At 37.1% G+C, this 72,089-nt stretch overlaps 1 protein-coding gene and 2 pseudogenes across 1 annotated transcript; all 3 read right to left on the minus strand.

Moving 5' to 3' along the window:
- Nucleotides 1-6,745: 6,745 nt before the first annotated feature.
- On the minus strand, nt 6,746-7,454 carry LOC148035624 (uncharacterized; annotated as a pseudogene).
- Nucleotides 7,455-22,223: 14,769 nt separating this feature from the next.
- On the minus strand, nt 22,224-22,932 carry LOC148035625 (uncharacterized; annotated as a pseudogene).
- Nucleotides 22,933-43,694: 20,762 nt separating this feature from the next.
- Nucleotides 43,695-49,050, minus strand: LOC148035626 (auxin transporter-like protein 3). The gene is made up of 8 exons (XM_087677601.1): nt 48,463-49,050; nt 47,477-47,662; nt 46,659-46,771; nt 46,225-46,408; nt 45,804-45,901; nt 45,183-45,390; nt 44,472-44,726; nt 43,695-44,193 (listed from the first exon to the last, which is right to left on the minus strand). The coding sequence occupies exons 1-8, from the start codon at nt 48,712-48,714 to the stop codon at nt 44,002-44,004; spliced, it is 1,488 nt and encodes a 495-aa protein (XP_087533727.1). The 5' UTR covers nt 48,715-49,050; the 3' UTR covers nt 43,695-44,001.
- Between the last annotated feature and the right edge of the window lie 23,039 nt (nt 49,051-72,089).

Here is a 72,089-nt window from a genome sequence, read left to right on the forward strand (position 1 = left end):
CACTCTCTCCTACTAGCTTAAGAGGTACTCTAATAAATTTTAATCTCTCTTTAAATCCTTTTGCTGAGCTAAGTCCAATTGATGAAAGAGGGATTAAAATGATAAAGAATCCCATCCATTCTAACAAATGCATTTCATGGGAAATCCATAGAGCTATTTTAGTGATTGATAATTGTATAATCACTCTCATTCACTGAAATAATCACTTCCAAGTGCCTCAAATTCTCATTTCATTTACCTAAACCTGATATTGAATTGTTTGCTTTTTTTATTTCATTGACATGAGTAAAATTTTACCCAATTGTAAGTGGAATAAGAATTGTTAAGCAGTAAGTCACTACTGAGGTTATCCCTTACCTATCCCTATTTCAATTTCAGTCTATTCCATTCAAGCTCTTGCATATCATAAAAGGGGCAATCAAATTCTTTTCATTCCATGCATTTCATGCCAATTTTTAGAGCCTATCATTGAACTTCCATGTATATACCCACGATGAAAAGTGGATGCCGGGCGAGTTGGTAGGACAAAAGAGAGGTGACCCTCCCCTACTGACAAGGACCCTGAAGGGGAGCACAAACCGGCTTGAGAGGGAAATTTGCACACCCCTCAAGTCTCGGATCCCACGCATTTAAAGTTCAGGTGTAGGTACTACTCAAGGGAACAAGAATTCAGTTTTCAGCATGGTATTTTTGACATTGGATCAGTATTGAGGTTTTGGGACAGGGTATACAAACAGGGTCCCATTAGTCTTTCAGTCTACAGTGGGTTATTCAACCATTTTGGTTATTGCAGAGGGTATTTTCAGCTTTGGCAGAAGTATGGAGTTCCCTTACAGGTCTACACAGTTGGTACATGCATGAAAATTGAAGGTATAAGTCATTAAATGATCAAAACAGAGCATTAACAGGTTGCAAGAATTTCCAGATAGCTACAATAAACAGTTTACATAATTTTTTGTACTCAACTACTTTCAACACTTGATAGTTCGTTGGAGCCCCAAGAGAGACACCAATGAAAATGGGATTCTATTGCAAGAAAATCTATATTGTAACATCAACAAGCTTGTATTTCATTCTTTTGATGACCAAAACAAAGAAAACAACAATTCTTCATGCATCATCATAGTAGATATCTTCCATGAATTTGATAGAATCAACCATAATCTTCAATATCTTCATAGAATCCATCAATAGAACAAATAATATAAAAGAATACACCATTTTTGAATGGAAATAAATCACATAGTATTCATATTCAATGTCTTCATAGTTTTCTCTCCCAATCTCTCATATATAGATACACTGTTTTGATAGAATTAGCTATCTCTGACTCTCTCTCTCTCTCTCTCTCTCTCTCTCTCTCTCTCTCTCTCTCTCTCTCTCTCTCTCTCTCTCTCTCTCTCTCTCTCTCTCTCTCTCAATAATACATCATCTCCTCACTACAATACTCAATAATGACTCTCAATAATCCTTCTTAGGTCGTGGATGCACCTTCCAAGAGGTATGTCTATGTCGAAGAGGCACCAGAGCCACTACAGTATCTCTTCATAGCTCACTTTTGTCTCTGTCACTCTAATCTTCTCTTCAGTCTTCAGCAGCTGCTTCTTCCATTTGTTTTAGCTCTTTTGAACTTAGATTCATCCTTTTCAAAAGTTAGAAAACTTTTCCAAATTCACACATACATTCTACATAATACTTATAGAAGATCTACAGAACAAAACAGAATATGAACAAAGTAGAGACAGAACAGAGACAGGCTCTACAGAAGGTTTACAGAGAGTTACAGAAGGTCATCAGAGAACAAAAAAACCTCATAACTCATACTAAAACCATTCCAAACTATCAAAAACTATTCAATAAGCTTTCAAAAGATTTCAACCTTCATCAATCATCAATCCGTGCTTCATACAGAAGAAAATCAGAACAAAACAGAAGCTATACAGAAGGTATCAGAACCAATCAGAACCTCAACAGAACCTAGTAGAACATCACAGAGCTTCATATTTCTACTAAAAATCATCATGAACTTCCAAAACATAATCAATATCATCCAAAACACTCTCAAACACTTCCATTAACAACCATGAACTTCCATTAACACTTCTAAAAATCATCATGAACTTCCAAAACATAATCAATATCATCCAAAACACTCTCAAACACTTCCATTAACAACCATACATCACTCTAAGTCCATAAAAAATCAACCATTCAGACCTCAAAAACAACAAAAATCAATCAAAAATTCAGTCTTTTTCCACTCTCAACATTCGTTAGAAAGGGGACTTCTCAAGCTTCAAGCAGAGCCAAAGAGTTTGTTATTCGGAGTACTAGAACTCAATATATTTTGAGTTTTTCTTCTGCTATATATATAGGACAGGAAGTTACTCATGGCAAGAAATAAGAAAAGGGATCCTATTTTGGAGACCATCAATGAAGAGCTAAGAGAACCTCAAGAAGCTATACATCGTATGCATTATGAGAATGAAGAGGTTGATATAAGCTCCACTCATTCTCCTGTCAATCAACCAACGAATGGAGTTGAGATGTCCCATGCTTCCATGAACTCTAATAGCCTACAACAACTCTCAAATGATATTAAAGAGATGAAATCAAGCTTTGATGGTATGAGGATGGGTATTGACAAGTTAGTGGCTATCTTTAGTGAAAAGATGTTACCTACAACTGGTCCCAATGTTCCAAACCCTCATTTGGATGAAGAGCAACCCAAACCCTCTACTCCTTAGGTGGTGTCATGAAGGAAAAATACAACATTAATATTTGCACCTTGGATTAATTCCAGCCTTTGTAATTTAGCCCTAGCCTATGTGTACATGTGTGAACAGCCCTTAAGTTTGGAAGAGGGTTAGAATAAAAGGGACTAGAGGCCAAAGGCAAGACATCTTTTGATCATTCAATAATCTTGGCTTTACCATTTCTTGGAGTTAGCTTCTTCTTAGCCTATGAAGCACTCAGCCATGGCCGTCATGTATTCTTGAATCCCCAACCATTAATACATGATGAGGATGTCTTGGTGCAATAGATTTGTTAATTCTTTGTTGTAGCTTAGTTAATTTTCAATTTCAGTTAGATTTCATTCCATGGTTGATTGCTTTCATTACATTGGTATCAGAGCAGTAGCTTAGATCCTTGCAGAAGTCATTTTCAAGTACTAGATTCAGTTTCCTAGGCTAGAGAGAGCAAACCATAGTTAGGAATTTGAGTGACAGGACTTGACAGGACATGAAGATTTCAAACCGGAGTTACATGTGAAGGTCTGCTACAAACAAGGATGAAGATGGTGATTCTTGGCATTACCAATGGAAGAAATGGAAGGCTCCAGCCAAAATAGCAGGACGTGATCAAGATTTGAGCCAAAATTTGGGGTAAGTGTACAAACAAATGGCTACAGGACACTTTAACTGTGGTTACTTTTGAGAAGGAAGGGTTTCTTCTTCCCTTTCCTCATTCCTTCAAGCTGTCCACAAGAATCCATGGCCAAGACAACATCAGATCTTCTCCTTCTCACTTCTATCATGAGAATGTGTTGGATGACCTTTTTCCCTGCCTCAAGAGCTTCAAGTGGAGTAGCTAATGTAGCTATTAAGCACCATTGTGGATTTCTGGTACGTGAGTATGTACTCACGCTGTTTGCGCCGCCTGTACATACTCTTATACTGCGTGAAAAATTTCAGAGTGATGATGCCTCTTGAGCATTGCTATTGATCTTCAAACCCTGGGCAAGAGATCTCTCACAAATTTCTTCAAGATCCTTATTAGTTTGGAGTTTTCCCTCTTCTTCAAAACCCTGGTTATGGAGTTTTATGACAGTTTTGGACAGCACTCAAATTTCTCAGATTTCTTCATCAAGATCAAAGAGTTTTTGCTCTATTATACTCCCTGAGGCTTCTACATACATCCTAGTACCAACATTGATTGATCTTGAAGCTTGAAGCTTTGTTGGAGCTTGGATATGGAGATTGCAAGCTCTATGTGTAACAGTTTGGGACAGCATTAAAGATTCCTGAAATTTTTAAAGCAATTCATGGGGCTTTTGTGGGCAAAGAATATCTGAAGCTTCCTCAACCATTTTCCCTCAAGAATCCATCAACATTGGACCGACATTGAAGAGATTGAAGCCAATGGAGGTCTAGGTGTTCAATGGACAGCATGAAGCTTTTATGCCATTAAATTTTGGCATTCCCTCTCAAATTTCGGGATCTCTTGGACACATTGAAGCCCTCTCTATTACCTATTGCAACCTACTTCAAGTAGAGAAGAAGGATTATCAAGCTCAACTCACCTATGTCAAGCATTATGGATTGAAGGTCATTCCATCAACAATGCTCTTCTCCAATCAATTAAATGAGGTACTCTAATCACTCTTAATTTCTCTTTACATCCAATTACTGATCTCATTTCCAATTGCTGAAGAGAAATAAGAGGATTAATGAAGCTTTCATTCATAGCCTAATGCATTACATGAAGCCTATAGGTTATGTCAGTCATTGTCTTTACTAAACCTCTTCAATTTACTGAAATGGCCATCTCTAAATGTCTCAAACTCTTCCATAATGAATGAGCATTACCCATCTACTTCCATTCACTGAAATCAGTAATTTCTTGAGCTTCATTACTCAATCTTTATTGCCTAACCCTGACATGAAATTGATTGCCTATTTTGCCTCTTGATCATAAGAAAATCATTACCCAATTGGTAAGTGAGAAAAGCTTTGTAAGCAGTGAGTCACTGCTGAGGTAAATACCTCTCCACTTCTCATTTACATTTCAGGCTTTTCAATTCCAATCTTGCATATCATGAAAAGGGCAAATGAAAGGCAATTGTATTTTTGACTGGCCAAAGACCAAGCCACTTTTACCCAGGTTAACAAGCCAACTCCTAAGAGTTGTTGCACTAAACAAGTGATTATTGCACTAATTGTTTTAATTCGACTTAGCCTTCCCTAATATCTACAACGTTGTTTGTAGTAGTCCAACTGCAAAGATTCTAAACTTCAGTAAATTATACTGGGCACTAAATTGCTAAACCTAAGATGATTATGGTTTCTCCCCATCTCTCAGGGGCAGCTCCTCATAATATTCTCCTGCCATGCTAGTGGCGGTTTATCCAGGAAATGTTTTTAATGTTTGACTTTGGAAAGGTTGTTTCAGGGATATAGATCTCTTAGATCTATTTGTATATCTCCGTTTAAAATTCCTTTTTATGTTTTTCTCCACCTGATTAAAATTTATTCTTTTTATTTGTTTAATTTTAAACAAACATTCAAATCAAATTTTCTGACGTACCATAAACCCCTAAATTTTAATCTCCCTTGGTAGACGTTTCCCACTCCGTATATAAATTTCGTCGTTGCTTTTAATTTTTAAATAAATTTTCCGTTCTGCGAAAATCACGTCCTTTCTTTTCCTCTTCTATAACCAGTATCAAGCATGATAAAACAAGTTCTTTCCACACTCTTATGGTTCACATACAACGTTCATTTTAAATCCCGTATATCCCCTTAGTTTTCTTTAAATTATCCTAGTGGCCCTCCACTCCATGTATTTAAGAAATTGATTGTAAAATGAATAACATGTAAAAATTTAATATAGATGCTGAGGCTTTTTCCCCCATGCCATCCAATCGTTAAATTATTTGATTTTATTTTGGTTTTAATTTAAACTAAATTTTGTAATAGCAACATAACATTATTAATTATTATAAAGTGTTGTTAAGTTTTTTAAATTTATTTGTACCCTCCCATGTTTCATAAATGTCCACGACATGTGTAATTCCTCTTATCAAAACCAAAACACCATATCTTTATACAAACATTTTTTAGTAAAATATTATTAAATTGTTGTTTCTTTACTTTAACCCTTACAACATAAATGCACTAACAAATCAAAGATTTTGTTTCCAATATTTCACTAAGAATCCATAGTTTATATCAATAAATAACACATTTTACGTAAAGGAAAACTATGTTTTTTCCCTAAATATAACTCTTTTCTAATTTTTAAATATAACAAAACATCTTTAAAAATCTTGATAGAAATTCAGTAAATTCCTTGACTCATAAGCTTTATAGGAAAAACATCAGAACTTATAAATTTTCAGTCAGTAATTTTATAAAATTTTATTTATGATAATTTTGAGTCATTTTTTAGTGTTTTCGACTGTTTTTGATTTTTAATAAATAAAAACCAGTTCAGATAAATGCAAACAACCATGTAGCATGAGAAAACAGGTTTAAAGACATATTTTAAAAATATTAAACTAAAGAAATTATCATGCCATATCATTTACTTTAGATAAACGAATTAAGACACTTACGTGTAAAACCGCGGGTCGTCGTCACGTCCTTGGAGACCGTGTCCTCTTGCAGTCCAACAAGGAATTTGATCTACCAAATCTTCACGGAGCCTCTTTCTCTGTAATTCCTTCTTGTCTCACTCACACCCTCTTGAGTCAGGTTTAAAAGAAGATTTCTATGATCTACATGTGATGATTAACTAATGGGAAGGCCATCGGAATGCTCGGGTTGATGTCATCTTACTCCAAGATGATGACCCCTTTATACAAGGGGTGATATCCATGGATTCTTGCATAGATGTGACCCAGCAGGAATCCATTTGTACTGCAGGTCAATTTCGAAGCATGGCATTGATGAAAGGATGATTGTATGAGACCAATGATACGACGTCGATCTTCTCTGTCTCTCCTAGAGATTCACATGCCCTCTTATCTCTCTCCTTGGGTATTATCTATAAGTGTTTTGTTCGTATTCAAGTCAGAGAAGATCCTATCATGGGTAGTGCATATACCCTTCCATGTATAACTCTTTGCATGTGAATTTCTTTTGATGTAGCGTTCAAGGATTTGCCTCATGGTTTCCTCGCTAGGCACCTCTAGGGGAGCTTCTGAACCTGTCAACACATTCTTTATCCGCACAAAACGTGTTTTCTTGCTCAACTTTCCAATAATGTATTGTGAATCCTTCCACCATGGGATTTCATGGCTACTATCCCAATCCGAGCGAGGAGTATCAGGTGGTGGTATATGTATGAATTTGAGGGGTATGGTAAGTTGAAAGCTTGGTTATGGGATCCATGTGGGTTTTGACATCTTCTGTTGTAGGATCGAACCAATGGCTAATGTCTCCTCCAGCCTCCAAGAGCAGTGGCTGGGAGAGGTGTGGGTGGGGGTTGGAGGCGAGGATGGGGGAGATGTCGAAGACGCGGCCCAGGAGGGAGACCCAGCAGTCCGACTGCACGCAGTGCTCCGCGACCTCCGCTCTCGTGTACCACCCGCTGCTGTTGCCCCTGGTGCCACCAACGAGGCTTTCTAACAACCAGACAACCTTGAGTCGTCACCTTCGATGACAACGTGTCGTATACCCGCTCGCTCTGAATCTGTATACTTTTACACAACCATCAAGTTGCACGATCATTAATCTGCTCACATTTGCCTGTTTTCATATTCTGCCTGACCGTTTGTTAGCGCGAATCATGGGCGGACGTCCCTCCTCCTGCGGAAGTCCGTCTTGGTGCTGTCGTTCTTGAGGCGGATCGATGACAAAAGGATCGCTCTCGTTGTCAACTTGACGACCTTGGCCGTGTGTGTGTGCGTGTGTCGTTGGCCACACTACATTAATTCTGATGCAAAGAAAGAGATCTTGCTTTCCCACGGGTGCCTATTGAGATCTAGTTCATAGGTTGTGCCTCCTTCGCGCATGCACTGTTGTGCGTCTCTCTCTCTCTCTCTCTCTCTCTCTCTCTCTCTCTCTCGCTCTCCTTCTTCTTCTGATTCTGAACCGTTTCCCCTCTCTCATCAATCGGCACCTCCTCTCTCTCCTCACGGTAGTTCGCATCCCCCCTTTCCCACGCATAACTACCACACCCATATGAATAGTCCAATGCATTATCATAGACAATATAGAGGTTGCTTTCATTATAGTATACCTAGTCTTGGTAGCCTTCTATGACCTATGACAAGGGTCATATTTGCCTTCTATATCATGTGTATTTCTCTTTGGATTAGACAAAGGAGAGAGTAGATCATAAGGAGTGCAAAGAGTGTCAATTATTGTATATTGAACTTATGTCCCCTCTAATACATGGTTGAGAGAGAGAATTTTTTGAAAGCCCCAACCTATCTTATTTTAACTTTTTGCACACACATTTTAGGAAATTAATATAGATAGAGTTGAATTTCATGCACACACTATAGTAAATATTGGAGTATTGAGGCAAAGTGGTACATATTCATAGCTAGCAAGGATAGTAACACTAATTTAATAAGAGAAAATGTGGGGTGTGTTTTACCTAGCAAAGAAGGAATCTCCTTTGTGCATTTTAACTTGCAAAAGGTTATGCTACATGATAGTTGTGGTTGTGCAATTGCTTTCCACGCCATTTGGTAATCCCTCATGCATGGCTTACAAATACCATGGCCTGAGTTTGAAGCTTTGGAAGAAATTTATTGACTTGATCCCCTTTGCCATGGGATGTAAACTCATGTTGCCTAAAGAACCAAATGGCCTCTGCAAATCAATGTTTGAATCCTATGACCTTGCTGCCCAGTGTACTTCATGTGCAACTGCAGCTACGTCTCTGGATATATCCATTCCAAAAAGGCCCTTTGTAAATACTAAGTGGCTTGGTCGATATTGCTAGCTAGTGCTACTACTATGCTTCATACAGTTGGCACACTTTGAGTTTTAGTGAGTTCTCTTTAGTTCTTCTAGGTTCTCTTGCCGTTATTCATATCCTTAGAAGCTAAGGGAATGGTCAGACATCTTATGAGTGGGAATCCACAATGATGGATCATCTTTGTTTAATGCTATTGTACCTTTAGTGCCATCTCAATTTTCTATTGAGGACTTTAACACAATTCTCCTTTGTTGTAACCTAGGCTCATTAAGCTCAAAGAGAACTGCATAATCTTCCATGAATGACATGATTTCTAGTGGCTCTAAGGATGTGGATTGCATAAACTCAAAGGATTCCATTTTGCAAAGTCCTATAGTCTCTAATTCTAGGTCTCCAAAGCCTGTGCCTCCTAAATGAGATATAAGAGTTTCCTGTGATTGTAGATAGGCCAAAAGATTAAATTTTGTACCTACATTCCCTGGCCAGACTGCAAGGACACGGCTTCCAAAGACAACAACAACGAACACCGCATCTGCATTGAATTCATGTAAAAATTTAGTAATAAGGTGTCAATTGTATACAGTTTTGCCAAAAAATTGTTGCAATAAATGGCATGTTTTTAGGTGTTGTCATTCTCCCCCACTTAATTGCGAAGCGTCCTCGCGAGCACAACTACATCACGAACATTCAGCATCACGAACACAACTACCACGAACACTGCTACACAACTTCGAAAGAAAAATATACTCTCCCCCACTTAATTGCGAAGCGTCCTCGCGAGCACAACTACATCACCTGCATAACCGCACATGGACAACTAGTAGACACTAAAAAGATAGGAAAAAATACTTGTTGGTGTCCTATTAAAACACAAACCATACAAACATTCCAAGTAAATTGTATAAAAACTTATGCAAACTAACATTCTCCCTTACTCACTCTCCCCACTGAAATGCATAACAGAGCTTCATCCATTGCATAGAATATACCAACTAGGAAGCTGTCTAGAGCCGCTAAACAACAATAATCCCTCTAGGCAATAAATTGCCACACTACTATCCTACTAAAAATATTGCTTCTGAAATAGCATCACTGATAAGGTCGTTACTTAGCAAAGAACCCAAACAAGGCAAACTAATACTACAACACTAAATAGGACTCCTAGGGTTTAGCTGCTAACCCTCCATGTTCTACTAGAACAACCAGCCAATGGTTCGTAACTTCTAATTGTCCAAGGCTCTTCTTTTAAGTTTATGTTTTAATGGTTTTTTTTTTTGTTTTTTTTTAAATGTCAAAAGAGTATATACATTGATTCTCTTTCCCAAAAGGTCCCACCCCAAAGAGATACAAGGCATCGGACGCAGGGCACCCGTCAAGGAAATCCCTACAGCCTACCAGGACCTCAGAGGCGATGGTTATCTTCTTTTGGTTGTTTTTTTCAAACCCTGTAGTCTCAGGGTGTTTTTTCTTTGCTTTTTCTTCTTTCTTTCTTTCGTTAAAAGAATAAATATATAGACTCTTCCAAACTTTTAATATTTGGATTGGATTTTAAGGATTGTTTTGGTGTTTTTTTTTTTTAAAAGGATCAACTAAAAAGCTAAGAAGACATCACTTAATTGAACGGTCAAACATTTCAGCTCAACAACTTTGCTCGAGGAATCTAATCTAACGCATAATACTAGTCACTCTGCCTAGGAAAATGATAAGCAAAGAATACTCACCAGCTCAGCATCTTTCTTCCACGCTACTCCTAGTCAAAATTTCGTGGAGAGAACCTTGTTATTCAGCTACCCCACATATCGCTAGAAAAGCGACCAAAAGATAGGGGAAAACTCTATAGGATTCCTAATCGGACATCCATAAAATGAAATTCACTATGTTATGCACACACATCACCCCCTTTCTGTTTAATCACTTCCTAGTGCTAAGTCCCATCCCTTGTGAGTGGACTTCATATAGAGAGAATTGTGTATATATCATTCATATTTGTTTAAAATATTTATTTATAATTCCTCTGTAATTTACTTAAGTGTTTTTTGTTTTTTTGTTTTTCTTTCTTTTTACACCTCTAATTTCGTTCCATAATTTTTTATTCTTGTATTTTTTCCAAAATGAATATGAAATAAAAAGTTTAGGTATGAAACAACCTTGTATGTTCGTGGATATTGCAACTCCAAGAATCAACAGAAACATACAACAGTGTGTAACGCAAAATCATAGTCAAATCTGCACATGAAACATACACTAGCCAATACAATGTTAAAGGGTTAGATAAATAATAAAACTTTTCCCTGTACAAAAGAATTGTCAAATACTCATGTCACAATCGCGATCAACTAGACTGTCGTAACGCTTCCACTGCTTGGTTGTTTAAGAAGCAGTATATTTCTCCACTTGATAACCATTCTTGCATATAGAACTATCCATCTTACTAACTTAAATATCCCAAACTCCAGCACTGAAAGGAATATCCTGACCGTGCGTGCAACTAACTACCTAACTACGTGGAAAATAAAACTAAAGTGCATGAGAACCTACAGGATATCAATAACTCAAAGCATTGTATGTTTTTTTTTTAAACGATATATATTTGTTTGTTTGTTTGTTTTTCAAAATATAGAATAAAAGAAAAACATAAAAGACTAAGAAAACAAAATATCTAGACTAAAATCTTCAAAGTCTCTGAGATCTTCTAGTAAAAACAATAATCCTAAGCCGAAATCATCAACTCCATCTAAGTCAAACCTATTAACTAAACTATCATCTATAGGATGCTCAAGAATAGCCTCTAGCGTAGACATATCAGAAGTCACAGATCCGCTATCAGGTGCATCGCTAAGAACCTCCATCACATCATGGAGCGAAGCTGAAGCTGCATCATCATAGTAGGGCATAGGGGCCACTGGTAAAGCATCTAAGGAATGCCCCTCGGTCGCATCCATGTACCAACAAATATAATCCCAACAAGGACATGGAACACTAGTCTGCAAATCATGGTAAGATGGAGTAAGGCGGTAGACAGTCGAACGATATCTCGCAAATTCTGCCTGCTCTCTACCTACCCTAGACTGACCAGCGCCGCGCTCAGGAGAAAAAACACTATTATAATCATGACGCTGGTAGGTATAACCAATCATTTCCTGCATGGCAGTGGTACCATAGCGTCGAAAGTATGTGCGACACTGCCAACACAAGAGCTGAGCACGCACAAATAAATGCCGCTGACAGGACCTACAACCAAAAGGTGGATGATACTGTAAACAAAAAATAATCACAAAAGAAGAACCACAACAGGCCTCCCCTCTCGGTGCATATAAAAACCTGTCATGCGTTTGAAAACGCGGAATATCGTAAGGTCCAGCATGAACAGGATCAGTACTATCGGCATCAATACGAGGGTAAAGCGCATCCATCCACAAAAAGGCCATACCTGCATCCCATTAAAAAAAAAACCCCCCCCCCCCCCCCCCCCCAAGAAAGAAAAGACATCCAAGGGTGGATTAGTCAAAATATTATTGTAACTACTAACCTAACTATACCTAGCTAGCCTAAGTCACAAAATGTTTAAGGCGCAGGCCATTAACCCTAAATATCTCATTTTCAGCATTAATATCTTGCACATCAAGAGAACCATTATCATAAACATTAATCACCTTAAAAGGTCCCAACCAACGAATTTTAAGCTTCCCAGGAAATTTATAATAACGACTGTCATAAAGTAAAACTAAATCGCCTTCTTTAAACTCCCGTACTTTAATATTCTGGTCGTGCCATGCTTTACGACGTTTTTGCATTGCTTCTAGACTTTGTAGAGCTAATAATCTTTCCTCATCCAACTTTACCAATTGTAAAATCCGTTGTTTCAAAGATTCAACCTCACCTAGTCGTAATGATAGAGCTACTCGTAAAGTGGGCAACTCTTGCTCAATAGGGAATATAGCATTAGTACCATAAACTAAATTGAAGGGTGTATTTTGCACTGTCACCTTATAAGTAGTTCTATAGGCCCATAACGCTTCATATAAACGTTCATCCCAATCTCGCCTGTGGGAAGCAACCGTTTTAGTTAAAATCCCACAGATAATGCGATTGGTTACTTCAACCTGACCGTTAGCTTTGGGATAATAAGGTGTTGATTTGCGATGTTTAATTTTATAGATTTCCATTAGCTCGCTGATAAGACCATTCAAGAAATGGGAACCTCGGTCACTTACTAATTCCAGTGGGCAACCAAAACGCGTAATAATATTCTCATACATAAACTTAGCCACATCAATGGCTTTATCCGTTTTAAGCGCTTTCGCTTCCACCCACTTTGTAATATAGTCAGTACAGACTAAGATATAACGATTCGATCGATATCTAGTAGGCGGATCAATTGGGCCTACAAAATCAATTCCCCATTTCTCAAAAGGTGCTAATGCTAATATAGGTGTCAAAGGCGTAGCAAAACTCTTAGAAGGACGACCAGTCCTTTGACATACATCGCATTTGCGACAATAATAATAAGTATCTTTAAATAGAGTAGGCCACCAATAACCAGCTAATAGAACTTTTCTTGCAGTCAATTCACCGGCAAAATGGCCACCACACGGCTCATCATGCAATGCCTTAAGAACCACTGGTACTTCATCTTCCCTTACACAACGTCGATAGATACCTTCACGTGAAAAAAATTTATAAAGGTAACCCCCTAATAATCCGTAGGAGCGTGCTTGCATTAATATTTGACGTTTCCTGCGCTTATCAGCACCAGGTGGATATCGAGCAGTACTAAGAAAATTTGCAATATCAGCATACCATGGAACTTGTGTCTCCACAGTAAAAAGTGATGCATCCGGCAAATCATCTTCCACACCTTCCTCCTTGTCTGATGTTAATAATCGTGATAGATGATCTGCTAGCACATGAGCTCTACCAGGACGAGTAACTATTTGAAAATCAAACTCTTGGAATAACAACATCCAACGAATCACACGTCTTGAAAGTTCTGCTTTATTAAGCAAATACTTTAACGCCTCATGATCAACATATATAGTAAACTTATTCCCTAATAAATAATGACGAAATTTCTCCACCGCAAATACCATTGATAGGCATTCTTTCTCAGTGGTGGTATAATTCCTTTCTGCATCACTTAAATTTCGACTCGCATAATAAATTGGATGATCCACCTTATTATCATCTGCTTGGCACAAAACAGCTCCTACAAAATACATAGATGCATCAGCATGAATATGGAATTCTTTTGTCCAATCTGGAGGTGCGAGTACTGGTCCTTCAATTAACTTATGTTTAAGAAATTCAAATGCTTTCTGGCAGACACCATCCCAAGTAAAAGGAGTATCCTTTCATAGTAGATTTGTCAAAGGTGATGCCACCTTTGCAAAATCGGAAATAAATCTCCGATAATAATTTAGATGTCCTAAAAATCCACGCAATTGCTTAAGATTTGTTGGAGGTGGAAGTGCAGAAATCTTAATAATTTTAGCTGGATCCATGGCAATACCTTCTTTAGAAACGATATGCCCCAATAAGGTTCCTTTTGGTACTCCAAAAACACATTTATCAGGATTCAAGGATATACCTACTTCATCACTACGTTCAAATACTTGCGTTAGTAGCTCAGGCATTTCTTTTGCCGTACCATAGACACAAAAGTCATCTAAGAAAACTTCCATCCATTGACGTAGAAAATCTTGATAAGCTGAAATCATAACTCTCTGAAATGTTGCGGGTGCATTGCACAAACCAAAAGGCATTACTCTATAAGCAAATGTACCCCATTCAGTAGTAAATGTAGTTTTGGATTGATCTTCTGGATGAATTAGTACTTGGTTGTAACCACTAAATCCATCCATGAAAGAATACAGCTCATGACCAGCAACCTTATCAAGTACCTGATCAGTAAATGGCAAAGGAAAATGATCTTTACGTGTTTTGCTATTTAGCTTTCTATAATCGACACAAATGCGAATCTTCTTACTATTCTTCTTGGGTACTACCACAATAGGAGATACCCATTCACTGTATGCAACAGGATAAATGAATCCAGCATCTAAAAGCTTAGTAATTTCAGCTTTCACTAACTCTGCATACACAGGGTTTGTTCGTCGTTGACGTTGACATACAGGTTTTGTGCCTGGTTCTAGATCAATAAAATGCTGACATAATTCAGCTTTGATACCCTTAAGGTCCTTATATGACCAAGCAAAAGCGTCAACATGCACTCGTAAGACTTCTTCGAATCTTTCACGATGTGGCGATTCCAATTGGTCTCCTAAATTTAAATATTTTCCTTCTGCCATTTTAAGCTTAACTACTTCAACTTCAGGCTCTTCAATAAATACAGAGTCTATTCTTCGTGGCTTAATTGTGGGCACATCTTCGGATATCTGCATCAATACATTTTCAAGCAGGTTATTCTTAGTACTTGATTCCAGTGCTTCTTCTCCCACACTCACAGAATTTACTAAGGGTAAAGCCCTATAAGGAATAATAGCCAGGTTATCTTGCGTAGCACCATCAACTTCTACTCCATAGACATTTACTAACTCAGGAAAGGATTTTTCAGTATATCTCTTCCCATATTTATCTAAATCGCCATTATTGACATTTACATTTTTACGAGATTTCATGGTAAATGAGGTTCTTACAGAGTCAATTACGGTAGGTATCTGCTCTGAATTACATGGATATTGAGCATGTAACCTACGGCGATATCGACGTAAAATTTCGTTATTCTTTTCTAGACATTCCTGATCATCTAAACTCCAAAACCATTGATTATCTTTAAGCTTGAGAATTAATGAATGTAGATTCTCATCCTCCTCGCCCTGAATTCGACAGCCCAAATAATGTATAACTTGTTTCAGTTCCACAAAATTCCTAGGGTCCATTACTCTTTCTTTTGGATGAGGCAACACCACCGCTTGCATATTGTGCAATTTAACCTTAGTAGGTTCAGATTGGACTCGTTGATAACCAATTATCGGTCCCCTAGAACAGCGATAAATCTTCTGCGCAATTCCGGTCGAACGCCTAAAAGAATGACACAACCAGGGAACATTTGTAGGGTTTTTCTCTTGAGTCTCTAGTTCAAAAGTATTCTTAGATTTATTTTTTTCCAAAAACCTATCAGTGTTTTCATGTTCTTCCCAATAATTTGTATCCATAGATAACGCTTGGTCCATCTGTAACTCACCCCTACTGAATTTAGATTTCTCTTCTTCTAAATAAAATTCTAAAAGCGAGATTTCATCTAGATATCGCCTTTCTCTAAACTGAAACTCTGCCTTTTCCTTTTGCAACTCAGTAATCTTCTTCATTGCTTCATTTACAGCAGTCAACGCTGCCTCACGCTCTACTTCCAATGCCTCTTCCAATTCTCTAATAATCCTAGCATAATTACCATGATGTTCACGAGAAGTCTGTGAAAACCTGTTAAAAGCAGAAGCTGAATCATCCTCATCCTCACGAGATAGTGGTCTTTGTAAGGGTTTGCACCTATGCCTACTTCTCCTTTCTCTTTCCTTCGCTTCTAGCTGATAGTAATAAATCCTTTTAGCTCTATCTGGCAGTTGTCCAAATCCAAAGGGTAAAGCATTTTTCCCATAAGGAAGAGCTTCTAAAATCCTACTCTCAAGCATACTATTATGATTATCAGTAACATCATCTTCTCCCATACCTTTTGAAGAGGTTATTGAAATGTCAGCCACATCAGATATCATTAACTCAGGCATTTCTTCCTCTAATTCATCCATAGAAATCACTTCCGACCTGTTGTAAGCAGAAAATACATCTTCTTGATTATTTCCTTCTTGATCCGTAGATAATTGAAAACATGTTTCAAGCGAATCATCAAGATATTCTGCTTCTTCTGCTGAAAGCATTAAGCAGTCGAGGGTTGTATCTTCGGATGTAGATAACCACTGAGTAATATCGCTATCCGAATCATTGTCAGATGAAAAAGATATAGCATATTCACCAATACCCGTCTGTTCTACCTTGTGAGGCTGATTTACTATATTGACCTCCACTTTCTCTGCTCCTGCTGGGTGTGGTGTTTTAAATAACCAGGCATAAGGCCCTTCATGATCAGTCCCCTCCTTATCTGAATCATAAAACTCACTGTTGGATTTCTCATCCATTCCACTAACTGCTTCATCTCCTGAATCTTTCAAAAATCCTTTTGAAATAACTTGTATTTTAACCCTATCATTTCGAGGACCAATCACAATTGAACCTTTATACCAGTCTTGAATGCATCTTGCTTGGTATAACCAAGGTCTTCCCAACAGGACAGAATATGATGAAATATTTATTTGCGAACGAACGATCAAATAGTTCACATGAAATTCTAATCCGGCTACTACAGATTTCACATTTCGCAGTAACCCCAAAGGAGTTACTTTTCTTTGATCAGCCACACGTAAAACAATATGAGTAGGTTCTAGATCCTTCAACCCTAATTCTTGCATAGCTTGTTCTGTCATCAAATTAACTGCTGAACCGCCATCCAACTGCACTTCATGTAGCAAGTGGCCATTAATAGTAGTATCGATAACTGGAGCTCCTGGGTCCACAAATAAATCTACTATTTTTACATCCTTAGTTGTTTTTCCTTTGGAAGAATTTTCACTGACTTTAGAAGCGTTTATCTCAATCCTCTTCCTTCGACGCCGAACTAATTTATGGTAAAGTTGTTTCCGACAAACAGGCGCTATTTCTAGCAATTGCCGAAGGTTAATAGTCAATGATATTTCTTCTAATGCAGCCCAAAGATCATAGGTCTTATTTACGGATTCTACAAAATCTTTACTCCCTTCCTTAGGAGGAACCAATCTTTCGGGAAAAGGAGCTACTCCCACTTGAATCTTAGGATTTACTAAGGGCACATGTAATAATGGATGGTCAGAGGAATGCTGCGGAGAATCCGATTCAGGTAGTTCTATATTAGGATCTATGTCCTTAGACTTATCCTTCACTGCTCCGTTTAATTGTGGACTCTCTTCCTCTAAACCTTGCTCCTTTTGCTGTTGCTTTTGTGCCCGAGTAATAACACCAATCATCGGGTCAGCTCTAAAAGTCACCTTGCGAGGTATAAATTTTGACTTAACTCCAATATCTTTCCTTATTGTTTCTACTTCAACTAAATTTGCAGCAGACGTTGAAGGTTCGTTAGAGGTTTGTTTCCCTTTGTCAGACATTTTATTATCCTCTCGCTTAGGACAATTCTCTTCATAGTGTCCTTCACCACTGCACCTCCTGCAAAGAGGAGTATAGTCTTGATTTTTACGCGCATTTGGACAATATGTGGCTATGTGACCTTCTTGTTGGCATCGATAACAAATTACTGGTCCCCTAGGTCTTTGTTGACCACCTGTCCCATTGGATTACGAAAATTTCCATTATTTCTTCTAAAAGGAGAATTTCTCCCTCGATTGCCATCACATCTCATAAGTCCTATTATTACGATCCATGTAATTGTAATTCGTTTGCATTGAACGAGCTTGTTGTTGCTCTTGACCTAATTTATGCCAACAATTTGTATCTAAATGACCAGTCTTGTGGCAAAAAGAGAAAAACGGTGGATGATCGGGCATTAACCTTGAAGGCGTCGGACACTCTGTAGCCACATGGCCGTAACCATGACACTTACCACACCAGATATTAGATCGAGGTGGGTTTGAAGTCGAATTTCCCGACGATTGTTGAGCACTAGATCCTTGTGTCGTTATCGAATAAATTTCCTTCAAAGGCACTTGAACTGCAGTCATAATTTCCTCCTTTAATTTTCCTAGAGATTTCGCAATAATATCTGCTACTTTTGCTTCATCCAGAGGAGATTGAGATTGCGGCATAGAAGGCATTCCCGTCTGCATCATATAGGCTGGAATTGAAGTGTACGGATTTAAGGGTACACTTGACATGTTTGAGCTTGCGGTTACCGAGGGATTTAAAGGAACGGTCACATAAGACACGTTCTTAGGTACCCCACCTGAAGTGCTTGGATATTCTGTCCGAGATTCTTTGAATAGATCTCTCCGTCGTTGTTGACTAAGCTGCACTTCTTCCCACCATCTAGCATGTATTTTAGCATCTGCCAACGTAGCTGGTCGTTGTAAACTAACATGCTGATGAACTTCAGGATTAAGTCCATCAATAAACTTACGTTTTTGCGTGGGATCGTCAGGAGCAGGATTCATCTTACGAATGATTGTCTCCATGCGCTCAATATAATGTTCAACACTTTCAGTTGCTCCTTGGGACAGATAATCCAGTTGAAGAGCCAATCTATCTTGAAAACCTTGTCGTCTAAATTTTTCTAGAAAAGCTCTTGATAAGGCATCATAGGTCCCTTTATGTTGAGCATCTAAATTCCCATACCATTTCGCTGCTTCATCTTTTAATGTTGCAGGGAAGATATGAAGCTTTTGGTCGTCATCTATTATCTCATTGGCGACGCAAGTCACCTCAAATCTTTGGGAATGGGCATCGGATCTTCGTCCCATAGCCCCCCGAATTGCGTGAAATCAGCTAATCTGACTGGGTTGCGAGCCATTGTTTCTCTAAATAATAGCCCTAACCCTAAATCGTTGATAGTATCAAACCACGGAGGTTCCTGAGGTTTCTTAAATAATTGACGCAATCCGAAATTTGACTCTAAATCCCAGTCAAAGAGCAGTTCAATACTCCCGACCGTAGCGTTAGCTTCACTCTCCCTATTTTCACTATTTTGCCTACCTCTTTCCCCAGTGACACTGCTAGTACTGGAGACAACTTGATCCCATTGATATGAAGCTGCTTCACTTTCCTTTGATAGTGTTCTATCAGTTGATAAGCTAGGCTGAAGAGGTTCTACCGTTGAGTTAGACACAGCGTCTACTCCCAAATTCAGCAATGCGTTGACCCTCTCTAGTCTTTCTAATAGCCAAGCCTCTTGTCGCACTACTCGTTCTCTAACTCGCTGATCCCTAGCTTCGTTTTGCTGCTTCCGTCTCTCTTCTGAATTCATCCACGAGTACTAAACTAGCTTTTACTGTCATACTCCAAAATTACGCTCGTTTTATTGGAAGCTATAAAATTAGGTTGTCGCTTATATGCGCACTTAGAAGGTTCAAAATAGTCGGCAACTCTGGGTCTATCTCCCCAAAGGGTAACTTTTCTTCTTGCTCGGGGATTAAGCCTAGAATTTCAGCAACCTCTCTAACGTCTTTCGTGTCAAAAGCAATTTTTAAACCTCTGGATACACGTATCCAAGGCAACACATCATCCCACACTACTCTTCTAAATGTTCGATAAGCTGTGCGGTGATACCAATCAAAGTGGTACGATACACTGATTGTATTTAACTCCACTGCGTCTATTAACCCAAAGTGTGTTGCTAATAGAACTATGGTTTGCGCACAGTCGTTATAACCCCAGCTCCAAGAGGATAATTGTTCGACGTCCACCGTTAATTGTGGCCCAAAATATGTGCCTCCCTCTACTAACTCTGTATCTCTCGCCCAGTCTAGCACTTTTCTTTGGCACTCTTGGGGCAAATTAGGAAAATAGTCCCTTAGAAAAGAGACTGCGTATTCACTCATAAATAACACTTAGGATCTAAAATACCCTCGGAAGATTTATCACTCGTTCGAGCGCACTTGGCTCCCGGCAAACGCACCAAAAAATGACTCGCCAAAGACCAAGCCACTTTTACCCAGGTTAACAAGCCAACTCCTAAGAGTTGTTGCACTAAACAAGTGATTATTGCACTAATTGTTTTAATTCGACTTAGCCTTCCCTAATATCTACAACGTTGTTTGTAGTAGTCCAACTGCAAAGATTCTAAACTTCAGTAAATTATACTGGGCACTAAATTGCTAAACCTAAGATGATTATGGTTTCTCCCCATCTCTCAGGGGCAGCTCCTCATAATATTCTCCTGCCATGCTAGTGGCGGTTTATCCAGGAAATGTTTTTAATGTTTGACTTTGGAAAGGTTGTTTCAGGGATATAGATCTCTTAGATCTATTTGTATATCTCCGTTTAAAATTCCTTTTTATGTTTTTCTCCACCTGATTAAAATTTATTCTTTTTATTTGTTTAATTTTAAACAAACATTCAAATCAAATTTTCTGACGTACCATAAACCCCTAAATTTTAATCTCCCTTGGTAGACGTTTCCCACTCCGTATATAAATTTCGTCGTTGCTTTTAATTTTTAAATAAATTTTCCGTTCTGCGAAAATCACGTCCTTTCTTTTCCTCTTCTATAACCAGTATCAAGCATGATAAAACAAGTTCTTTCCACACTCTTATGGTTCACATACAACGTTCATTTTAAATCCCGTATATCCCCTTAGTTTTCTTTAAATTATCCTAGTGGCCCTCCACTCCATGTATTTAAGAAATTGATTGTAAAATGAATAACATGTAAAAATTTAATATAGATGCTGAGGCTTTTTCCCCCATGCCATCCGATCGTTAAATTATTTGATTTTATTTTGGTTTTAATTTAAACTAAATTTTGTAATAGCAACATAACATTATTAATTATTATAAAGTGTTGTTAAGTTTTTTAAATTTATTTGTACCCTCCCATGTTTCATAAATGTCCACGACATGTGTAATTCCTCTTATCAAAACCAAAACACCATATCTTTATACAAACATTTTTTAGTAAAATATTATTAAATTGTTGTTTCTTTACTTTAACCCTTACAACATAAATGCACTAACAAATCAAAGATTTTGTTTCCAATATTTCACTAAGAATCCATAGTTTATATCAATAAATAACACATTTTACGTAAAGGAAAACTATGCTTTTTCCCTAAATATAACTCTTTTCTAATTTTTAAATATAACAAAACATCTTTAAAAATCTTGATAGAAATTCAGTAAATTCCTTGACTCATAAGCTTTATAGGAAAAACATCAGAACTTATAAATTTTCAGTCAGTAATTTTATAAAATTTTATTTATGATAATTTTGAGTCATTTTTTAGTGTTTTCGACTGTTTTTGATTTTTAATAAATAAAAACCAGTTCAGATAAATGCAAACAACCATGTAGCATGAGAAAACAGGTTTAAAGACATATTTTAAAAATATTAAACTAAAGAAATTATCATGCCATATCATTTACTTTAGATAAACGAATTAAGACACTTACGTGTAAAACCGCGGGTCGTCGTCACGTCCTTGGAGACCTGTCCTCTTGCAGTCCAACAAGGAATTTGATCTACCAAATCTTCACGGAGCCTCTTTCTCTGTAATTCCTTCTTGTCTCACTCACACCCTCTTGAGTCAGGTTTAAAAGAAGATTTCTATGATCTACATGTGATGATTAACTAATGGGAAGGCCATCGGAATGCTCGGGTTGATGTCATCTTACTCCAAGATGATGACCCCTTTATACAAGGGGTGATATCCATGGATTCTTGCATAGATGTGACCCAGCAGGAATCCATTTGTACTGCAGGTCAATTTCGAAGCATGGCATTGATGAAAGGATGATTGTATGAGACCAATGATACGACGTCGATCTTCTCTGTCTCTCCTAGAGATTCACATGCCCTCTTATCTCTCTCCTTGGGTATTATCTATAAGTGTTTTGTTCGTATTCAAGTCAGAGAAGATCCTATCATGGGTAGTGCATATACCCTTCCATGTATAACTCTTTGCATGTGAATTTCTTTTGATGTAGCGTTCAAGGATTTGCCTCATGGTTTCCTCGCTAGGCACCTCTAGGGGAGCTTCTGAACCTGTCAACACATTCTTTATCCGCACAAAACGTGTTTTCTTGCTCAACTTTCCAATAATGTATTGTGAATCCTTCCACCATGGGATTTCATGGCTACTATCCCAATCCGAGCGAGGAGTATCAGGTGGTGGTATATGTATGAATTTGAGGGGTATGGTAAGTTGAAAGCTTGGTTATGGGATCCATGTGGGTTTTGACATCTTCTGTTGTAGGATCGAACAAATGGCTAATGTCTCCTCCAGCCTCCAAGAGCAGTGGCTGGGAGAGGTGTGGGTGGGGGTTGGAGGCGAGGATGGGGGAGATGTCGAAGACGCGGCCCAGGAGGGAGACCCAGCAGTCCGACTGCACGCAGTGCTCCGCGACCTCCGCTCTCGTGTACCACCCGCTGCTGTTGCCCCTGGTGCCACCAACGAGGCTTTCTAACAACCAGACAACCTTGAGTCGTCACCTTCGATGACAACGTGTCGTATACCCGCTCGCTCTGAATCTGTATACTTTTACACAACCATCAAGTTGCACGATCATTAATCTGCTCACATTTGCCTGTTTTCATATTCTGCCTGACCGTTTGTTAGCGCGAATCATGGGCGGACGTCCCTCCTCCTGCGGAAGTCCGTCTTGGTGCTGTCGTTCTTGAGGCGGATCGATGACAAAAGGATCGCTCTCGTTGTCAACTTGACGACCTTGGCCGTGTGTGTGTGCGTGTGTCGTTGGCCACACTACATTAATTCTGATGCAAAGAAAGAGATCTTGCTTTCCCACGGGTGCCTATTGAGATCTAGTTCATAGGTTGTGCCTCCTTCGCGCATGCACTGTTGTGCGTCTCTCTCTCTCTCTCTCTCTCTCTCTCTCTCTCGCTCTCCTTCTTCTTCTGATTCTGAACCGTTTCCCCTCTCTCATCAATCGGCACCTCCTCTCTCTCCTCACGGTAGTTCGCATCCCCCCTTTCCCACGCATAACTACCACACCCATATGAATAGTCCAATGCATTATCATAGACAATATAGAGGTTGCTTTCATTATAGTATACCTAGTCTTGGTAGCCTTCTATGACCTATGACAAGGGTCATATTTGCCTTCTATATCATGTGTATTTCTCTTTGGATTAGACAAAGGAGAGAGTAGATCATAAGGAGTGCAAAGAGTGTCAATTATTGTATATTGAACTTATGTCCCCTCTAATACATGGTTGAGAGAGAGAATTTTTTGAAAGCCCCAACCTATCTTATTTTAACTTTTTGCACACACATTTTAGGAAATTAATATAGATAGAGTTGAATTTCATGCACACACTATAGTAAATATTGGAGTATTGAGGCAAAGTGGTACATATTCATAGCTAGCAAGGATAGTAACACTAATTTAATAAGAGAAAATGTGGGGTGTGTTTTACCTAGCAAAGAAGGAATCTCCTTTGTGCATTTTAACTTGCAAAAGGTTATGCTACATGATAGTTGTGGTTGTGCAATTGCTTTCCACGCCATTTGGTAATCCCTCATGCATGGCTTACAAATACCATGGCCTGAGTTTGAAGCTTTGGAAGAAATTTATTGACTTGATCCCCTTTGCCATGGGATGTAAACTCATGTTGCCTAAAGAACCAAATGGCCTCTGCAAATCAATGTTTGAATCCTATGACCTTGCTGCCCAGTGTACTTCATGTGCAACTGCAGCTACGTCTCTAGATATATCCATTCCAAAAAGGCCCTTTGTAAATACTAAGTGGCTTGGTCGATATTGCTAGCTAGTGCTACTACTATGCTTCATACAGTTGGCACACTTTGAGTTTTAGTGAGTTCTCTTTAGTTCTTCTAGGTTCTCTTGCCGTTATTCATATCCTTAGAAGCTAAGGGAATGGTCAGACATCTTATGAGTGGGAATCCACAATGATGGATCATCTTTGTTTAATGCTATTGTACCTTTAGTGCCATCTCAATTTTCTATTGAGGACTTTAACACAATTCTCCTTTGTTGTAACCTAGGCTCATTAAGCTCAAAGAGAACTGCATAATCTTCCATGAATGACATGATTTCTAGTGGCTCTAAGGATGTGGATTGCATAAACTCAAAGGATTCCATTTTGCAAAGTCCTATAGTCTCTAATTCTAGGTCTCCAAAGCCTGTGCCTCCTAAATGAGATATAAGAGTTTCCTGTGATTGTAGATAGGCCAAAAGATTAAATTTTGTACCTACATTCCCTGGCCAGACTGCAAGGACACGGCTTCCAAAGACAACAACAACGAACACCGCATCTGCATTGAATTCATGTAAAAATTTAGTAATAAGGTGTCAATTGTATACAGTTTTGCCAAAAAATTGTTGCAATAAATGGCATGTTTTTAGGTGTTGTCATTCTCCCCCACTTAATTGCGAAGCGTCCTCCCCCACTTAATTGCGAAGCGTCCTTATGCACAAGGGCATGGAAATAATGAATATCCTAGGCAAGGACCTTTTGGCAATTCTTTTGGGCCACAACACCATAGTGGGCAGCAGCACCCTAATGGACAACCTCCTCAATACGAGAGAGAGTACAAGGAGAAAATAATTATCTCAAACTTCAAGGGAGAGAACCCTTCACCCACGGAGTTGGAGGAGTGGTTTGACAAGTTAGAGATGTATTTTTCCCTTTACCCAAGGCCCGAGAATGCCAAAGTAAAATTTGCAGCCCTTCATCTAGAAGGTTATGCTCACACTTGGTGGAGATATATGGCGAGGATGGGACATGACTTCTTGTCTTGGGATGCATTGAAAAATGCTATGATTGAAGTCTTTGTTTTCCCTATTGAAAAAGAGTGGTTAGAGAAAAAGTGGTATGCACTTGAGCAATGTGGTCTCTCGGTTAGAGAGTACTCAAATCAGTTTTTGAACCTCTCGATGTATGTTCATGGGGTCTCCGATAGTGCCAAGTTGAATAAATACATATTTGGTTTGGAACCTATTCTTTCTTCTGAAGTTGGAGCCATGAATCCTACATCCCTACAAGCTGCCATTCAATTGGCTGAACGTTATGGGCAGAAATACAAGGGTTTTCAGCCAAAAACAGGCCATTCTTTTCAGCCTACGCAGTTCTCAAGGACATCAGGCCATTATGGGCATGCTAAAACTGATTTTCAGCATATTGGGAAGCCATCAAATACTTTCAGCAATACCTACAGCAAGATACCCACTTTTACTACTGTGTTTGGGTCAAAACAAAGCAGTAATTTCAGACCTAATGCTGAAAATAGATTTGATGGAAAGAGGACTGATATAAATGCCAAAACTTCAGCCCCTAATCAAGGCAAACATGTATCGAATGACAAGCTCAAAGATATGTATGCTAAAGGTCTATGTTACAAATGTGGAGAGAAATGGTCACCCGATCATAAGTCCAAATGCAAGGCCAAAAATATGAAGATTAGCATGATCATCGAGGATGATTCCGATGTTGAAACTATTGAAGGAAGCTTGGCTCAGCTTGATGTCACAACAACTCAAGAAGAGGCGCATGAAAATGAAGAGAATGGCCATGATGAGTTCTATGATCCGATGGATGGGTTTCCTTTCGACCCGGGTGGTCATTATTTGGATGATTCATGGACTGATTTACATCCATCGCTATGTGCCATATCAAGTGATGCATGGAGTGGTTCAAGAGGGGATAATACCCTACGCCTTAAAGGTCAAATCAAGGGAAGGACCGCTCATATACTCATAGATACGGGAAGTACACATAGCTTCATTAATGCTAAGTCACTCAATGGGCTGAAATTGAATACGCATGAAATGCCTACATCACTCAAAATCCAAGTGGCAAATGGAAATTTTGAGATGAGCAATCAATGCTGTCCAAATGTACCTATCACCCTTTCACCATTGTGCACTACATCAGTGAGCCTAATTGCATTAGAAATGGGTCCCATTGATATAATACTTGGCTGCAACTGGCTGAAATCTTTGGGCAGATTTACCATGGATCTCAACAACATGGAAATGGAGTTTAAATGGTGTGGACAACAAGTAACACTACATGGAGCTGAAAAGAAAAGAATGGAGATGATCAGCCCCAAGAAGGTTAAGAAAGAGATAAATGCAAAGGCATGTATGTTCACCATTCTTCTTTCCAAGATTGAAGAGGATCAGCCCTCTTCTCCTACCAACAATATGGACCCATGTCTTTGTAAATTGCTGAAAGAGTATGATGATATTTTTCAGCCACCTACCTCTCTTCCTCCCAAAAGAGAAGTGGATCATTCCATTGACTTGCTGCCCAATACAAAGCCCATCAACAAACCACCATATCGCCTCTCCAAAGTGAAAAGAGAAGAGGTAGAACGCCAAGTCAAAGAGCTTTTGGAAATGGGTCTCATTAAGGCAAGCCAATCACCTTTTTCTTCTCCAGTCCTTCTTGTGAAGAAGAAAGATGGCTCCTTTCGAATGTGCATTGATTACCGCGATCTCAACAAGGTCATTATCAAGAATAGGTATCCCATACCTAGAATAGATGATCTCTTAGATGAATTGAAGGATGCCAAGGTGTTCTCAAAAATTGACTTGAGATCGGGATATCATCAAATACGCATGAAGGAAGGGGATGAATTCAAAACAGCCTTCAGGATGGAGAGGGGTCTTTATCAGTTTATGGTTATGCCTTTTGGGTTATCAAATGCTCCAGCCACATTCCAGTCTCTCATGAATAAGATACTTCAGCCATTGCTCTTTAAAACAGTTTTGGTATTCTTTGATGACATTTTGATCTATAGCAAGAATAAAGAAGACCATTTGCAGCATGTAAAAGAGGTCTTTGACATATTGAGGATACACAAACTGTTTGCCAAGGCCACTAAATGCTCTTTTATGACAAAGGAAGTTGAGTACTTGGGTCATATAGTGGGAGAAGATGGAATCAAAGTGGATCCTAAGAAGGTTCAGTGCGTTAAAGAATGGCCTACACCAACCAATGCCACTTCATTAAGAGGTTTCCTTGGTTTGTCATCTTTTTACCGACGGTTTATGAAGAACTATGCTCATGTTGCAGCTCCTCTTACCGATCGGCTGAAAAAAGAAGCCTTCTTTTGGGATGAGATCGCTGACAAGAGCTTTAATGAACTGAAGCAATTGCTTGTTTCAGCACCCATACTAGTTTGCCCTGACTTCTCCAAGACTTTTACCATTTATGCAGATGCCAGTGGTAGAGGTTTGGGAGCAGTTTTGGTACAGGAGCATGGTGTCATTGCATTTGAGAGCAGAAAATTTGATGACAAAGAGAGAGAGATGCATGTTTATGAGCAGGAGATGCTTGCTATTTTACATGCAATCAAGAAATGGCACCACTACCTCTATGGGACACACTTCAAAGTCAAAAGCGATCATAGGGTCTTGAGATATTTTCTCTCGCAGCCCAATCTTTCTCCCAAGCAAAAGAGATGGTTGGCCACTTTGCAATTATATGATTTTGAAATATCATACATGGCTGGCAAGGATAATGTGGTGGCTGATGCGTTATCAAGAATGTGGGCATGCAGTCTATCTACTGTGTCTACCACCTATAAGGATTGGATTGAAGACATTCAAGAGGAATATGTGCTTGATGAGCATGCTGCCCATATTTTACAGAAATTACAGCAAGGGTGTGATGCTGAATTTCCTAATTTTAAAGTGCATAATGGCCTCTTATGGTTTAAGGGTAAAGTGTACTTGATTCCCAGCAGTAAATTCAAGCTGAAGGTGCTTCAAGAGATGCATTCATCGCCAATGGCTGGTCACTTGGGCCTTTTCAAGACGTTTGATAGAGTTCTATTGGAAAGGTCTATGGAAAGATGTTAAAGAGTATGTATCTCAGTGCTTGGAGTGTCAGCAAAATAAGGATTCCACTCTATTACCAGCCGGCTTACTTCAGCCTTTACCCATACCTACGGGCAAATGGACAGATATTTCCATGGATTTCATAACGGGATTGCCTACTACCAGTCATGGATGGAACAATATCTATGTGGTAGTTGATAGATTGACCAAATCAGCCCACTTTATCCCAACTAAAGTCCAATATTCAGCAAGGCAAGTAGCCGAGCAATTTATGGAAGGTGTGTTCAAACTACATGGTATGCCTATGAGAATAGTATCAGACCGTGATTCGAAGTTTATGGGCAACTTCTGGAAAAGTCTATTCTCCTCTATGGGTACTTTCCTCACTCCTAGCACGGCCTATCACCCTCAGACTGATGGGCAAACGGAGAGAGTCAATCATTGGGTGGAAGTGTACCTTAGGCATTATTGTCATGACACACAAGCTTCATGGGATCGTTGGATCCACCTTGCTGAATTTTGCTATAATAACACGCATCACATGAGCATTGGGATGTCTCCGTTTGAAGCTCTTTATGGGTATAAAGTCCAACTTCCATCAGTTTTATTCCATGAAGACATCAACCCACAAGCAAAGGAAGAGTTGGAAAGAATGGAGTTGCTCATGAGGCAATGCAAGGACAGCATAAGGAAAGCACAAGACGTAATGAAGGTCTATGCTGATGAGAAAAGAAGACATTTAGACTTCAAGGTTGGAGATTGGGTATTTCTCAAAGTGCCCAAGACGCATTATGCTTCATTAAAGGGTGGGAATAACAAGCTTGCTCATAGGTTTTATGGACCATATTTGATTTTGGACAAAATTGGAGAGCTTGCTTATAAACTTCAGCTACCATCCTCCACTAGAATACATGATGTATTCCATATTTCACAGCTGAAGAAGTATGTTGGGCCCGATGTACAAGTATTGGAAGAATTACCACCATTGGATGAGGCAGGACTGATCATATATGAACCTGAAAGCATTATTGGAAAGAGAGAGAAAGTTCTCAGAAATCGTACTCTCATTGAGTATCTCATTAAGTGGAAGAATTTGCCCATTGAAGAGTCTTCTTGGCAACCATCCACTTATGTCAGTAACTTTCCTTGGTTATTACAGGATGATATATGATGCAGTATGTAGTGATTGTGCAGAGACAGCTTGCTGTATGAAATTTCTGCAGACAATAAAACTGTCCTGACTTCATCAAAATTTGATTCTAATGTTATGGGGTGATGCTTGGGAGTGTATACTTCGTTTCCACACCTCATACGCCTTATTTGGACTAATATATCAAAAGTTATGGCAGTTTTAGTGAATCAGCCTTGTTTGGACAGCAGCCAGTTTTCTCACAGTTTGGCATGCAAAAGGTCTTCTTTTCATGGACAGTGCTTTCTTATCATTTGGAAGATGAATGGGCATGATTACTATCATTCTTGACTTGGATATAGGCCATTACTTCTTGGTTTTGAGGACAAAACCATCTTCAGGAAGGGATGGTTTGTCATGAAGGAAAAATACAACATTAATATTTGCACCTTGGATTAATTCCAGCCTTTGTAATTTAGCCCTAGCCTATGTGTACATGTGTGAACAGCCCTTAAGTTTGGAAGAGGGTTAGAATAAAAGGGACTAGAGGCCAAAGGCAAGACATCTTTTGATCATTCAATAATCTTGGCTTTACCATTTCTTGGAGTTAGCTTCTTCTTAGCCTATGAAGCACTCAGCCATGGCCGTCATGTATTCTTGAATCCCCAACCATTAATACATGATGAGGATGTCTTGGTGCAATAGATTTGTTAATTCTTTGTTGTAGCTTAGTTAATTTTCAATTTCAGTTAGATTTCATTCCATGGTTGATTGCTTTCATTACAGGTGGTAGGACAATTTGAGATTGGGGAATCATCAAAGGCTAAAGATTTTATTCAGCCCACTTCATTTTAGCCTCAGCTCCATCAATCAAAGGCCTATTCTCAGCCACATGGGCAAGATCCACACGACAGGGTTCAAGCAAGCTCTAGGCATGAAGAGGACATCCACTGTTGCAATACATTTTATAAACAATTCTATCCTCAACTAAATATTGGTGGGCATGAACAAGGGCATGTGAATTCAGCCCCAAACTCCTATGGACATCAACACCACAATCCTTATACTCAAGTTCAGCCTAATAGGCCAAGCCATTTATCCAATCATGGTTGGCCTCAATAAAACATTGGGCAGCAACCACCATTTAATACTTCTATGCATGGACAACATCAAGGGTACCATGGACAACCTTCCAATATGGGAAACACTTATTTTTAGCCTAAAGGACATTATTTCCAACCACAAGGTTATGGTATGCAATATGGACATCTAACACCATATGCACAAGGAACTTGGAATAATGAATTCCCTAGGCAAGTCTCATTTGGCAACTCTTTTGGATAGCAACACCATAATGGACAACAACACCACAATGGGCAGCCACCTCAATATGAGAGAGAGTATAAAGAGAAAATTGTCATTTCAAATTTCAAAGGAGAGAATCCTTCACCCACGGAGTTGGAGGAGTGGTTTGACAAATTGGAGATGTACTTTTCCCTTTATCCAAGGCCCAAAAATGCCAAAGTGAAGTTTGCAGCCCTTCATTTAGAAGGCTATGCACATACTTGGTGGAGATATATGACAAGAATCGGGCATGACTTCTTATCTTGGGAAGCACTAAAGAATGCTATGATTGAAGTTTTTGTCTCTCCCATTGAAAAAGAGCGCTTGGAAAAGAAATGGTACGCCCTTGAGCAACGTGGTCTCTCAGTTAGAGAGTATTCAAATCAATTTTTAAAACTCTCAATGTATGTTCATGGAGCCTCTGATAGTGCCAAATTAAACAAGTATATATTTTGTTTGGAGTCTACCTTATCATTCAAAGTTGGAGCCATGAAGCCTACATCTTTGCAAGCTTCCATTCAATTGGCTGAGCATTATGGATAGAAATACAAGACTTTCTAGCAAAAAATAGGGCATTTATTTCAGCCTACACAGTTCCCAAAGACATCTGGCCATCATGGGCATGTAAGGACTTATTTTCAGCATGGTGGGAAGCCAATAAATGTTCACATCAATACCTGCAGCAAGATACCAACTTTCCCCACTATTTATGGACCAAAGCAGGGCAGCAATTTCAGATCTAATGTTGAAAATAAGTTTGATGGAAAAAGGATTGATATTAGTGCCACAATTTTAGCCCCTATCCAAGGCAAGCATGTGTTTAATGATAAGCTCAAAGAAATGTATGCCAAAGGACTATGCTTCAAGTGCGGGGAGAAATGGTCACTTGACCATAAGTCCAAGTGCAAGGCTAAGAATTTGAAGGTTAGCATGATTTATGAAGATGATTCTGATATTGAACCTATTGAGGGGAGTCTTGCACAGCTTGAAGGCTCTACTACTCAAGAAGAGATGCATGAAAATGAAGAGAGCATCCATGATGAGTTTTATGACCCAATGGATGGCTTTCCTTTTGATCCGGGTGGTCATTACATGGATGATTCTTGGATTGATTTACATCCTTCGCTATTTCCATATCAAATGATGCATGGGGTGGTTCAAGAGGGGACAATACCCTATGCCTCAAAGGCCAAATCAAGGGAAGGACCGCTCACATACTCATTGATACGGGCAACACACATAGCTTCATCAATCCCAAATCACTCAATGGGCTGAAATTGAGTACACATGATATGCATTCTTCCCTCAAAATCCAAGTGGCAAATGGAGACTTTGAAAATAGCAATCAATGCTACCCAAATGTTCCTATTACTCTATCTCCATTGTGTACTACATCAGTGAGTTTGATCGCATTAGAAATGGTTCCCATTGACATTATACTTGGCTGCAATTGGCTGAAATCTTTGGGCAGATTTACTATGGATCTTAACAAGCTGGAAATGGAATTTCAGTGGTGTGGACATCAAGTAACTTTACATGGTGTTGAGAAGAAGAAAATGGAGGTGATCAGCCCCAATAAGATAAAAAAAGAGATAAATGCAAAGGCATGCATGTTCACTATGCTTCTCTCAAAGATTGATGAGGATCAGCCCTCTCCTCCTACCAATGACATAGATCCATGTCTTTGCAAGTTGCTAAAGGATTATGATGATATTTTTCAGCCACCTACTTCTCTTCCTCTGAAAAGAGAAGTGGATCATCCTATAGACTTGCTGCCCAACAGTAAGCCTATTAACAAACCACCATATCGCCTCTCCAAAGTGGAAAGGGAAGAGGTAGAGTGCCAAGTGAAAGAACTATCAGAAATGGGTCTCATCAAGGCAAGCCAATCGCCTTTTGTCTCTTCGGTCCTTCTTGTAAAGAAGAAAGATGGCTTTTTTCACATGTGTATCGACTACCGCGATCTTAACAAGGTCACTATCAAGAATAGGTATCCAATACCTAGAATAGATGACCTCCTATATGAATTGAAGGATGCTAAGGTGTTATCCAAGATTGACTTGAGATCGAGCTATCATCAAATACGCATGAAGGAAGGGGATGAGTTTAAAATAGCCTTTAGGACAGAAAGAGGCCTCTATCAATTCATGGTTATGCATTTTGGTTTATCCAATGCTCCAGCCACATTCCAATCTCTTATGAATAAGATACTTCAGCCCTTGCTATTTCGGATAGTTTTGGTGTTCTTTGATGACATTTTGATCTATAGCAAGAGCAAAGAGGACCATTTACAGTATGTAAAAGAATTCTTCGATATATTGAGGAAGCACAAACTATTTGCCAAGGCAACTAAGTGTTCATTCATGGCAAAGGAAGTTGAATACTTGGGTCATATAGTGGGAGAAGATGGAATCAAAGTGGATTCTAAGAAGGTGCAATGTGTCAAAGAATTGTCTACCCCAACTAATGCTACTTCTTTAAGAGGGTTTCTTGGGTTATCATTTATGAAGAATTATGCTCATGTTGCAGCACCTCTTACCGATCAGCTAAAAAAAGAGGCCTTATTTTGGGACGAAATCACTGACAAGAGATTTAATGAGCTAAAGCAATTTCTTGTTTCAGCACCAATACTAGTTTGCCTTGATTTTTCCTAGACTTTTACCATCTATGCGGATGCTAGTGGTAGAGGCTTATGGGTTGTTTTGGTTCAAGAGCATGGTGTCATTGCATTTGAGAGCAGAAAATTTGATGATAAAGAGAAGGAGATGCATGTGTACGAGCAAGAGATGCTTGCTATTCTACATGCGATCAAGAAATGGCATCATTATCTTTATGGAACACATTTTAAAGTCAAAAGCGATCATAGGGTGTTGATGTATTTTCTCTCATAGCAGCCCAACCTTTCTCCCAAGCAAAAGAAATGGCTCGCTACCTTGCAATCATATGATTTTGAAATAGCATACATGGCTGGAAAGGATAATGTTGTGGCTGATGTGTTATCTAAAATGTGGGCATGCAATTTATCTATACTGTCTACAATTTATAAGGATTGGATAAACGATATCGAAGAAGAATATGTGCTGGATGAGCATGCTGTCTAGATTTTGCAAAAATTACAACAAGGAAATGATGAAGAATTTCCAAATTCCAAAGCGCATAATGGACTCTTATGGTTTAAGGGTAAAGTGTACTTGCTTCCTAATAGTAAATTCAAGCTGAAAGTGTTTGACAAGGTCCATAAAAGTTTTTATTGGAAGGGCTTATGGAAGGACGTGAAGGAGCATGTATCCAAGTGTTTAGAGTGCCAAAAAAATAAGGAATCCACTTTATTACGAGCCAGACTTCTTCATCCTTTATCTATTCCTACGGGCAAATGGACCGACATTTCCATGGACTTTATAATGGGATTACCTACTACTAGTCATGGATGGAATAGTATCTATGTGGTTGTTGATAGATTGACTAAATCTGCCCACTTTATTCCAACCAAAATACAATATTCATCAAGGCAAGTGGCTGAGCAATTTATGGAAGGTGTGTTCAAGCTGCATGGCATGCCAATGAGAATAGTATCGGATAGAGATAAAAAATTAATGGGCAACTTTTGGAGAAGTCTATTCTCTTCTATGGGTACTTTTCTCACTCCTAGTACAACCTATCACCCCCAAATCGATGGGCAAACGGAGAGAGTCAATCACTGGGTGGAAGTGTACCTTAGGCATTATTGTCATGACACACAAGCTTTATGAGATCGTTGGATCCACCTTGCTGAATTTTTCTATAACAACATGTATCACATGAGCATAGGTATGTCCCCATTTGAAGTACTTTATGGGTACAAAGTCCAAATCCCATTTGCTTTGTTTCATGAAGATATCAACCCCCAAGCAAAGGAAGAGTTGAAAAGAATGGAGATGCTCATGAGACAATGCAAGGACAGCATAAGGAAAGCACAAGAAGTAATGAAAGCCTATGACAATGAGAAGAGAAGACATTTGGACTTCAAAGTTGGAGATTGGGTGTTTCTTAAAGTGCCCAAGACACACTATGCTTCATTGAGGGGTGGGAACAATAAGCTTGCTCACAGATTTTATGGACCATATTTGGTAGTGGAAAAAGTTGGAGAGCTTGCTTATAAGCTCCAACTACCTTCTTCCACTAGAATACATGATGTATTTCATGTTTCATAGCATAAGAAGTATGTTGGACCTGATGTGTAGGTATTGGAAGAGTTACCACCAATGGATGAAGTAGGACTTGTCATATATGAACCTGAAAGTATTATTGGAAAGAGAGAAAAAGTACTCAAAAATTGTACTCTTACTGAGTACCTCATTAAGTGGAAGAGCCTACCCATGGAGGAATCTTCTTGGCAACCATCCACTTATGTGAATGATTTTCCTTGGTTATTGCAGGATGATACATGACAGATTGTGCATGGACAGCTTGCTGTGAGATATTATTGTTGGTAATAAAACTATCCTGACTTTATCAAAAATTTATTTTAACATTATGGGGTGATACTAGGGATTGTATACTTCATTTCTATACTTCATATGTGTCATTTGGACCACTCTATCAAAAGTTATGACAGTTTTTGTAAATCAGCCCTGTTTGGACAGCAACCAGTTTACTCATAGTTTGGTATACATAAAGGCCTCTCTTATATGGAAAGTGCTTTTCTATCATATCGGAGCTACATGGGCATGATTACTATCATCCTTGGCTTGGATTTGGTCCATTTATCCTTGGTTTTGAGGACAAAACCATCTTAGGACGGGATGGTTTGTCATGAAAGAAAATACCTTGATATTTTTTTGTACTTTGGAATCATGCTAATTCCATACCTTGTAATTTCGAGCCCTTGTAAATTCAGCCCTTGCCTATGTAAATGTACCCTTAACTTTGGAGAGGAGGAGTTAGGATAAAGAAGGCAAGAGGCTAAGAGAAGACATCTTTTGGCTCATTCACTAAATTTTACTGTTCACCCTCTTGATGTTAGCTTCCTTCTTGCTAGATGAAGCTTCAGCCATGGTTGTCATGTATTTTTGGAACTTTCATCATTAATACATGGCAAGATGTCTTGGTGCAATAGTTCTTTTGTTATTTCATGTCTATTTCAGTTTTAGTTAGATTTCTTTTCCTGGTTGAATGCTTCATTATATTTGTTCACTAGATCAACAATTTGTGAGTTTTTCTAACTGATCAAAGTTTTGCTGATGACTGTGAGTTTTCCAAACCTTTGAAAAATATATCACAAAGGAAATGTCATATGTAAATATTTAAGTATCTTATATATTCCTTAACTTTGAAAAAAATATCCAAAAGAAATTTAAGATGTTGACATTGTAGTACAGTTTGATAGCAAACAACTCACATGTGTGTCAATGGATGCATTTTGTCTTAATATTATTACATGTGTGTATAACTATAAGAAAATAAACAAAAAATGAACGATCAAAATGAATGTTTCAAAGGATCAATCCTTCAAAATTAGACCTCTTGATATGCACCAAAATAGACATGCTAGAAGAGCATTTTCAAAATTGGGAGTGTTGCGTTGTGATTTAGAGAAGTGTAAGAGCATTTTCAAAATTGGGAGTGTTGTGTTGTGATTTAGAGAAGTGTTGACATGATGAGAACTTATGGCTTGTCATGCTGAAACTCAAAAGTACATCTGGGCCTAGCAAGGCCCCCCAATTCTAGGGTCGCATACAACACAAAAAAGATGTGTGTTAATAAAGAGAAACTCTTGTTCTCTTGCAACACTGAATTGAGTTGTGCTAAAGCTCAACATTGAACTAGATAGAACACTAAACTGAGCTGAGTTGAAGCTCAACACTCCAAGAACCAACGATTTCCTTGCTTGAGTTCCACAATCGATCTATTGAGCTATGGTCAACACTCCAAGCACCAGCACTTCCTTACCTAGAGAGCTAGAGATTAGGAGCATTTGTGGACTAGACAATGGAGATCTAGCTTCCAAGCACCTTGTGTGTTTGATTTGAAGTTGACTAAAGCTTGTTCTATTTTTCCTAAGATATATGAGTTGCAACAAGATGGATTTTTTTTGTTTGGTACAATTAAGCTAAGGAATATATGTATGCAGTGACCCACACGAGCTTGGATTGGCATGCTTTTGTAGTATGGATAGTTTCTAATAGGTTCTTTGGCTTGATTTGATTGCTATCCTCCTTGCTAGCAATATTGTTGTTTTATATGCCTACAGATTCCAGCTTAGGAATGCATAATCAATTTTTATTGGCCTATTATTTTCTCTCACACATGCTTGGTCTCTATGTCTTTAGATCTTATTTTCTTAGACACCCCATTGGTTAATATAATGCAATATTGTTCTTTATATATTCTTCTTGACATTTAATATACAATGCAATTTATTCTTGAATATATACATGCATGTGCTAAAAGTCTATGGGTATTATATGTAGATGAAAGAGATATGTCAATTTACTATTTGTTTTTTTACTTTTTAATTGTGTATGAATATGCATCCTTTAATTCTAAATTACAAGTTTCTTATGTAGCAAGAACCACCATGGGAAAAACTTGAGTGAAACAACACCTAAACAAAAGTGAACTGGATATTGTCCTTGGAGTAGTTTAGAATTAAAAATGATCCACACTTTAGACTGAATATTGTCTTTGGGGTTGTTCAAAATGAAAAAAAATCCACATTTCAACTATTTGAATATGTTTTTGCATTGAGAGCAATACTTATTTCCTTTGTCATGCTCACATTCATAGGCTCAAGGATGACAAGTCAAGAAAGGCACATTCATTGAGCAGGCAACAAAGAGCTCCATATCTTCACAAATTTTTTTGATAGACTTAAACTATTGAGTTGGTCCACATGTCTAGGTCAACACTTGAATCACCAACTCTTCTCTCTTGGAGATCTAGAGATTGGGAGAAATTTTAGACTAAATAGTCAATCTGAAGATCAGTTCATGCTCCCAAGTCCATGGTATGTTTGATTTAAAGTTGACTAAAGCTCATTCCATTTTTCTTAAGATGTGTTCTAGATGTGTATGTGATTTGAGGTTGACTAAAGTGCTTTGTAGAGAGACAAGAGTCTTTGTTGGAGCAATGCAATTGAGAGATCTGAATACATTGATCAATAAGAGATTGATATAATTGTGGGGGGATCTAGGGTTTTGTCTTCTCAAATGTGGCCAAAGTATTTCAAAGCTTCATTACCATGTTTATGCTTAGCCATCTAGCAATCAAGGTACTCTAAGAGACTATGCTCAATACTAGGAGCTTATCAAACACTTCTTGGATTTTTTTGAGTCCAATAAATTAAAAATACATACATATAGAGCAAAGAAATAAAACTAATGTGCTTTTAGGCTACCTCTCTTGATGATATTTGTATGTATCACGATAGAGTGTGTCCATAGCCTCTAGTCAATAAATTTTCTTGAACCCCTCAATATCTCCATGAATGCTAGAAATATTAATCTCTTCTATGATGGATTTGTTGTAACTTCATAGTCATTTTTACGATTATACTAACGTCTAGTAGTTGTTTCATAAAATCGATGCACATGTGCATCTTGGTGTTCTACAAAAAGAAAATATGTTGCTAGTAACATCAACGTGCCAGTGCATCTTGGTGTTGATCATGGCTACCACGGCATGACATACATGACCATCCATCACAAAATTGTTGTGGAACATTCAAGAAATTGCATGATAGAGTATTGTTATCCCACCCCGTGATCAAATTCCTTTAGGTGTTTATTAATGCTTCTTCTTTTGAATATGCACTAGGCACACTTGAGAATCCCCAATAAAAAAAGGGGTGGGCATCATGTGGCTTGAAACTGAGACATAAGTTAATAATTTTATTAATTTGATTCATTATATAAGTGTTCATTATGTATGCTCCAAGTTAAAGCTTGCTTTTCAATGCAAGAATAGAGCTTTTTGATGAGAGATAAGGGGAGCTAAAGTGGTAGGAAACTATGTGAGCTATCTTATCACTTGCACAGCAATCCTCTTGTGTGCATGTAGGCTAACTAAGGAGGGGAAGGAGACTCTAAGGAGCTTGCCAAAGCCTGAATGTCGAACTTTCACATTAGGAGACTCTAAGGAGCCCCCATCAACTTTCTGCACTTTAGCATGTGTGATACCTCCGTAGAGTCTAAGGAGCCTGGATGTCAAACTTTGACATGTGTATTTTTTGGAATTGTCAGGTTGAACCTCATGATGTGTTGGAAATACATGATAGTTATGGGCCTGATATTATCTAAGAGGTTTGGTTTTCTAACTTTCCTTATGTTTGCTATGTGTGCCACAAGGCAAGATACTTTGTAAAGAACTGTCATGAGAAGGGTGCTAAGGATGAAGGTAAGGACATGTAGGGGAAGCCTTCATAGAAGAAGGACGTGGAAGTCACCCCTGAGTAGGGTGTAAGAAGGATGAGAAGAATGATAAGACATTGAAGGGAATTCCTAATGGCTACAGTGGGAGATATGTATGAGGTTGTGACATTGCAAGAGAGTGAGGGATCCAATGAGGTAAAGTTCTTCTCCATCTTCTCCATCTTCTTCTCTCATCAATCAACCATTGCATGCATTGTAAATCTACAACAAACCTAAACACAACAAGAGTCACATTTAACATTAGCATTTTTTAATGTGTATACGTTTTCTTTGCATCCTCTTCCTTGGCTTTTGAGATAGTGAAGAGCTATAAAAAACATGCATCATCTCTATTTGATCCTCTTATACAACACCATGAATCCAACCAAACCATGCCATCTCCTCTCAATGCTTTTGCCAGTCCTCTATCACTCATGAGTGTGCTAGTAGTCTTCTTACTCTCAATCTTGATTTCTCCTTTCTCCTCTCTTGGTAGTGTTTCTATGACTAGTGCAATACTCTCTATGTGTGTGTGTGTGTGTGTGTGTGTGTGTGTGTGTGTGTGTGTGTGTGTGTGTGTGTGTGTGTGTGTGTGTGTGTGTGTGTGTGTGTGTGTGTGTGTGTGTGTGTGTGTGTGTGTGTGTGTGTGTGTGTGTGTGTGTGTGTGTGTGTGTGTGTGTGTGTGTGTGTGTGTGTGTGTGTGTGTGTGTGTGTGTGTGTGTGTGTGTGTGTGTGTGTGTGTGTGTGTGTGTGTGTGTGTGTGTGTGTGTGTGTGTGTGTGTGTGTGTGTGTGTGTGTGTGTGTGTGTGTGTGTGTGTGTGTGTTCAAAGTCAATAGATATGGCATACAATGAACCTCAACTTACTAAGTGAACTTGTGAGGATAGTCAGTCAAGAGCCTCAAAGAAATTGATATACCCACTCATTATTGTGTGTGACCCTCACAATCAATGATACCATTGCCACTTCTTTCTCTACCTCTCCACAATTGACCAAGCAACATCATTGAGAGAGAGAGAGAGAGAGAGAGAGAGAGAGAGAGAGAGAGAGAGAGAGAGAGAGAGAGAGAGAGAGAGAGAGAGAGAGAGAGAGAGAGAGAGAGAGAGAGAGAGAGAGAGAGAGAGAGAGAGAGAGAGAGAGAGAGAGAGAGAGAGAGAGAGAGGTTCCTACTTTGGCTAGGAGGAGTGCTCTAACTTTGGGGGGGGGATAAGGGGAGGAAATTATCGCAACAATTATCTTACCTTTGAAGAATTGCACAAAACTATTGGCATTAGCAAGAATTCCCTCTATGACAAGGAGGGTTTGGAGAGAGTGTGTGTGAGTGAGTAAGCAAGCGAGTGAGTGTTGTGTTTGCATGCATGTATGTGTGTTTGAGTGAGTGGGGAAGAAAGAGCCACATTCATAATTGTGGCCCATTGCCACTCCTTATGCCACAAATTTGGTGGCTTTCTCCTTAGAATAAGGTCACCAAGGCAAATATGTAAAGTATATGATAGTAAAAATTTATAAAGTCATACAACACTATTACTAGCTAGACCATATAGTTGATATATAAATTAAGCATACAGAGCTTGTATTTTTTATATAGATTAAGCATAGGACTTATATTTTCTAAATAGCCAATATTCTTACTAGTAAGATTGCATAGTTGCTGTGTAGATCACTAGATATACAATATTTGGAGAATATGATTTCAAAAAAGGGGATTAAAAAAACAAAAAAACCATTGTTGAACTATTCTCACTTCTTTTTTAATGAAATCTTACTTTAGGCCTTTATTTTAGTGTTATTATCTTTCATATTAGGCATCTATTTTAGTATTATCTTTTAATTATAAAATGATGAGTTATTATTTATATACATATACATACACACATATATTATGTATAGTTTTAGTATATAGTTTCTTTGGGTATTTCAAATTTATATACACACACACACATATAGGGAATGCACACATATATACATATGTATGTACATACCTACACACATATATTTAGATATGTATGCATGTATATACTTTTTACTTAACAATATATTTTACAAACCCTAGCAAACGTTCAAAAAGAAAAATCAAATGCTATACACATTCAAGGTAAGGTATCTTCAACCAAATTTTCACGTGTTAGTTTAACATTGTTTCCAATCTTTAAAAAAAAGCAAGCAATTATTTTTCTTCTTGTCACACTATGACATAAGATAAAATAGTAATAAATTAAAAAAACTTCATGAAAATATTAGTAAGTTATCTAACAATTAATCTAATTTTTTATTTTGTGTTTAATTGAACAAGAGTATCATTTAGTTTAAATTAACATTACTTTTTTTTCAATTTTATGAATTCTTTTCTATCATTGATTTATGTAATTTTAGACTCAACACACACACACACACACACACACACACACACACACACACACACACACACACACACACACACACACACACACACACACACACACACACACACACACACACACACACACACACACACACACACACACACACACACACACACACACACACACACACACACACACACACACACACACACACACACACACACACACACACACACACACACACACACACACACACACACACACACACACACACACACACACACACACACACACACACACACACACACACACACACACACACACACACACACACACACACACACACACACACACACACACACACACACACACACACACACACACACACACACACACACACACACACACACACCCCCTGGAGCTTGGATTAAGTAACCTAACAACACACACACACACACACACACACACACACACACACACACACACACACACACACACACACACACACACACACACACACACACACACACACACACACACACACACACACACACACACACACACACACACACACACACACACACACACACACACACACACACACACACACACACACACACACACACACACACACACACACACACACACACACACACACACACACACACACACACACACACACACACACACACACACACACACACACACACACACACACACACACACACACACACACACACACACACACACACACACACACACACACACACACACACACACACACACACACACACACACACACACACACACACACACACACACACACACACACAGGAGCTTGGATTAAGTAACCTAACAAAATAACAACAATAACAATGACAAAATAGCTAATTAAACTTTATACTTTAGAAATAATTTGATTAGTATGAATGTACTAGTATTTGTCTTAACTATATTGGGGCAATTTTATGTGAAAAGATTGTGTTGAGCATGTATTCTCTAGTTGTGAAAGACCATACATACTTAAACAAATCCATTTGCATACTTGTTAGCTCTTCTTAGCTTTCCAATGTGCCTATATAATATGACTTACCACTTGCAACTAGCCTTTGCTAAGTCTATCTTGATTATCGTATTTTCACATTCAAAATATATTTTCTAACGATATAAAGTCCCCTAGACATCAATCTAGTGTCCAACACCCACCTAGAAAGGGTCACTTTATAACCAATTAAAGGTGAGAATGAGCTAATACTACATTTGGTTTAAAGGGACTATAACTATCTTTTAAAATTTCATAGCCATTACGATTAATACTCAACTACAATTTGCTTCCCTAAAACAATGTTAAGTTGATTTCCAACCAAAGAGGGGTCATGTTCTAATAGCTCTATCTAGTGTAGGAAAACTATTTGACTTATCAAGTCCATCCAATTATAGATCCTCAATTTTCAACATCAAGATCTTGCACTTTTCTTGATGGTTTGTTTTAGTTATTTGGTCCTTCATTCGATCTATGTTTTTGTCTACTTCTCTTCCTCCTTGGTTTGGGTAAAACTTGGATTGTGGTCAGAAAAGGTGGTTGTGTGGGTGGTTTAGGTAACTAGATCCATTGATTTGTTGCATAAAATTCTTGGGCATGCAACAATAGTTTAGAAACCCATCATATCATTGTATTACCTCTCCTTGATGCTTTCAATTACATGCCCTTGGTCATTTTTGCCTCATGTCTAAATTTCTTTTCTTGGTCCTATTGTTGCCATTAGCAACTTTGGTTTTCTCTCTTGTACCTAAAGGATTCCTATTGAGAAGTTCTCTTTTCTCCTCTTGTGCCTTCAATTTGCTATTAAGAGCCCCCTTATTATCCTTTCTAAGGCTTTTGTTTGACTCAAAGATAGGCATCTTGTCCTTTCTTTGAAAATTGACAGGGTTACTTTTACTAAAAGATGTGATTACCTTGACACTTAGTAGGCTTAACAAGTTTATATGGTATGCTTCATAGTCCACATCACATTTGATGGCACACTTGAAAGTTCTTCTAAGCATGCCAACAATGTACAAAATTTCAACCATTTACTCACAAGATTATTAAAACTTATCTATGTTGCAATTATCTCTAAGAATTTAAGCAACAAGCCAAGTGTTACAAGTGATGAGATAAAGAAAGATATGAGAATGTTCAAGGGATATGAATTTTAGAATCTAACGAACTTTTTCAAATAGACAACTTTACAAAAAATGCTTTTAAAAGTTGCAATACTATCTATAGAAGTTACTTGTCATAATGAGGTTTGGATTAGGGGGTTTAAAATGGGGTCTTACTTGATAATCAACTTGCACACCAATAATCTTTGAATTGGTTCAATATTTTGTCATAATGGAAGGCCAAGTTCACCATCATTATCATGCTTAGTTTTGTGAAGCATGTAGAAGGGTTTAACAGATCAACTCCATTGTTAAGCATTGTCTAGAAATGCCCTTACACATAAACAAATAAATGCTTAAAGGTTTCTAAGATTGTTGGTGTTATACTCATGAGGCGCAAGTCTATTTGTGGAGAATATTTATGATAAAATATACCATACATATCCAATTTAGTCTTTTCAAACTCAAGAAGACTCGCTACATTGGTAACATCTATCAAACACTCCAAAAGTGTTTACTTGATTAACGAGGTTGCTTACACTTGCCCAACTCCCAAAGCTAAAGCCGAGTACAAATATTAAAATTATGATTGACACATTGATAACAACAATGCCTTTCCATGAAGGTAGCCAATGGCCTGGCTTCTCAGCAGCATCCTACAAAATTAACAAAATAACATTATTCAAGCACGCACACATGTGACACACAAACACATGTGCATACATATGCATGGACACACACACATACCCATGAGCCCCATAATAACTTGAAATAATAGCACCTTCACATGTCAATGCAACTGCTATAGCTTCCATTGATAACCGATGCAAATTTTTTTTGAGGGGCATCCAAATTAATACTCCAATTCATGTAGCAAGCATTGCAAATAAAGTATAGAAACTTGTACAAGTATACAATATGAGTTATATGTTACCTGGCGTGCACTTGGTTTCTTGAATACAATTAAGTAAGCCACACATGGTATGATATAGACTGAAAAGCTCATAATAAATGCACCAATCATTGAATTTAGAGGTCCAAAGAAAGGGATTAGAAGGGCCAAGAACCACAACAACAAGGCCACTGGTAGTCTTGCTATAACTCTTATTATATATCGACCTTGATGAACTCCTAGTAACTTCTCCCACATGAAATTGACAGGCATAATGTACAATCCAAAAGCTATGGCCTGCATGAACAAAATACTTACAAAATCAATGCCATGCATGTTTTAATGAAGAAAATTCACTATTTAGTATGATTTTCAATCAATCAAAATTAGGGTTCAAAAGTCTAATAGGTTCAATAAACTTACTTACAATTTGTAACACATCGAAAAGAAAATGAAAAGGTCATGTATATGAATTTCCAAATACTCTCAGAATATCTTATATAATAGTGAGTATCATGGTATATTCTAAGGCTATATGAGGTTTAAGTTCTATACATGTTTTCTATAGATTATAAATTAGGGTTTTGCCAAAAAAATTTATAAACGTAAAACAAGTGAAGAAGTTGCAATCACCCTTGGTATTAATCATTATATTTATATAAAATTTATAATAACCTAGTGTTAACTAAAGACTTTACATTGCCTTGCCACCTACTTCACCCATGCATACACATGACAGATTATTATATTTACCTGGTGGATAATCATAAATACAAGACCAATGTTTCGAAATATTGACTTTGGCATAACAGCAAATGCATTGGATCTTGTGAGAAGTTGATCTCCAAAAGCCCAATACACAGCTATAGAATGTGGTAGGGTAATTGATAGAACAAACAACACTGTGGCCACATAAACATATTTGTAGTTGCGTGGTTTCCACATCGCATGCATGATTTCTCTGCAACCAAATGATGAGATTAAAACTTGATTTTAAGCTTGAGCCATAACTTAGCTTATCTTCGTATACATGCACACACACCCTAGTAGCTGCATGAATGCAAATAGATGCATGTATAAACATAACTTGTCCTTCAATAGCAAAATAACATATTATCATGTCAATGTACATGTGTGGTCGCACATGCCATTTGAGCAATGACAATAACAATTACACATTGAAATGTAAACTATATAATACAATACAATTAATAGACCTTGCGGTGTTTGGATCTTACTTGGGAAATATTTGTGTAACATGTTAAAAAATAGCTAAGGATAAACTATAAAATATATGTGCCTAAGGAGTGTTATCTTCTCCAATAAAGCTAATAAACATTTGTCTCATTATGTGCCTATAAAGTTGTTACTTACATTGTGATGGCATGCCCACCGAAAGCAAAAAGAATATTGGTGGTTCCAGTGAAGAATTTCTCCAAGGGTTGAGGACTCGAGTGCTTGACATTTGGAACCTTATTGGAAAACAAGCATAAATTAATGCTTAACTTCTCACATGTCCTTAGTCATAACAATCATACTAATAGCATGGGAAACTTAAGATATTTGTTGGTAGGAAACTTAGGATATTTGGCATTGAGTAATTGCAATTGTAAAAATTTTAATATATATTAGGATTGGAAATAAGTCAGGGTTCTAAAATTAGAAAAGTCACATTTGAAAATTCTTTTTTAAGTGCAAAAAGTGCAATATAGAAAATCTATTTGAAATAAAATATGATAATATATTATCTTTTGTTTTAGATGATAACAAACTGAAAAAGAGATATAGTTGATACCTGTCCATGTGTAAGGGATGCAATGAACATGTACCATGCTGTATATGTTGTGGTCAATGCACCTATGATGGACCATACTCGAAAATTGTGAAACGAAGGAAGTAGAATAGTAAGTATAGATAGAGCCCCAAATATAAGTGCCCATTCTCGCTTATCTAGGGTAGGATTTAGATAATAGGCATTACTGCAAAGATATACAACCATAAACTACATTAATATAGAATTATGCGAATGCATATTTCAAGTAATGCATTACAATAACTAACCTCACATTAAGATACTTAAGGAGATCCATTTTCAAAATAATTAAGACCTTAAGTGATTCCAATATGTGTTATTTAACAAATGCTTATGGAATTGCATCATTTACCATCATAGAACTTAGGATTACCAAGTCTTTAATTGAGTATTGATAACACATCAACTTCACTCACCTGGCACAAGCTATAATTTGGACCACAGCAACAGTTCCTGTAGTGGCAATGTTGAAGCAAAGGCTTATTGTCCTCAGCCAAGGCCCTACCAAGTATCCCATCAACTCGTGGTACTGAATTCAAACAAATAGAGGGATATTAAAGCTTTATTGGTAGTAGAACAATCTCGAGCTTCTTGTTTAAATGTTTATGATCCTCTTTTAGTTTAGCCTCCTAATGCAATGATAACCATCATAATTTTAGCTTAGTTATTTCCTGACACAATGCTAACTATCATTTTTTGCCACCACTCGATTATTTCCCAATGCAATATTGACCATCATGTTTGCCACTGATGTAAGACAAAATATTGATTAGGGTGTAATTGAATCAAAATTATATTGTGATGCATGCTCATTAAGCTCTCCCTCTATCACCATTGGAATGCCATGCACAACTTTGTGGTGTGAGCGACATATCAACTCATGTACACACTATGTATATGAATATAGCTTTGATATGCTTGATCAATAGTTCTCTATTCATAGATTTTTCTCCATTGATAAGAAGCGAGCACATGTGCATACACACACATGCACAAGCATGCACCCGCGCACGCGCGCGCGCACACGCACACGCACACACACACACACACACACACACACACACACACACACACACACACACACACACACACACACACACACACACACACACACACACACACACACACACACACACACACACACACACACACACACACACACACACAAGGAGGGGGTGTGTGTTATCTCAACATTGAGGTAATGAATAACATCTTATGCAAGGTATTTGAGTACCTGAATAACATGACCCTTGAAAACAATTCCTTGCTTCTCCTTGCGTGTTCTATACTCCATATAGAGGGAGGCTAGAAGGTAGCAGGTCCATATACCCACACCTGCATACAACAGGTGGAAAAACACCCCTAGCCCATATCCCATCTCTGCATACGATGTGGGCATCGACAATATCACTTGCCCCACCTATGTGTAAGCCATTAAAATCCATGGTAAATACATAGTTGCATAATGTTATTTGTTGATAATCAATGGCTCAATGATAGTTTATTTTGACACAATTGTACATCAATAAGCATTAAGTTGTGCTATGAGAGCACCTCTAATAATAACTCAATTTATACAAAATTTGAAGGTCTCAAGCAAAACGGATTACATATTTAGTTCTACACTTTTGAGCACTAAATCCCCTTTCTAGAATTTTGAACATTAAATTCCCCTTGGACCTTAGATCTTATTAGGGTTAATTGATTGATACATGCCTAGTGACTAAATCACCATAATCCCATTAGCATGCGCAATGTAAAGAGCACAAAACAGCTTGCAACTAGTCCATGAAATAATGAGAAAACCGTTTTGTCCCTGCACCATTATATAAGCATATTGCCCTTTACACACTATTATATAAGCATATGCCCTAAAAGGCAATGCTAACAACGTCAATGTAAATATTCGGTAATTTATAAGAGTACTTAAAAAACACAAAAGATTAGAACGAGCTCAGTTACTGAATCAGACACAACAATTGAATCGAGACAGGAAATTTGATAAACAAAACGGAAAATCACAACAATTTTTAGTATTACATAATCTTGGTTGGAAACAAACAATCTAATTCATGCACAAGACCAAATAATTATACACTCAAAACAAACTCAGGACTCACTGCAGCATCAAACAGAACAACTAAGTTGGGAGCAAGCCAATATTTCTTTAATGATGAATTATTCACAGGTCTAATTCACGAGGATAAATTATAGTAATACCTGACCAGACACGGCGTTGAACCAAGCATCGTAATTAGACCCGCCATGCCAAATCAGGCGCTCCCACAGGCTTGTTAGCTGGCGCTGATCATGATGAGACGCGTAATCAGCAGCCTGATTAGCATTGTCGCCATTAATTATGGTATGCGGAACGTGATAATCATCATTCTTTCCGAATGCGCCGTTGATTTGATTATCATGATCAGCTGCTGATGCAGGCGACTGATCAAGGGTGACTTCGAGGGTGCCCATGATAACGACGATATTAGGTCAAGCCACGTATAGCCCTAATAATCGAGATGAGGTTATATTGCAGTAAGATGAGTAATCAGCATAGATAATCTGGAGACATTTGTAATAATCATATAGGATGATTGAGTGATCTCTAAGGATGAATATAGGTGTATGAATTAGCTGGAATGTAGATTAGTTAAGACATTAAGCCAGCTGCTGATTCGTAATTAACCGAGAGAAGAAGAAGAAGAAGAAGAGGGTGAATTATTATTGAAGGTTTCATCTGTGCTTTTATGCGCCTTGATTATGCGTTCATCGACGATCAATGAATGATATTGATTCAGTTCGCGAGAGAGAGTGAGTGTGTGTGTGTGTGTGTGTGTGGATGTGAGAAAGTTCGAGAGGAGCAGTTTACACGACATACGGAAAGCAGATCAGCGTCCGCGTCATCGTGCCCCCCCCTTATTATTTCCACGACTCACAGTCACCGATTTCCAGTACAAGTAGTCATGGTGTGGGCCCCGGCGCCATGGCAATGACATGACTCTGGACTCGTCTCTTTGCCCGCGCATAGCTAATAGCTATTTGAAGGGATGCGCCGCCACACATCCACCAAAATTTAGGCTCGTTTCTTGGAACTTGGGGGTAGTTGCGCTACTTTTTCGGGCTTAAAATCTCAAAAAGCAGGCTTATTATGTATTCAAATAAAGTACATGCTTTTGCCCATAATTCAAGAAATCCTGGGGGTCTATATTATTTTTTACCCAATGCCATATCCACGATAAAGAAAAGTAAACACATGACAAACCTTGCTTAGGTGTCAATCCATGATTTGTTGAAAAGTCGCATTACTAGGTCACAAGTCTTATAATAGATCGAAAAGATATCTAAAGGAATATCTTCTATAAAACCATCGACAATCTAGAAAAGATTCAATGTAAGGCTCATTCAACTCCATCATTTTCACAAATTTAGCACCAATCCAATAAAATAAAATAAAATGCAAAATGCCCCAACAATACAACTCTTTCATTAAAGCTCCATAATCTCACCATAATCGAGTCCCTTCCCTATCGCTTCCAAACTTGCACTACAATTTGGGCAAGAAGGCACATGCATAATTAGATATTGACCACTATACAAATGTCCTTATCAAGAATGGGACCATTGCACCAGAATGTCCATCGAGGGGCAAGAATCACAAGGTTGCACTGGCCCACTTTTTGTGTGGTTTATCAAACTTGCACAATAGAAGTCCCAAGCTCTACCATGCCATCATGCTCTACATCAAAAGTCATCCCATTCATGTGCTATCTATGGTAAATTTAGCCTTGTCACTTACATGAGATATAGAACATCTCATGTCATCCCGTTCATATCCTATTTACCCACACTATTATTGTTTTAGTAATGTACATCTTTCAAGCATGATAAAGTTCCACTCAAAAATGATGATTAACACATGTGACTTAATATGTTGGACTTTCAAAATATATGAGGATCTCGGAGTAAATACAAAGACCACTAACACATGTGACTAAATTTGTTGGTCTTGCAAGATATATAAGGATAACTTAAATACAATAACCACTAACACATGTCTAAGTTAATTAATCTTGCGAGACCAAGACTATAACTAACAATCATCTCAAACTTGCTCACAACATTCCTAAAGAAATGTCAAATCTCTTTCACCTTTAGCATTGAAAAGTGCATAGATGAAATTCACAAAGATTGACAATTTGAAATTGAGAAAATTAGAACGCTAAAGTCCAAGAGAAAACTTACTTTAACATATGAATCAACTTTTATTAATAACTCTTACACTTGACATTAGTAAAACATAAGATTTCTTATGACTAAAATTTTATAAACATGAAAATCATTTGAAGATTATTGAAACTTTGATATATCTAATGATAACTACATGATGATCAACATTGCACTAAACATAGTGGTCTCATAAATTCATTGTAATGCGTATTCAATGTGCAAATGGGAAATTACATGTAACATATTAATCCAATCTATATGTCGTATTAACTTGTTACTACAACATTTGATATGAGCTAATTACTTAATGAAGTGAGGTACATGTGTTTTCTCACCAATACACTTTGTCCATACTCTTGAAAGTTGAGGTGCTTCCATTTCTAACTACAAATATTTTACGTCACACTTGTTAGACTTAGATTAGTATAAGAAAGGCCACTTCAAATACTTCTTTTTAGTTTTGTAGAAAGAATGATGAAGGTTAATTATGGGATTGGTATTGGATCCTTAAGAAGGATGCACACACACTTTGTCTATAAACGTTGCTTTGATTATTCTAGGACATAGAACTATGCTTAGGATCATAGGTGTGTTTCAAACATTTATGTAATTTAGAGAAAAATCCAAATTTTTCTTCTCCTTATCCAAACAATGATAGAAGGTATCATTATGAGACGTTTGAAGATAAAGTGCAAGACCACATTTGTTTCTTGTGCTAAAGGTTGGAAAGATGAGGAGATCTACTTGCATTTTCACCCTTAGTATTGTGCTTTGGAGGAAAATCACATATTGACATGATGGTGTGCCATGATTGATACCCGATATGTCATTGTGTTGATCTATTATGATATTTTAGATGTATTATATGGCTTCCTTGCATGTGCATCAAAGCATTCAATACTTACACGTTGAGCAATTTAATAGCAGCATGTATATATTTGATTAATGCTAGATAATTTGGGTATCCAAAAATATTTCAAGAGATGTAAATTACATATTGACATGATGGTGTGCCATGGTTGATGCCCAATATGCCCTTGTGTGGATCTATTTGGATATTTGAGATGTACTTTGTCACTTCTTTGCATGTGCATCTAAGTATTCAATACATACAAGTTGAGCAATTTAATAGTAGCATGTGTATATTTTGGTTATTGATTGAATGCTAGATAATTTGGATATTCAAAAATATTTTAAGAGATGTAGAATTTTATGCCAATATGACTACTTCGAATGTATAAGGGGCTACTTGATTTCATTCACTAATACCTTTATGATGAAGAAAATAGAACAAATACTCTCTTGTCCTGAAATGTGCACCTAGGTTTATGTTGTGCTATGATGTACGTGAAGTCATAGTAAGTATACCTTCATAAGGAGGGTATGCTCTTGTGATGAAAGAGCATGCTATAATACTATCATAGATTGTACTAGAGGTATTATCAATGCTATAGAATCTCGTGTTGATCAAACACAAAGATCTTCCTCAAAACCATGTAGTTTCAAGACAAAAACATTGTTTCAGTTGGCAACCATAGGTACATTTATCACCTGCTTTCTTTATACATCAGTGGTGAGGGGATTTTGAGTGCATCTTACTTGCCAATAGAAGGACTTGCCCTATATTAGTGTTTAAACTAAAAATTGCTAGGTATAAAGCTTTCCTTATAGAATAATGTGGAGAGAAGCTACTTGCATCTAGTTTGAAGCTTGGTCCACTCTAAAATTGTAGGGATGAACCTAAAAAACTCTAACCAACCATCATGATTTCCATTCTTTATTCAAGATCAAGGGATTTGTAGTTCGCCTAGGGATTCTCAAACAAGTTTGAACCTCAAATTATAAAACTCAGATTCTGTCTTCTAGTTTTTGACAACATATATCATACAACAATTAGGACATGAACCAACTTCTTAGATTCCCTATTCTACAAGTAAGAATACCCTAGGTTTTGGTAGATTCTTAACAGAACTTGGCGAAGGAGATTAAATGGTTAACCTCACCGAATAGATGAGGTGACTCTTCTTTACTACAAGTGATTCACTTTTCTCTAAGGCCTGCCAAACCCCGTTTTCTCAAACCATGAGTGATCAAAAAATCTCCAAAGTGCTTTTCCATAAAGGTGTGGCTGGCCTTCTAGGATAAAAAGGGGAAGGCCTCTTTATTGCAATTGAATTTGACTTTCTCTAAATCCTTCCAACTCCCCTTTTCTCTAGCCCTAAGCGAATAAAAAATCTCTTAAGTGCATTTTGATAAAGGTATGGTCCACTAAAGTAATGTTTGGGATTCAATCAAGATGGACATTATCTCATATGAAAATGAAGTATATCTCAATGAGACGAGAAGGAACCTAGACGGTTGCAATTGGTCCTTTTGAAGTATAGAGAGAAATTTCACCATATTTCGGTAAAGATGTGTGTAAACACACTTAGGATTGTTGAGGTACTCTTTTCCCTCTCTCAAACCTTTGACTTGTATGTATGTCTATTTGTTTTTCAATTGATACCACTCAATACACCTTGTGTTGTGTGCTCTCAAGTTTCTTATTCTTCAAGTTGTGTGCTTGCATTCCCATAACCCTAAATCCAATCAAAGTTGGCCATCTTCATTTGACATTGAAGATAGTCATCCTCTCAAGTACTTTGTCAATGCCAAGGCCAAGTTGCAAACCAACCTTGATGCTCAAGAAAAGGAAACACTTTGAGGTTAAGACTCGATCAAGTTCAATCTTTTTGTTTCTCAAAACTAAAGAATACTAAAAGGAACATTTCATGAGAGCCTCCAAGGTGATGGAGGAGCATATAATTGCAAGTAATTGGAAAAAACCCTTAGACAAACAAACATCTTGTTTTGGTAGGTTGCTTCCAAGAAATTAGTGATCAGAGATAAAATTTCTTTGTTTAAGGGAATCTCCCCTTTATGTCCTCTTTGCCATTGCCATAAGATGCACAATGATAGCTGCAAGAAAGGCAAAGGGAAAGCACAGGATAAAGCCAAATCTTTTGATGATCACAGCATTGTTCCTAAGTCCATTGTTAAGATAGAAGAGATAAATGCCTTGGGGTATAGCTCACATGACATACTTGTTGCTTCATCACTTGATGCTACTCACTTGATCGATGCTCTATCTTAATTCTCTCGATGTTGGCTTCTTGATTCAGAGGCTTCATTTCATGTTACCTCGCATCCTCATTGGTTTATAACCTATATCCTACTGTTACATGCTTGGTTGGTTTGGAAGATGACAATGCATTGGATATTATTATCATATGTGATGTGAGATTGTAGTTTGATATTGGTGCTCCATTTGTGCTTCATGATGTATGCCATGTCTCATCTTTGACTACAAGCCTTATCTCCATTGTTGGAAAATTGGATGATGATAGGTATTGTGTCTCTTTTATACATGGAAGATTACTCGTGGTAGTCTTGTTTTTGCTAGAGGTGCCAAGGTTGGCAACCTATACCCCTTGCATGTATCTAGCTCTATTGATCATATTTTGGTCGTGATTGATCTTCCTCATGTATGTCTTTGGCATTGCTGTCTTGGGCATATGTCCCTTAAAGGAGTGAAAGTACTAATTTGTTTGCAATATTTGTCACCACGACTATTCATGTTTTGACTCTTGTAATCATTGTATATATGATAGACAGACTCATAACTCGTATCAGAAGTTTGGTTCTATGCATGTGGGTGAGCCATTGACTCTTCTCCATTCAGATGTTTGTGGTCCCATGCCCTATCACTCATTAGATGGTGCTAAGTACTTTATGACATTTACTGATGATTACTCACATAAAGTTTGGGCCTATCCAAAAGTTAGCATTGTTAGCTACCTTTTAGTGCTTTCTTGCTATGGTTGAGAACTAGTCTAGGCATAGAGACTGAAATGCCTACGAATTGACAATGGGGGTGAATATGTCTCTAAGGAATTTGATGATAGCCTTATCATTTTGGTGCTACATATTGATGACATATTGATTATTAGGAGGACTCATGATGAGCTAGATGCTTTGAAGACTTAGCTCCAAAAGAGCTTTGTGATGAAGGTTATGGGATATGCCTCTCAAAAACTTGGTATATGCATTACATGCAATCACTAAAGGAGTCCTCTACCTATCATAGAAGGAGTATGCTCATGATTTATTATGGCTATAAACTATATAGCCAATAGTATGAGGTTACCAAATAGATATGCTTATATAGCCAATAGTATGAGGCCACTAAAAAGATATTTGTTGTTTACGTTAGCAAAAAATGACTCAAATGAGCTAAAGATAGGCTAAATGTCTATATAATTAGGAAATGACTTGGGTTTTTTACTAGAATTTGCTAGTTGCTATGAGCAAACGTTCATGTATTAACCAATTGTCCAGCTATGGGAATAATGGGGGCCATACCCAATGGAAAAAAATATTATCCAAGCACATTTCAAGCAATTGTAATGATACAGGATTTAGGATTGAAGTACAGTTATGATGATGACTTTGAGATTCTAAAGTTTGGGCAATCTACATAATCAATCAAAACTGATGTAACATGTCTACCTAAAATGAACATCAATAGCGCGTATTTTACCCATCAAGGAGTAATCAAGATTACTATCATCCCAAACTTGTTAGAGTAACCAAACATTCATAACCTTGCACTACTTGAGTCTACCTTGTAAAGCTCCACCTCAACCCCATTAAGATCGGTCTGAAAATAAAAACCTAATTTAAATTCTATAGTCTCCTATCAGTCATCTAGCATTAGCTTTTGAGGTGACCACATTGCTATCATCTCTCAAGCCAAAGCAAACCATTGTCGCACATGGTTCAAAGAGAGTGAGAAACTTAGGGGGAGCAATACACATTGACCTCTCTATCCAAAGGTTATAGTCTCAACTCGGACCCCCTAAAACCACATTTTTTGGGTTCTAATAATGACATGCTAGGATAGTCAACATTTGATTCTCCCTAGACTTGCCTAATCTAGTGTTTGACTTATGATGGAAGCCTCTCGGCAAGCTAGGACCACCTTGCCCTTAGAAAGACCCATCAGGGATCTAACCATATAGTTCTATTAAAAGGTTTCTTTAGTTGTCCAATTAATCTAGTATATTTTAATTAGCCATATAGAAATTAGCTTCATTAATTAGCCCTTTAAAACAATGTTGATATGTGTAATTTAGCCATGGACATAAATACAATATCAAATAGTGTTTTGAAAATAGTTGCAAGTAAGATATTTTTCCCCACACCTTCTTTAAGGTGTAATGCAATGCCAGCATTCTATCCCTTACACTGGGATGCCCCATCCAAAGTACCTAAATACCCATTTCCAACTACTATAAACACAATCCACTAGTCTCCCCTTATCTAGCATCAAGGCCTTCTGGGAAGACCATCTTAGGCTTACTAGGGTAGGCTTGTCATCGATGCCTAAGGATTTTATGGCCAAAGTCCACCAGTACCCCTGTTGGCTCCTAGCCTAATGTCCTCCCTATGGAGAGACCTCTTGCATTCAAGGCTAGTCCTAGCACTACGTTCGGACAAATAGGTTTGCCACTAGCCTTGGGAGAGACCTAAGGTGTATCTAAGAATTCACCCATGTGGGCATAATATCTCTTTTCCAAAATCCACAAACAAGAAAATCAACCGATTCCTAACTAGGAAATTACCTTATTTTCAAGCAACAAGCATATCTTAAAAACTTTTCATAAAAACCAAAGCATTTTTCTTTGATTATCCCATAAAAGAATATACAATCCACAACTTATCCCTCCTTAGAGTGCAATCATATGAAACGATGTATGATAGTCCTCATAGTGTTTAGGATATGATACTTCTCAAACCTTCTTCATAATTTTCAAAAGTCATAAGCTTTCGCTAGATGATATAACATGCTAGCATGCAACACTTTAATATGCATAAGCAAGGCATCTATCTTTACTACTATTTTTCAAAAGTCATAAGCTTTCGTCTAGATGATATAACATGTTAGCATGCAACACTTTATTATGCATGAGCAAGTCATCTATCTTTACTGCTAGTAGTAATGTCCTTTAAGGGATAATCATGAATTAGTTCCTAAAATGAACAATTCATTTCCATATCCTAAGGCCATTATATGTTGTAATTTTTTCCTAAATGCACAATAACTTAAGAATAGTTGATGATAGACAGAAACTACTCTTTACCCCTCATTGTTGCAACTAGTAATAATAGCCAAGTAGATATAGACTGATCAATCAATCAATCAATCATTTTACTTAATCAAAATTCCTTTCTATCCAAAGACACCTGAATAGAAGTTTGTGTATATGGAACTTTGTTCACACGTGCAACTTCTTGCCTCACTTCAACTCTTCATTGGTTTGGGACCATCGTAGCAAGTGGACTCTTGTAACATGTTCTTTGTTGTATTCCTTCTTAGACCCTTGTAGTACCTCCAAATCAGTATGTCTTTGTGGGAAAGCTTGATGACACAAATGAGACACTTAGAGTCTAGCAAAGTAAGGAAGTATCTAGGCTGGGAGGAAAGGATAATCCAAATATTCTTTTTCTTTCTGTCCCTCTCTCTTCCCATTCTCATCTCTCTCTCTCTCTCTCTCTCTCTCTCTCTCTCTCTCTCTCTCTCTCTCTCTCTCTCTCTCTCTCTCTCTCTCTCTCTCTCTCTCTCTCTCTCTCTCTCTCTCTCTTCTAATTGTCTTCCTACCTACAATGTCTTCTAACCTCAAAGCATCAAGATGAATCCATTGCATGCTTTGTATGAGCATGACTAACTTCTTCTCACTATCTCTCTCTAACTCCCTCTCTCTCATTACCTCCCTATCTAACTCCTCCTCTATTAGTAACAATGTGTGCGCATGAACACCATAATGCTTCAACTAATCCTCCTAGCCTCAATGCCTTCTTATAGCCTAAGGCTTTATATAGACTTTGGTTGATCTCCTTGTCCAATGCCCTTTGTGTGGAGCCACATGCAAGCTTTTATTGGCTTGCTTCAAGCTTTAAGGATTATAATCATGGGTTTTTGGCTCAAGGATGATGGTGTAGCTTTCAAACATGTTGACAGTGTACGCAATGATATTGACAATGATGAATGTGGTGCTGACGCCATTTCAATTGACATTGTGATGATGACAACCGATGAGCAAAAAATCCAACAATGCAATGTTTTGAGAGGTTTCATCAACCTTAATTTTAAAAGGCTATTACAACTCAATAACCACATCAAACAAGTTAACGTTTAAGATGTTGTCTTTCCAAAAACTAGAGATAAGAAATATAATCTAATCAACATACTGAAGTAATGAATTTGAGGGTTTTGAAGCATATGAAACATGACCATAGCTTATGTGACCATAACTTCTAACTTAGAATGGTCTACCTTATAGATCTTGATCGTGCTACAGTACTTGCCTTCGCATAAGATGCTAGAAGATTGATAGTTGGAACACAACCAAGCTTTGATACCACTGTTGTGAATTGGACCAGGTGGAAAATCTAGCATCTTAAATCTTAGAAATAAATAATTGGACTAAATATAAAATAATTTGAATAAGTTAATAAATTCACAAAGAACAAGCGAAAAACATACGATAGGGCCCAACCTTCCCTATAATAAAATCCATGGTTTTCCATCCTCTATTATGAAATATTGATTACATAGCTATTTATATTCATATCATATATCTCATTACAAAGAAAATGTGAATATTAATCAAATTATAGAGTTTTATATATTAAGAGATTTCGTGTAGCTTGTTACAGTTGACTGAAAATTTAGTGTGCCAAAACATGACATTTTGACATCATTGTCACATTTGGAACGTGTCAAAACTCCCAAAGCAACTCCAAAAGCTTTTCTAACTCTAGATAAGGGAGAAACAATAAGACTAAGTTTTTACCCTATTCTCATGTCTTGCATGCGATCTTGTTGCTTTTATAAAGAAATGTAAGAAAGCTTTCTAAAGATGAACCACATTAAAAAAATAGCAAAGCATTCCATAAAGAAATCTTAGTTTGATAAATGCATATCTTAAATCCAATAATGTAATATTATTTATATAAAAGATAATCAGTCAAATAATTTAATAATATTAAAGACCAATAATTTAGTTAAAATTACCACTAAAGAATCTTAAAATTATAGTAATTTAAATAATATATAATATAATATAAATACATATTATATTAGATTACGCTTTCTGTATAGATTCACAAAATATTATTTATATAATAATATGCTTGCCACATCACAAACCATAGTAATATCCTTCAATCTATCTACTAGGATGCAATCAACGTCACATGTACACTTGTGCAACAAGTCATTGGTCATATGACAAATAGATTAATTCCATAATAAAATAAAAGCTATCTTATTTTCATAGTAAATTCTAGTAAAATATCGTGGATAACATATTTTTATATAATAGATATCTCTATTACCCACTTATGCTCCAAGCACCTACTATTTTAAGTTCCCCAAATGAGGATAAGCCATGATGGGCATTGGATATTGGTAGGCTTCCTAGTTTAGGCACTGGAAGGGGTCTAACCTTGTAGACTAATTTGGTTATGAGATCAGTTGTGTAGGCTTGACCATTAGGTGATAGAAAAGAGTTAATGAAGGTATTCAAGGACATACCAAAGGCATTTTACACTCAGTGGTGCATTGTAAAATATTCTCAAGAATGATTCAATTACCATATGTTATATATGTGGGTAGTGGGTGTCAGTGGTTTGGTTAGACCACACAAGTAGTAATTCTGGTTAAGCCCCCCACTTAGCCTCTAACACTAGATAGAGGAAATAATACCCTCTAGCACATCATAGTTGTTGTGGACTCACATCTCTTACCAGCAGTATCCTCCATCTAGCATTTTCTTAGATTCATGTTGAATCTTGTAGGAGTGAATGGGTGGATAATGTCTTCAACCATCGGTTAAGTTAGTTTGGTACAATAATGTTTTCAATTTTCTACTATTTTCTCTCATTTTTTGCATTCTTTATATCTTTATTATGTTGTATTTTATTTCATGGTAGTTAAGTGCCAAGTGCTCTAACAACTTAGTACAATAAAATTTAGCTTTTGTATCAAGAAACACTAGTACCAATGTGGTTACATCTTTCAAAGTCCATTATGTAAGCTTATCACATGGGCTCAACAAAATGGATTTTAAAAATCATTTTTTAGAAACTTTTTACACATAGAAGGGTGTCACCTAATAGGTAAATTCACAAGTTGAAAAGTAAAAGAGTATGTTTTGCTCATGAAAATTTTAGAGATAAGGGGTTTTTCAATTAGGCCTTAAATGCACATCGTAATAAGAGTTTTGATATATTAAACAAAATGTCCCACCCAAACAAATGTAGACCTTGCACATTCATGCAACTATCTTCATGGAAGAAAAATCGAATAACCTTATGAAATTAGATTCAATCCCATCCTAAAATCAAGCTCTTGAAGACAAATTTGGTCGATATTGATGCCAAGCAAGTGGTCATACTCGATCCAACCAATCCTAGCAAATTGTTCTTTTATATTGAAAATATAGAAATGCGATTCTACTCTATGATATTATTACCAATACATTCAATTTGTTCTCACTTTGATTTAGTGCACATCTGAAGCTAGTGAGAATTGGGGCATATTGAGGAGACTATATGATATGCAAACCTAGACTAAGATTCAAGACCTAGAGACTTAGGTTGTAGAATAAACTCTCTTTAAAGGAGAATGAGCAAAGATCTTCATTACATGGATCAAGAATCTATGTAATTAGATGGTAGCATTTGCGATAGCAAGGATTAAAGAGGAGTTAGTTAGGAGATGCATCTAAGTTTTTCATCCCATGTTGCTGGATTGGTTATGACATTGAATACACATCTTAGAACCTCTCCTATCACTTTTGAGGAATTCAATACCATGCTATGCAAAGGAGAAGGTGTAGTTAAACATCCATGATGAAGCAATGGTGAATATGTTGCATTCATGACAAACACCAAGGCTAAAGGTGAGAAGGCCAAGGATAAAAGAAAGAGGTTCACTATGATGTAAAATAGTGTAGAATGGAAAGACTTCATGAACACTACTCAAGTTGATTTGCAACTATTTTAATGATTGAGGAAGTTTGGTCCTTGGCTCAAACTTCAAATGTGGATTAATCTCGAGTGGTAGATAGAGAACCTTCTCATGACCAAAAACACATGAGTGGTAGAGTTAAAGCCTTTAAGAAAAACCATGAATATGACAATTGAAACAATGCAAAATGTCAAATTAAATAAGAAAAAATTGTTTTATTTCTAATATCAAATGGAGAGTCTAAGAATATGTAAATGTATCCTATATGCCTTAGATCAATAAGAACTCATTTTTTGTAGCCTTGGTTGTAGATCATGGCCTCAAAATCATGTTTGATAATATGGGAGTAGGGATTCTTGATGATACTAGTAATGTGTTCAACAAAAGAGGGAGACAATCCAACCTATATAATCCCACAAATCTTACAATGACCATTAGGGAGAGGATTGTTAATCTTGATTTGGCTATGCTAGCTTCATTGTTATGCTCAAGAAATGTAGAACATTAGGATGTTTTTAGGCACTTAACTTTAGTGAAATGTGAGTTACATGTAAAGCTTGTTTGATGGGCAAGCACCAAAGGAAACATTCTACAAAATAAAGCAACATGCAAAGACCACCTTGAAGTTGGTGCATGATAATATTAGTGATACAATGACTACTTGAGCTTTGGGATGAACTTTTTATTTTAGGCTAGCAGTCCATGGATTTGACAGAGAGATGGTGTGGCTTCAAGGCTTAAGCATTTAACCTATTCAAACAATGGCATAATCATGTGGAGAATAAATGTGGTAAGATGGTGAGGAGATTCCATGTGATTGAAAAGGATTTTGTTGACTACATGAAAGAGAATGGCATCAACCATTAATTCACAACAATCTGTACAACAGCTTAAAAAATGGCATCGTGGAGTGACTTAACCGCATTGTCATGGAGATGATGCATGTGTGCTAAAGGGGAAAGTATTACCAAATTGTTTTGGGGTGAAGTAATCTCAGCACATTGGCATAGATCCTCAATGAGAGCTAGACTAAGGGATCAAATAGAAAAAGAACTTGGGAGATCTATAGTAGTTAAGGAGCCCTTTATTGTTTAGAACATGTAGATGTACATTTCATATTTCAAATAAGAAAACGATCAAGCTAGAAGCCAAGAGCAAGGATTTCATCTTTCTTGGGTACAACCATGAATCTAAAGCTCACCAACTATATGATTACGAAGCCAAAAAGATTATTGCCAACCATGATGTAGTGTTTCTAGAGTAGCCATGTGAGGTGGGTGAGAAGGGGTAATCGACCTTATTAATAGCCAAAGAAATAGCTCACCTTATGCTTGAACCAATTTTTGAAGCCTCTATAAAGGATGAGGGGTGGAAGCTCTCAAAAGACACAAAGTTCCTCAATCACAATAGCTAGCTTTGGTTATACAAGGTAGACCACTTCTCAAGTGGATAAGCAACTCTATCATAATATGAATCTAACTCCAAAAATCAAGGAGGAGTCACCTACTAATGGGCTTCAAAGGTTAAAGATGATATAATAGCAAAAGAAGGAATTCCAACACATTTTCAATATGACCATGTTGGATAAGATGATGTAAGTAGAAGAGAATGTAAGCTTGGATGAAGTTATGGATAATTGAAAGCAGAAAGCTTCCTTGAAACTTATGCATGATAACATTACAAAAATTTATCATTATAACTCAAATGATCAATTAGAATACAAGAAAGTGATTTGGTAAAAAGAGTTTGGAAGACCACTTTGTTGTAGAAGGCTACTCAAGGATATAAGCTTTGATTTTGAAGAGATATTTTCACCATTTTTATAAGGATGACCACTATTTGTGTAGTATTAGCCTTGACTACTCATAAGAAGTGACCACTTTTTTAGATAGATGTAAAATAGACATCATTGTAGAAATTACGTGGCATAGCAGGGGGCGGGGACAAAATCTGAGCAAGAAGTAGAGAACACATAGCAAATATATGAGAAGAACAGAGATTGCTTTAATTTCAAATGAACTGATACAAGATGGCTCTTTTTACTCGTGTGCTTCTAGTGTGAACCTTCGATGGCGATCTAGGCAAATGATAGGCAAAGAGCTTAGGGTAGCTAGAAGAACTTTGACTAGGTGAAAGATAGATTGACAATGGCTTTAGATGGGTCCTTCTTTTATAGCCCAGGAAAGTAGTCTAGTCAACATGTTTGACTATATTATGAATCTTTCTTAGTCAACTAGGGAATATTCCAAAGAATATTTCCTTTATCGTCGGGTTGGGACCACTCTCCCCCTTGGGGAAGTTACTATATGTATATCATCTACATCATGTGTGTTCAAGGCCTATTTATAAATATCCTTATCTGTGAATTTTTCTTGAATAAGATATAACCCTTTTCTATTCAATCTGTAGGTAAACCCTTTATATTACACCCTTCTATATGTAACAAATGGTATTTTAAAAATACCTTATTTTGAACCCACGTGATGCACACATAATATATTCATCAGTAACTTACCCAAGCTCTCCCCAAACCCCTGTCAGGGGGCTACTAGCTCCCTTGAGATCCCTAGCCAGTGGCTGCTTCTACAACCCCAAGACCCCAAAATAGGGGCCCTTGATAACTCGCGCACCTTGCAACTCGATGCATTGTGCCTCGAGTTGCTACCAGCATAACTACTCTATCTAACTCAAAGGTTAGATCCACAAAGGTCACTTTTTTGCCATCCAATCACATAGACCTCATTTGACATACAAGTCAAGACCCACTAATGTCCATGCTCACACATGGCTTCTCCTCATAATGGGGGCCTTACAACTTAGAGCACCATGGATCATTGGTGGCACTTACAAGGGTGGGGCATTGAGCATATCTAACAATCCTTAAATGGACACATTGAGAAAGAGTTCTATGTGGCCCAACCACCAAAATTTGAGGTGCTTGGTCAAGAAAACATCTTGGCTACTCATAATAAGTGAATAGTTTTTCAAATAGATGTGAAATAGATGTCCTTACATGGATACATTCAAAAGGTCTATGTGGCTCAATCACCAAAACTTGAGGTGTTTGGTCAAGAAAACATTATTTGCAAGCTTAGACAATCATTTTATGATCTAAAGTAGGACTCAAGGGCATGATACTAATTCAATAGATGAATTTCCAAAAGCATTAAGTCTACAAAAATTCTTCTAATGGTAGCTTATATTTTTCTGGGCAAGATGGAACTTGTCTGGTGGTTCTTTTATGTGAAGATGCCTTGATCATCAAGGAGATCATGATTCGTAAGCATATGCTTTAAAAGTGTAGGGAGATGCTACATCTTGGGTTTAAAGTGACAAATTTGAACATTTGAGCTTATGCATCTTTGCTTAGGCATAAAGTTGTGTGAATGACATGGCAAAATCTTTGTCTCTTAGTAATACATTGAGTAGATTCTAAATACATTTGGAATGATTGAGTGTAAGGTAGTGATCTCACTACTAGAGGTGAAAGCTTGTGGGAAGTATTATCTTTCTATGTAACACCAAACCATCTCTTAGTTATGTCATTGGAGTTTTATCTTCATCTCCCACTAAGGATATTTTACATGCATTTGGAATGATTTTGTGTAAGGTAGTGGTCTCACTATTAGAGGTGAACACAATACTATTATTGGATGATGCATCACAACTTGGGGACATTATCCAGTATTGGAAGCTTATGGGATTATTATCTTTCCATGTAAAACCAAAACATCTCTTAATTATGTAGTTGGTGGATTTTTAAGCAAGTTCTCAAATGAGCCTTGTGAGGACCATCATAGAGCAAGGATGCATTTGCTAAATTACTTAAACTGTATGATGGATTATGGCATCGACTACAAATTGAGCAAGACATTAGTTGAACATTGAGATTTAAATAGGGCAAAAGATAATGATCCATTAAGTGATTGGATATTTTATCTTGCATCAAGAGATTTCTCTTGGATTAGCAATAAAAATTCCACAATGGAATTACCTTTGGTATAAGGTAACACACTTCAATACTTGCAAAAAGTAGCTTTGTTAAGGAGGATCTTGGGGGACATTGGGCTTGTAGTCAAAGAGGTAACAAAAATGAAGTGCGAGAACAAGTGTTACCTGGTGATTATAAAAAATCCTATGTTTCATGCTTGCATAGAATATATAGAGGTTTAATATCACTACATGCAAGAGCTCATAGAGGATGGAGTTGTGGATATGGGGTAGCACAATTGTGGTAACATATTTACAAACACTCTTGAGAGCAATCAACTAGTTTTTCATCTTCATTGACTCGCATTTGCTAAACAGGTGGTTCACCTTTGGATGGACTTTTGGGTGGGGAATTATTGAGTGTCACTCAAATCCCCACCTCTTAGTTACTCCTTTATGCTTCATTGCCTATTTTCTACATCCCCCACTGAATGGGGAGAAGCAATGGTGGGAACTAGACATTAATGGGTTCCTAGTTTAAACACTAGAAGGGTCTAAGCTTGTAGATCAGATGGTTATGAGATTGTTACATTGGAATTGATCATTGGACCAAGTGGGGAAGAGTTAATGATGATATTAGAGTATATACTTGAGGTACTTTATAGTGTGTGGCATGTTATCAAGTACAGCTACCAATGGGGTCTAATGCAAACCTCGATTGTAAGGTCTTAAAGGGGACTAGTGGCTTGGGGGCAAGGCGAGCTACCCATATGCATCCATGACTAGTGGACCTCTGGTGTTATATATGCAGAGGCAATTCTATCATCAAACATACCATAGATATTAATCACTCACATCTTGTGCACTTACTGTCATCCATCTAGCATATGACTAGACCCGGACTGAGTCTTTACTATGAGTTGTATCACTTTGTTGTTACAAAACCTTTATTCTATTTTATTTTCTGTTGTGTAAGTATGTTCATTGTTTTTTTTTTTGTATAATGTTTTCTTTCAATACCAAAGTAAAATCATACAAGTAGTCATCTAAGAAGATGAATAACATTAATGATAAATATGCATTTTCATTGTATTAACCTCTAGCAAGGAGAACCTACAAAGCTCAATCTACACATAACAAAAGAAAACCTCTCTCAAAAGAATACTTCTTTTACAAATTTCTTGTTGAGGCCTTACTAATATAAAGCATAACATTGTACATTCACATTACAGAATAAGTAGATACCTCCACTAACTATGGATGGAAAAGACCACTCAAACAAGGACTTATTTTGGCAATGCCTTAATACAACTAGACATACATTATGATAATGTATGTTGTTGAAGACATGGGGAAAACATGGAAGACATGTCACATCTATCATGATCATAACTTCCTACAATCTTGTTGCTACTAGATTCATAATCATCACACGTAACACTTTCTTTGGAAGAATCCTAAAGATTTTGTAGATTTTCTACTAGACTAAGGTATATTTATTGTAGTATATGCTTACAATTTATGGTAGCAAAAAAGGTGCTTCATTCTTAGCCATAATAAGATATGTAGGTACATCTCATATATCCTTTTGTCAAAATTCATAAGTATATCTTGACATAAGTTGTATTTCTTCTTGATCATCCATAGCTCACAATACTTTATGCTACTAAATATTTCTAAGAAATGTGATTGATTTGAAAGAAGAAATATGTGAATATTTGGCATTTTGATAGAGCTCACTAATATTCTCATTGATTTAAAAAATCGTGATAGTAGCAGAATTATAAAAGTGAAGAATTTGTAGTGAATAAGGGACATCCAAAAAGGAAAATGTGTTGTGAAGAGAAAGATAAAATGGTAGATGGTTTATTCTTTATGCAAAACAATAGGAGCATGGATGTATGCTACCTTGCATGTGGGTATATGCACGTGCTTGTGTGCATGTATTTTTTAAATTTATGCATAAAAATGTGTGTTTGAGTGTGTATGTATTATGCTTTTCTCAGGGAGATCAGTCATAAATATATGTATGTATCATGTGGGTTCAACATAAGGGATTTTTAAAATACAATTTTTATATAATTTTTACATATAGAAGGGTCCCATATAAAGAGTTCACTTATATATTGAATTTATTAAGGAAAAATTCACAAATAAGGGTATTTATAAATAGGCATTGAATACAAGTGATATAGAGAGTATACATATAGTCAATTTTCTGAGTACTTTTCACTCTATGCAAAAACATTAAGTAATTATACTTATATGAAAAATAATATAACACGTGTGTGTGTGTGTGTGTGTGTGTGTGTGTGTGTGTGTGTGTGTGTGTGTGTGTGTGTGTGTGCACATATACATAGGTGCATGTGCATGCATATGTGTATATGTAGTGTAGGGAAAGATAATATGTAAATGGTTTACTCTTTAGGCAAGATAAAGATTATGAATGCATGGCATACTCACATGTGTCTTCATATATGTGCATGTATGCATGTCTTTTCTAATTTTTACACAAAAATTGTGTATGCATATTCTTTTACTCTATGCAAAAATATTATGTAAGAATGCATGTATGCAAAATAATATAATACAGGTTGTGGAATGTATGCATGCAAGTGTGTGTACATGCATGCATACACATGTGCATGCATGCGTACACATATTTGTGTATGTATCATATTCTAGCCTTCATTTAGATTCTAAAGGTTTTCCTTCTTTTAACCAATGAATCTAGAAGGAAGATTAACCCTTTCAACACCTTTCATACATAATCTCTTTGGTGATCTTGTCTAGACCATTCCTCAATATGTGGATTATGTTCAAAGTCCTTGTATCTATTGGTTCAAGAACAAAAGTGAATTTCAAGTAAAGGTCAATTGGGCTTACCTATATAGTTCAAATAAAGGTTTGTACATACTAATAACTGGAAGCTTTATGAGGGAGAAGAAAAGGACATCAAGCCAAGCTAGGTCACCACATAACCTACTTTTGGTTAGTTCTTATCCCTTCATTGCAAAATAAGACATTGGTAATAAAATGCATACTTTTTCTCTTCTACCTACCAATGTTGATCCTTATCTCCCTTGATGTAAGGAACAACTCTTCAATTTCTCCAAGCTACTATGCATTCCACACTTTCTTCTCTATCCTTCTTTTATTAGACAAAAAATGATTATCACTCATTAAAGCTTGCTATTTTTTCAACCAAATTATATGCAAGACTTGATTGCTTGAGAAAAAAAACCTTCTCAAGCTTTACCTACATCAAGCATATCTTCTACCTTGAAGTCACTTAATGTGTCCCCACTATTATCATTATTTCAAATGAGTTGTCAAAAAATGTCCTAGTTTGAGTAAACACTTTTGATTTGATATGGTTACTTGACAAAACTTTTCTAATTGAAGGAAGATCATTTCGTTCCATTGGTTAGTTAAGATAACTTTATACCACATCATAACTTCTATGATTTTCATCTTACATATGTCATGCACATTGTCATCACATTGAGAGCACTTTCACAAATGTCACTGTGTTAGGTGAGGGGAGCACTTGTCTACACCGAGTCTACACCAAAAAGTAACAAAGAATATATAAAAACTAGCCACCTCAAGTGATTCCCTTGTGTGTAAACTAAAGTTTTCAACTGCATGTCAATGCTAATCTAGTTGAAATATTCTTTTTTCCAAGCTTCACTTTTTTGAAATAAAAGGCCTTGCAAGCCTTATGAGTCTTAAGGAAAAAGCAAACATTCTTCAGTCTACCACAAGTTGCAAATATCTTCCTAGACATCTATCACCCATCTCAAGCTAATGTAATTCAACGAGCAAATGATAAAACTGAGTTTAAATGAAATTGTATTAACTTAATCACTTCAATATATAAAGTGCTTCCAATTGTGGCCACAACGAATGATTCAATTACACATTATCACTATTAATATAATTTAGAACAAACAAGCATATATTTGGATGTGTTGATAATGGTTGCGTGAGAGCACTGTTTCAATCTCTCTATGCTTTAGCCCCTACATTGGTCTGGCATAGTTACCAAGTTGGTCACATGTTTTCACCGAATTCCCAAAGGCAACATGTAACCCCTAAGTTGTTCTTAAATTTTGAGGTTCATGTTGTAGAGATCTCTATTCATTCTTACGTCTTTTTTTCCACACTATTTTGATTTTACATTATGTATTTGGGGTTAAAGTAGTAATTTTCTTACTTCACAAATATTAGCACGAATTTTTTTGAGAATGAATCTCTAAATACTTTATAAGGGATGAAACTTTGGTTATAACTTATGAACTCTATCAAACCTTCTAAGCTTTTGTCTCAATCTAGTGGCTATTGTTTAAATCTAGTGGCTATTGTTTAAAATTTGGGAAGGATCGTTAGGACCAATTTTGAAGGCAAACTGGCCTTTTGATTAGCTTTCACTAATGACAAGATAGTGAATAGATGACTAGGACAATGCCATATGTGTGGTCAAATGTAAGATTCATCACTCTTCTAATTCAACCAATCTTCATCTACTTCTAGAAATAGTATAATCCAAATGTCTACAACTCATGGAACCCTAAAACTGCAAAACACTAACCCTTGTATATTACTACGCCTAGTTACTTTGTACATATTTATTTCTTTAGCTCAATGTGTTGCACTGGCAAGAACCAAATATTCTATGACTTTTGAAATAATGCTACATCATATCTTATGTGAGGGCATGATCCAAGATACACAATCTAACTTTTGTTTTGGCTACAATGGCACAAAGCAATAAAGTTGTCATTAATCATTTTAATCTTTTACATTTGAATCTACTACATGGTACTTTCAAGGTTTCCCCAAGTGAATGCAAGAAAATAACATGTGCCAAAGCAACACAATGAAAACTCAAGGTTTGAAGCCAACATCATCAACAATAGCCACTTTCTCTGAAGATTCAAAGCTTTGGTAGCATCAAGACAACAAGATCATCTAAGAGACTCCAAGAGATAGAGACATTAGCTACCCATCCACAATGTGGTCCTCAATTTCTTCAATGTAGATATCCCTTGACTCTACAACACATAATGGTCATCTACTTCATGTGGAGGAGTTGCAAATTGCTTCAACCAACACATAATTTTTCTTCGACCATCATTTCATTAATAATAAGGCAACATGCTTTCCATGTCCTAGCTCACTACTCAATATTCACTTTGCACACTTTTGTGCATAGCTGCATTCTTGTGAGCTAGATTTGCTATATCTGTATCAGCCCTTAGATCTCTCATACTTTCACTTTGATTTTATAAAGTTGCTAACTAAGTTTTTTGACATTTTATTATTCAAGAAAGAGAGTAGAAGAAAAAACACACAAAAAATGAGAAAAATAACAAAAAAGAGAAGAAGAGAAAAATAAGAAAAGGAAAATATATATGCACTCACATGCACTACACAGCCACCTGAGGGTCCTCAAGTTGGATACAACTACCGATATCCTATAATTGACTTAGGGCACATCAAGGTTAGGTCATACCTAGGGAGTCTTGGGTTGCCTTGGTTAGAGACTTGTCTCCCTAAGTCACATGCACTTTTTCCTTTCCACTTCTTTCATCCCCATGCTAACAAATTCATTTCGAAAGCAAGCTAGGAAAAGTACAATCAAAGGACACTAGTGGTTCATCCAACAATGTCTCTCCAACATCTTATTAACAACTCCCTTTTCTCTCAATAATGACAATTCTTCCAATCTTCATCATATTCAAGTTTCCTTGCTTCATCAACTATATCTACAAACATCCCTTTAAGTTGTCTTCTAAATAAGTATTAGACTATGTAAGCATGTGCACTCACATAATATTTGCACTATATTTGCACTATAACCTATTCATGGTTTTGGGTCCTCAAGTATGGGACAATAATTTAGGCTTGCTTGGAGGTTCAACTCATCTCCCAAACCAACAATCTTCTATGTCCTACGTGCAAATTGAATACTAGCACTCTCCCCTAGGAATTGAATGCACGAGAGGTTTTACTTTGCAAGTAAAAATGTTTCTGGAGACTCGTGATCACTTCCTTTTGTATCCATGATCAAATCTCCCATCTTTTGCAACCTTGTTTTCTTTTTTTATGGGACATTATTTTCCATAGAAGAACATTTAGTCAAGTGTCTCCTAACCAACACCAACTATTGAAGATGTGTTCCCAACCATATTGCTCTCATTGCCATCTACCTAAGTACCAAAAACATCATGCTTATCACACTTATAGTACGAATAGAATCATCATCATCCAAAGTTCTTCATTAGGTACATGTATTACTCCTTTCTTATTAGGACCATTCTTTCTTTAGAGCTACTTTCATTAAAAAAAATTAGCATTCCACATCTACCTTTGATATGAGTGCCATGGGATTGGTACTCGTCTAATGTTAATAATATTTTGTGAAGGCTAAAGTCAAAGAAGATCAAAGCAAACTGAAGGCTAAAGTGTTGGATTTATTTGATAGTGGATTATATTTTGAAACACCTCAATGTATTATATTTGGGCACTTGTATTATTTCAATACTTCATGGACACATTATATTCATGGATATAATATTTTGTGAGAGTCATGGGCTCACACTCATGCACATTGTATTTATCTCCCGCATTGTATTTGTCATGCACACAACTATTATGTGGGTTGCACACATGGATTTATGGTTTGCATAGGCTAGGTGGATTGCACACATGGATTTGTGACTAGAATAGCACAGGCTATTTACCTAGCTACATTCTTGGGTACTTTGACTGATGTATGGTTGTCTGTAAGTGTTGTTATGAGTTGCAAATGTACTTGAATCATTGAAAAATGAGTAGAAGCTATTGAAAAAGATTTGAAAGACCTTTGGTTTATGTCATTCTAAATAGTGAGTGTATGTTTAGAGTAAGTTGTAATTGAAGTACAACCAACTTACTTGCTTCTACATGTCTTGAGCAGATGATGCTTGCTAAAGTCTTATTTGAGAAGTATTTGTAGCTACATTTAACAAATCATGACAAGTTTAAGTAGATTGTTTGAATCCATTGCTATTGCCTAAGTGCAAAGACATTGCACTATTTTGAATTGGTGATATTTATAGCATTATGGCAAATGCAATGGGTATTGATAACATTACCCAGATTGTGGGGGAGAAATTGGACAATAAGAATTTTTCTTTATGGTAGTTTAGAATGTAGAATTTCCTGATTGGAAGAGGTTATTGGGACTTATGTAATGTAGATGAAGCTGAACCGAATTCGACATATAGAAATCCTACTCTTGAGTAGCAGAGAACAAATAGACAGTGGAAAAAAAGAGCAAATAAGTTCTACATTGGTTCTAAATATGCATATCATATGCCATGGCCATGTAGATCAATGACTATTGGTCTTGAAAGAATTCATGGTAGATTGTTATGAAAAATTATGGGAATGTAACACATGCAAGGAAAACTAAGCTTAAGTTGTAGTTTAACAACATGACTAGAAATGGCAGAAGCATACAAGCTTACACCACTGAAATTAAAACCATTGCTAATTAGCTTGCCTCCATTGGCTCAAAGGTCAAGGATGATGATATGGTTGCAATTACTTTGAATGGTTTGGGTAA

This window comes from Lygodium microphyllum, chromosome 5 (assembly GCF_053477565.2).
Source record: "Lygodium microphyllum isolate KBCC chromosome 5, Lygodium_microphyllum_v1.1.10, whole genome shotgun sequence".
NCBI classification, from domain to species: domain Eukaryota; kingdom Viridiplantae; phylum Streptophyta; class Polypodiopsida; order Schizaeales; family Lygodiaceae; genus Lygodium; species Lygodium microphyllum.

Bases quoted from the DNA above. Each gene is read 5' to 3' on its own strand.
- LOC148035626 (XM_087677601.1), bottom strand. From the start codon at position 48,714: ATGGGCACCCTCGAAGTCACCCTTGATCAGTCGCCTGCATCAGCAGCT. The intron at 47,663-48,462 runs GTATTACTATAA...GCTTACACATAG, and splicing joins TCAACGCCGTGTCTGGTCAG to GTGGGGCAAGTGATATTGTC. The intron at 45,902-46,224 runs GTATCAACTATA...TTTTCCAATAAG, and splicing joins CATCCCTTACACATGGACAG to GTTCCAAATGTCAAGCACTC.